General features: G+C 45.3%; 1 protein-coding gene across 2 annotated transcripts; it reads right to left on the reverse strand.

Moving 5' to 3' along the window:
- Positions 1-3,504: 3,504 nt before the first annotated feature.
- On the reverse strand, positions 3,505-55,060 carry EVA1A (eva-1 homolog A, regulator of programmed cell death). Of its 2 annotated transcripts, none has more exons than XM_079792470.1 (4): positions 54,761-55,060; positions 25,989-26,122; positions 18,909-19,074; positions 3,505-4,793 (listed from the first exon to the last, which is right to left on the reverse strand). In XM_079792470.1, exons 3-4 carry the CDS (start codon positions 18,958-18,960, stop codon positions 4,417-4,419), a joined length of 429 nt encoding a protein of 142 aa, XP_079648596.1. In that variant the 5' UTR covers positions 18,961-19,074; positions 25,989-26,122; positions 54,761-55,060; the 3' UTR covers positions 3,505-4,416. The 2 variants fall into 2 exon arrangements, with proteins under 2 accessions (XP_079648596.1, XP_079648595.1); XM_079792469.1 differs by having other exon boundaries at positions 18,909-19,077.
- Positions 55,061-72,089: the final 17,029 nt, after the last annotated feature.

A 72,089-nucleotide genomic window follows, 5' to 3' on the forward strand; every position in this document is an offset into this window, starting at 1 on the left:
CTGGCATGATATTTAGAGGCATTTGAAGAGTTTCAATAAGCAATGGGAAGAAAGTTGGGTGGGGAAGGGATGGACACATGGGCAGAGACACATTTAATAGAGACCACTTTGGTATCTATATTCAGGATGATATTGAAGGAGGCAAGACTCAGAGAACAGTTTAGAGGTTTTTACAAGTGTCCAGGCAGGAGATAATAAGGGTTTGAATTAGACTGTAAAGAAATGATGGATGCAAGAAATACAAATAACTTAAAATTGGGAAAATTTGCTAATTGGTTATATGTGAAGGTTAAAATAGAAGAGACTGGAATCAGTCCCAGACTTCTGACTTGGGTAACTCTACAACTTGACTTGTCATACCTGACATAGAAACATAAACCTATAAAAACATAGATAGAGCAGTAGGTCTTGGAGAAGGTGAGTGCAGTTTGGAGAATTGTCCAGTCATATATTGCATGGCAAACTACTTCGAAACTTAGTGACATAAACAACCACCAATTTATTATGCTCATGGATTCTGCAGGCCAAGATATTGGACAGGGCTCAGCAGAAATGCTTTATGTCTACTCTACCACATCTGGGGCTTTAGTTTGTAAGAAACATATGGCTGGAATCATAAGGAGATTTTTTTCACTCACAGGCTGGGGCTTTGATGGGAATGGTTAGAAGGCTGAGTTCAGCATTATAGAATGGTTAGCAGCATCCTTGCCCTCTATCTACAAGATAACAAATGCATCCCACCCACCCACTTGTGACAACCAAAATATCTGGCATTGCCAATATTGCCCGAAGGACAACTATCTCCTATTATAGCCATTTGAGGACCAGTGGGCTATATGTGCCCGAAACTTAGCCAGGACTGGAGAAGGACTTTGCAAATCATCAGCATGTAGGCGATCGTTAGAGCCATTGAAATCTATGAGATGTCTTGGGATATTTGCAATGAGAAAATTAGAGGGTCAAGGCTAGAAGTACAGACCCATATTGAAGAAGGTAAGAAAAAGGGATAACAGTAAGAAAGATTAAAAAAAGTGCTCACTTTAGCAGCACATATACTAAAATTGGAACAATACAAAGAAGATTAGCATGGCCCCTGTGCAAGGATGATGCGCAAATTCGTGAAGTGTTCCACATTTTTATGAACATAAATAGATCCAGAGACAGAGAAGCATGGAACAGACTGTCAAACCTCAGAGGGAAGGCAGCGGGGGGTGGGGGTGGGGAGTGGTAGTGGTGGTGGTAAGAGATCAACCAAAGGACTTGTATGCATGCATATAAGCATATCCAATGGACACAGACACTGGAAGTTGGGGGGAGGGCATGTGCGGGGGAGGGGGGTGGCCGAAGAGAGGTCAATGGGGGGAAAAGGAGACTTATGTAATACTATATGTAATACTTCAAAGAATAAAGAATTAAAATAAAGATTTAAAAAAATCAAGAGAGATAGGAGAGTCAAGAAAGAAAGGAAAGGGTGGTGCAGTGGCTATTGCTGGTGTCTGCCCCACACCTTATCTCTACTCTCTCCTTAGACAGACCCGTCTGCTGGGCCACAGTGGTTGGTCCATGGATGGCCACACTACAAAAGATAGGCCAAGCAGTCCTTCCCTGTGATTTTAATTTCGAACCTTGAAGCAAGATGTTTCTTTCCTTTGGTTTCCTTATATTGGAATGATGTCAATAAACCCAGCAGTGCCTATGGTACGCTCCCTGCCAATGGCGAAGGTTCAGCTGGGTGGGTTTACGTGTGCCATGCGTTGATAATCACCACTTGCGCCTTGCAGCACAGGAAGAGGCTCTTAAGGGCAGTTGGTGGGAGCTTTCTAAGGCACCTACACTTCCTCACGTCTTCTCAGATGTTCAACTGTCAGCTAGTGCTTCTCTGTGGACTCATGGAAGACAATCAGGGAAGCTGCACTGAAAACATCCCTTTCATGCTGTCTTCTGAACTAAGTAAATGGTGAATCTCTCTTCTCTCTCTCTCACACACACACAGACACACACACGCACACACACACAGAACATGTGAGCTGCGTGGGAGCTTGACCAGTAGCAAACAATCCAACACAATATACTGGCACACATGTTACAGTTTCATCTGAAGTAGAAGAAAATGAGACCAGCAACCGAGAGAAGCAGAGCTGAGAGCTGAGAAAGACTAACCTTTTTGATAGCATTTGAGCCTTAAGACCCAGTCATCCCTGAAGCCAGATCCAGGGCTTCCCTTCCTGGTTATATAAATCAACAAATGCTCTTAAGTATCTTTTTTGTTGCAAATTAAAGTGTCCTAATACAGAAACTGGAACCAGGGGTGAGTGACAGACCTAAATCATAAAACTGCTTCCGTCAAGACAGGGAAGATAACAGTGTAGCTTTCCCTATTTTTGGCTGAAAAGCTGGAATCCCTGGCATCTAGAAGCAGTGGGTAGAACTGCTACTTAGTGCATTTTCCTCCAGTCAGAGCCCCCAACACCCTAAAAACTGAAACCTTATGAACTTGGTAGAAAGGCATCAGGATATTGGAGAACTGGGAAAGCCAGGTGCCCCAGAGTCTCCCCAAACACCTCCACCACGGCAGTCCCAATAGCGGCTGCTTTACAAGGGCCGTATCCCTCCCCATTGCCAGCTTTGGATGCACCCAGGGGATGGGGGCAGCTCCCCATTGTTTCATTTTCCTAAGAGCCAGAGGCGAAGATAGATCTGTTCACCTAAAGCCCAGGGGAATGGGATGGTTCCTGCACTGCTGTCCAGGGACTGAAACCACAAGGTTGGGACCCAGATTCAGAGATGCTAATTTTGGTAGTTGTTACTAGCCAATGGAGCCCCCCCAAAATGATATAATTGGGCCAGCCACCGAGGGCTTCAAGCACACACTGCATTGGCCCCTTGTCAAATAGAGAACTGTGATTGTTCACTTCGAAGACAGCCCTCCAAGCCTTCAAGCCCCTACCTCAGAGAGCCGGTTGGTAAGTAGTAGAGACCTCGGAGACTCCTCGTTCAGCGGGGGCCATTGCTCCATTTTCCAGTTTCTCCATTTCTCCCGGCAGGGGAAGTCTCCGGTCCATCCTCTCAGGCCTGGCGATGAAGCCAGTGGAGAGTAGGAAGGCTCTGAAGCATCTAGACAGACTGTGGAACCCACTGCATGTCAAGAGGAGGGAGCGAGCAGACAGAATGCGCGATTCTATCAGGCTGGTGAGGTGCTTTCTCTTCCTTCTCTACCAACTTCTCTCCATGTGGGACCACCATCTAATTCCAGCATCCGGTAAGTCTTCTAGTTCTCTATCTGCTTAACGATTACTCAACCGGACTGTGACCATAACATATAACAAACAAAAATGAAAAGCCCCTAATCACACGGGGCCATTGCTCCATGTTTCAGTTTCTCCATTTCTACCAATTCTCCAGTTATTTGAAGGGTCTGACAAAAGGGATGCCATTGAAGATAACCACAGAGACAGGCGTGAAGCAAAAAGATTTTATGTAACATTTATTTTTTTTTCTCCCATCCTAATTTTGACTTTATTCCTTACCTCCCCTTTCAATTCTTTTCTTGGAAATCCAAACTTGTGGTGTTTTATTTTTTTAACAACATGTTTAAAATCATGATTATCTAAAGTCATAACAAAAATTTTCTGCTCTCCAAAAGGGGGGAAAAAACACAGCTTTTATTCTTATGCAGCATTTTCAAATACCCATGTTAATATATATTTTTAATAAACTATTTAAAATAAAACCCTTCATCCTTTGAGGTTACTGACCTTTGTCTAGTTCACTGACACATCTCCCATAATACATTAATTCTATTCATTTTCATGAATGAAGTGGAAACTATACTAAAATATAGGATTTTAATCCCTGAGGTGCCAGTTAAAACGGACGAGGTTGCAATTGCAACACAGGATTTTAAAAAATCAGCCTTAAATAATGAGCATGGCTCATGCTATCGGCATCAGAATCCCTCCACCGCATGGAGTCACTGAGGAAACTGCGTTGACTGGGCGGGCCACATTCACCCTGCAGCCCCGAGCCCTCGCGCTAGGCACAGCGTTCCTTTTGTAAAGGAAGACCACGTGGCAATGAAGTCTGCAGAAACTTCTGGGATCCTCAGAAATCAAGAGAAACCACAGTCCTGTTTCTCTCACCTCCATCCCCATTGTTGGAGAGGGATTTTCAGCACCAGTCCAAGACCCGGAAAGGTGGAGGGACCGACTTGGGTTTTCTACTTCGCCAAACATTTCGTCACAAGGAGGAATCAGTCCTCCTGGCTAGAAAGCAGGGGGTGACCTGCATGTCTCCTGCGTCCGCGGTACCCTTAGCAGAACTGCGTTCAGCTCTGCGCCCACCCTCCCTGCAGCCCCGCTCCCTTCCTTCCGGCGGTGCGGGGTCCTGCTTCCAGCGGTGCGGGGCCCTGCTCCTGCCCTAGTAGTAGCGGTTCAGGCTCCGGGTCCCGGGCACCTCGGGCTGCCCGTTCATCCAGATCTCCCTGATGATGCGCTCCCGCTCCTCCAGCCGCTGCGCGCGCTCCAGCTCCTCCGCCGACGTGAAGACGTTCTTGTTCAAAGTCCTCTCAAAGCGGCGGTGCCTCCGGACCGAGATGTCAGAGCTGCCATCCTCGCTGTCGCTGCTGCCGCTGCTGTCGCTGCTGCTCTCTTGGTCCGGCAGGAACTTCTTCCGGGAACGGGAATGCCGCCGACAGTCCACGCGGCAGGAGAGCCTCACCACCAGGGCAGCCAGGGTGAGGACCAGCCCGATGCACACGCCCGAGACGAAGTACAGGGCTGCTCGCTCAGGGTTTTCTGCAGGAGGAGAGAGAAGAGAGCACTTGAGAGGTGGCAACTCCAGCCCGCCTTGAACACCTCTCACCAGACCCCAAAGCCTTTAGCGTTGCAAAGCTTGCCTTTCCACGTGACAAAATGCATAATGCATTCAAAATATAATTATCCACCAATGATGAATCTGGGTAAAGAGTGATGAGATTCTTTTCCTATTCTTGCAACTTTAAAGCTGAAATTATTTCAAAAAGTTAAAAGAAAAATTTTTAACACCATGATAAGCAAGCTACTGTGCTTAGATATCATTTCATGAAGAGGTGTACCAGTCTAAAGTTTATTTTGGCCTATACTAGAAAAATCTTTGCCTTTGAATTTACTCCTGCAACCCCTTGAATAACCTATTAATCACATTTTTGGGGCTTCTTCTTTCTTCTTTCTTCTTTCTTCTTTCTTCTCCCCCTCCTTCATCCTTCTCCTCTTCCTCCTCCCCCACCCCTTCCTCCTCCTTCTTTTTTGTTGACAAATCTATACCAATAAAAGCCTAGGTGGCCCTTGCGCCCTCGCAGGAGGGCCCTCACGTCATCACAAGATGGCCACCACAAGACGGCCAGCAGGGGAGGGCAGTTGGGGACGATTGGGCCGGCAGGGGAGCAGTTAGGTGTCAATCAGGCCGGCAGGGGAGCGGTTAGTGTGCAATCAGGCAGGCAGGTAGATGAGTGGTTAGGAGCCAGTAGACATGCAGGGATCAGGCCTAAACTGGCAGTCAGACATCCCCCGAGAGGTCCCAGATTGGAGAGGGTGCAGGCTGGGCTGAGGGGGACCAGCCCCTCCCCGTGCACAAATTTTGTGCACCAGGCCTCTAGTTTATAAATAAAGGCAAGGTCAAACTATCTTGTTTATTCTAAATATAGCATCACAGGCCTTGTCAACAAGTGTAGGCAGCTTCCAATATGCCCCCTACCTGTTGGTCTTACACTCTTATGTAAGCCCCTCCCTTTGAGGGCTGGACCTAGTGGGCTAGACCCAGCGTCTTACTTCCAATAAATAGAACATAGCAAACATGATGGATGAGTCTAAGATTAGGTGACATAGGCTAACTTCCAATTTGCTCATGCTCTTCCTCTGGCTTTTCTTAGTTGTTCACTCTGATGAAGCCAGCTGCCATGTTGCAAGCTGCCCTACAGAAGTCCACAAAGCAAGGAACTAAGCTTGGACTCTGGACAACAGTCTGCAAAGAACCGAATCTTGTCAACAGCCATGTCAGTGAGCTTAGAAGTGAATCCCCTGGTGGAGTCTTGAGGTGGCCACAGCCCTGGCCTTGAAAGCAACCTGGTGGGAGACCTTGAACCAGAGAACCCGCCAAGCCAAACCCAGACCCCTGACCCACAGACACACAGAGATAGTAAATGTATGTTGCTTTAAGTCATTAAGTGTTGAGGTCATTTCCCATGCAGTAATAGATAATTTATACAATCGTGTACTGAAAGCCAGTGTAGGCATTCTGGAATGACCTCAACAGGTTAATTTGCAGAGGAGGAATTTGAGTCCTTCCTTGGTGAGAGAAGAAAATAATCATCCTATAGATAAGCAATCGGCTTAGTGTGTCCAGTGATGATCCCCTATATGATGTGCTCAACAGAATGAGAGCCTTTGGGTGAACAGATTTCCCTTTCTAGGTAAGTATGAGAACATGGGACAGGCCTGGCCTTGAGTCAGAGGGCATGGCCAATCTGACAGGACCTACAACTGACACCAGCAATTAAGTTCTCCATAATCTATATTCACTGGTAATTATCAATTAAAATATACATTGTTTTGGAGGGGTTTTAAGACTCTAAGTGAGATCATATGTGATATACATTTGCTTTCTAAATTTAAAAATGTTTCTTATAGAGATTTCCAGATAAGTCAACAGCATTCTTTTTTAAACGTTTTTTTCATTCTCACCCGAGGATATGTTTATTGATTTTAGAGAGAGAGGAGGGAAGAGAGAGAGAGAGAGAGAGAGGAAATACCAATCAGTTGCCTCCAGTACATGCCGTGACCACAAGAGTGAACCTTTTGGTGTATGGGACAACTCTCGAACCAACTGTGCTACCCCACCAGGGCAGCATTCTTTTTGCTTGCTGCAATAATGTTCTTTTTATGTAATCATTTTCTTATTGTTTCAGATTTTTCACTATTATGATCAATGTTAGAGTCAACATCCTTGTATACATCTCTTTACGTACAAGCAGAATTAGTTCTACAGGTTAGTTATCTAGAAATAGCGGCATCAAAGGGCATAAGCATTTCAAAGTTTTATGCTTTCTAAACTGTACCCAAAAGGTTCTATCAGTCTAAACACAGCATATTAAACATACGTGTTTATTATCCCTCCTTCTCTTTGAAATCGCCACCAAATGATAGGAATATAAATAAAATAAATAAAAATTATAGATACAAAGAGAAGAGTAGATAATAAAATAGAAAACATAAATAGTCAATACAGAAACTTGATTTATAGCACCACCTTCTGGAAATAAAAGAAAGGTTTCCAGCAACCAGCCAGGTGAGTTGTAAAAAGCAGGAAAGACATAAAAGCTTAAGAGTTTTGCTACAAGAAGAAGCAAGAAGTGCAGAACAGATGTATAAATACAAGGTCAGAGAGTACCCCAGATATAACAGGATCAACAAACAGTGTACTCCATGTGAAGACAATTAGTAAAGATTTGAGGAGGTGTCCACTACATCAAAAGCAAAATCAGCAACGCAAAACTAAGGAACATGAAGAATAAATAAAACACGTCATCATCAAAAGATAATAATCTTCCAAATAACTGAGCTCAAAACGTAGAATCTTGCAATCTAGTGGATAAAAAATTTAATAGCTGTTTTGAAGAAACAATGAGAGACAAACACAAAAGACAATTCAACAAAATCAGGAAAAGAAAATACATGAACAAAATGAGAAGTTTATCAAAGAGATAGAAACTACAGAAAAGAACCAAACAGAAATTCTGGAGCTGAAAAATTCAATGATTGAAAAAAATTCAATTCAGGGAATCCGCAGCAGAGTAAATCAAATGGAAGACAGAATAAGCAACCTAGATGATAGAAACCTTGAAATAACCAAATTAGAGGTGAACAGGGGAAGAAAAAGAATGTAAAACAGTGAAGAAAGCCTACATGATCTATGGGATTCAATCTTATAAATATTAACATAATTTATGTTCCAGAAAGAGAAAAGAGGATGAAACAGTTAGGAAGTTTACTTAAAGAAGTAGTAGCTGAGAACTTCCCAAACCTGGGGAGAGCCTTAGACATCCAAGTTCCCAAAGCTAATAGATCACCCTTCTACCTCAACGCAAAAAGACCTTCTCCAAGATACATTATAATGAAACTGTCAAAAATCAAAGAAAAAGAAAGAATCCTGAAAGCAGTCGAGAAAATATTGCAACCTCCAAAGGAACCCCCATTAGGCTATCCACAGATTTCTCAGCAAAAACCCTACAAACTAGGAAAGTATAATGGCATATTCAAAGTGTTAAAAGAAAATAGTTGTCAGCCAAGAATACTCTATCTGGAAAAGCTATCCAGATCTGAAGGAGAAATACTTTATACAGAGAAAGAAAAGCTGAGGGAGTTCATCACAAGAAATGCTGAAAGTTCTTCAAGCTGAAATTTAAAAATGCTAATTAGTGACATGAAAACATATGAAAGTATACAACACACTGGTAAAGGTAAATATACAGTCAGACTTAGAAAACTCTAGTTCTGTAATAGGATAGTGTGTTAGCCACTTAACTATAAGATAAAGGTTAAAGGAAAAGAGTAATAAAAATAACTCTATTACTATAATCTGTTAATAAATATACAATACCAAAAGAGGTAATTTGTGACAGCAAAAATATAAAGAGGGAAGTAAAAGGGTGGAACTTTTGTATGCAATTGAAAGCTTTCACCAATGCAGATGATGTTAGCAGAGGGTTTGGCATTTATGATTTTACTAGAGGTCCGATGCACGAAATTCGTGCAAGGGGCTCGGCCCTCACAGCCCCTCACAGCCCCAGCTTCATCTGGAAGATCATCTGTTCTGCTGTTCGGTCTAATTAGCATATTAGCTCTTTATTACATAGGATTATATTGTGGTATGTTCCTTTTATACCCAATTTGTTGAGTGTTTACCATCAAAAGATGCTGTAGCTTGTCAAATGCTTTTTCTACGTCTATTGAGATGATCAAGGACAAAGAAGGAGAGGAAATCACTATCTCAAAGAGACACGTGCATTCCCATATTCATGGCAGCATTATTCACAATAACCAACAAATAGAAACAGCCTAAGTGTCCGTCAGCAGAAGAATAAATAAAGAAAATTCAGCCATAAAAAGGAAAAAATTCTGCCATTTGCAACAACATGAATGGATTTGGGGAGCATTATGCTAAAATTGAGATAAGTTAGCAAATACAAATACTGTATCATATCACTGATACGTGGATTAAAAAGTTAAACTCATAAAAACAGAGTAGAATGCTGATTACCAGGGGCTGTGGGGCAGGGGAATTGGGGGGATATTGTTTAAGGGTACAAATCTGCAATTAGTAGATAAGTTCTGGAGATCTAATGCATAGCGTAGTGATTATAACTAACAACATTGTATTACAGACTTCAAAGTTGCTAAGAGTAGATCTTAATTGTTCTAGCACTAAACAGTGATAATAACTGTGTGACAGGCTAGAGGTGTTATCTAATGTGATGATGGGGCTCATATTGCAATATATAAATGTATCAAATCAACACCTTATGACTGTAGATCTATACAATATTATGTATCAATTCTATTTCAATAAAAATAAATTAATGAATGCAATGAAGGAAGCTGAAACTGACTCTGCCCAGTTGATATTCAGCAAACACTGGGAGGATTGAGAGAGCTCTTGCATCTAGGAGCTTAACATTCCAGCAGGGAAGCTGACCCGTCGGTTCCAGTACCAAAGGATCTCTGAAAACACAAAAGTGAGTAAAAAAGTGAAGTTGAGATATGGAGATCTGAGAGGGCTTTCTAGAAAAGATTTGCAAACTGATGCTTTTGCCAGAGTGGAAACCCACCAGGCAGACCTGCATTTGAAGCCTCAGCTCAGCCTCATCTTTCAAACAAAAATAACACTACCTACCTAGCCTGCTGAATTGTGGTAAAGGTTAAAGATATGACAGGTGACCAGCATTAAGGGATTATCCGAGATCCTGGCAAAGAGAGGCATGAAATAAATAACTCACTGTTTTCTTTCTTTCTTTTTTTAAAAATATTTTTTATTGATTTCAGAGAGGGAGAGGAAGAGGTAGAAACATCAATGATGAGAGAATCAATGATCAGCTGCCTCCTGCACTCCCCCTACTGGGGATCGAGCCCACAATCCAGGCATGTGCCCTGACTGGGAATTGAACCTGGAATCTTTCAGTCTGCAGGCTGATGCTCTATCCACTGAGCCAAACCAGCTAGGGCTGTTTTCTTTCTTTCCTTCTTCCTTCCTCTTTCATCTTTCTTTCCTCCCTCCCTTCCTCCCTTCCTTCCTATATCTATCTATCTATCTATCTATCTATCTATCTATCTATCTATCTATCATCTCTATCTCCCTCTCTCCCATCCACCCATCTATCTAATCTGTTTTCCTCCCTCTTTCCTTCTGTACTTTCCTTCCTTCCTTTTCTCATCCCACCCTCTCATCCCTCTGAGTTTCTGTCTCTGTCTTCTTTCATACCCTGTCCTCACCCCACCTATTATAAAGGTTAACTTTGAAGATGGTTACTAAACTGAACCTTGGAAACCACTGTTCTCCCTCTAGCTTAACTAGTCCATCCTGTCCTGCTAGCTGATCAGAAAACATCCTCTTTTGCCTCCAGCAATCTCAGACATGGATTCCCAGAGAAGCCCGATAAAAACAACCCCAAAGGACCAGGGAGTCTATGGGGCCTCACGGGGTCCTGCGTGGTGACTCAGGGCTCATTTTCAGAGCTAATATAAACTGTTTTGTCTTTCTTCGTCATTCTTCGGCAAACATCAAAACTGTAGCTCTATCGTGTTGTGTTTTTCTCTTCTCCGCTCCAGGTCACTTCCTCTTGGCCAGTGATCTACCCTGGTCTTGAGCAGATCCAGACAGCTGTTAATGGCCCAGGAAGCAGAGTGGGGAGGGCTATTGTCGTTGTCTTCCCTCAATAAATAAAAATAAATGTATTGCTATATCTTGCTTCCTGCAGGGTCATTGTTTTCCTGGGCAGGAAGAGGCTCTCTGTGGAGGTCCTGGGGCTAATATCATTTGCACCCCCGAGGTCAGACCAGACCATGCCCTGCAGACTCTCGGGGGCAGAGAGCAGCACCAGGCCAGGCCGGGTCTGCCGGTGGCCCTGCAGGTGGAACATGTATTTCCCTCCCTGAACATTTCTTGTTCACCCCAAAGCTAGTAATCCCTTCAGTGGAAAGAAAAATAGTGTTAAAAATAGGCCTTCACAATCATAATGGGAGCCTATGTGGAATCAGGGAGTACTCAGCATAATCCCTTCTCTGAACTTTTAAGGCACTGCAGGATGTCTCTTAATGGGGTTCTGCCCCTCCGCATAGAAAAGTGAAGACTCCCACTAACTCTCCTGCCCTCCCTGGAATGCTGGATAAGCTTTTCCTTCTCCTCCCATCCCTGGCCTGCTGTTTCCCAGGAAGAAGGCGTGTTGGAGAATCACTGTCCGCATAGGCAAGCTGTGGTGTACACGCCTTTGCTTTCACCTCTTTCATTTTCCCCTCTCTTCCCTTATCCTCCACCCCTCATACTCCAGCAAAAAGCACCCCAGAAGAGGCTGTCCACTGCCTGGCCACCCTCCTGACCCATCCACTCACTTTTCTTAACCTGCAGTCCTACAGCCCTAGGACTCAGGGGAACTAGACAGAAGCCCTGACCCATTCATTCTCTGATCTGGCCTAACGGCTGTAGAGCTGCAGAAGCGGATACTGTATTCTGCCACTTTTCCTGCTCCTTTGAGTCTGAAAGGGAGGAAGAGTGTGATTAATTAGCCCCTCCAAACTAGGCAGCACTTTATGTAGCTGTATTACAATTAGTTATGTAATCATTATTTTCCCTACATAAACAGTGAGAAATTTGAAGGCAAAATCCATGAGTCACATTGGATTTCCAGAGCATCCAGCACAGTGCCTTGCTTATGGCGTATATCTCTTTAATTACTGAATTAAATCATGAATAATACACGAGTTCTAAAAGTCCAGTTAATAGTGTTATTATATGCGGGTAAATATGTACACAGATGTATGTATGTGTATATATGCATGTGCATGTATACAAAATACATATATTATATATAATAGTACAATATTAAAAGAGTAGAGGATGGAAAACATTTATAAAATCACTATAATCTCACAAACTGAATAGGTAGTAAAGTGAATTTCCTTCTCTTCTATTTTCCCTCATATAAATTTGTAGATATTTATTTATATCTACTTGATTATAATACAGATATTTCCCATATAATCCCAGCCCCACACATGTCTAGCCTCTCCCATTACCAATATCCCCCTGCCAGAGTGGTACATTTGTTGCAATTGACGAACCTATATGATACATCATTATCACCCAAAGCTCATAGTTTACACTAAGGTTTCCTCTGGGTGGTGAACAATCTATGGGTTTGGACAAATGTATTAGTATGGTGACATGTCCTCATGTCACGTAGAGTGTTTTCACTGCCCTAAAAATCTCCTGCGCTCCACCTATTCCTCCCTCCCTCCAGATACACATCTCCTACAGTGTCCAACATCTTTCTTTACTGGCCCATCACCTTCCCCTCAAGAGGCCTAACAATGGCTACACAGCGTTCTACTCCATGAATCCACCCCAAGTTACAAAAGGCATTTTCTATCTTTGATTATTTAGGGTGGCTACTTTTTTTAAACTAAAAGTAATGATGGAAGAAATATTTTTGTGCTTCACACACTTCTAATTTTGCTTGTTTCTTTTACTTACTGCCTTATAATGGATTCTCAGAAAAGGAATCTCTGTATCAAACGGGATACATACTTTTATGCCTTTTGATACATATTGCCAAGTGGCTTTTCAAAAGTGATACATTCATTTATCTTACCATTAGTTGTGTATGAAAGCACCACTTTCACCAAACCCTCTCCAGGAGGGGATATTCCACTCCTAAAATTTCCCCCCAAGATTTTATAGGTCAATAAATGGTTCCTTTATTTATCCCACAAAAATGTACTGTGGGTCTATAATGCCTTTGGGGCTAGAGCCATAAAGGTTCTCAGCCCTCACAGGATTCCCAGTATAAAGGGAAATAATATAAAACAGAAACTACAGTACTTTCTGAAATCCCCAAGTTTGAGACCATTGATTGAGTTGTGGTGGGTTAGGGCCCCCTGCTGAGAAGAGACCACCTTATTCATGACAAGCTCATAGGAAAAGTGATTCATTTTCTGGCTAACTGCTACATGCACACACTGCTGCACTCTCAAAGAATATTGGTTAAATTTTAAAAAAATGATCCCCCAAAACTTCTGAATTGAAAAAAATTACTATAAGCAAAGTCAAAAGACAAATGCCAAATAGGAAAAATATTTGAAATATGTAACAGAGGCAAAGGTATATAAAAAGCACTTAGGGAGAGCATTAAGAAAAAGACCAACAACCAATAAAGAAAATGGACAAAAGACATGAATAGTTCACAGAAAAATAAATACAAATGGTCCTTAAACATATGAAAAGGCGCTCACCTACAGCAGGAGATGGCACACTATGGCTCGCAAGCCAAACCTGGCCAGCTAGTTGCATTGCTGGCACAGAGCCATGCACACTCATTTATGTTTTCTCTGGGCCTGCCTCAGGCTACACTGCAGAGCTGAACAGTTAGAACAGAGACCCTACAGCCTGCAAAGCCGAAAATCTTTACGATCTGACCCTTTACAGAAAAAGCTTGCTGACCCGTGACCTAGAAAAACAAAGAAATTAAATGACATTTGAATGTTATTTTTCTTCCATCAGACTGTTGAAAATTCATCAGTTTGAAAATACGATTGCAGGACCTTCTCATACTTCCTATAAAGAGTAAACGGATAAAACTCTTTAAATGACAATTTGGAAATATTTACCTTTTTTAAACTTTTATTTATTTTAGTTAATCTTCACTGGAGTATATTTGTTTCCATTGATTTTTTAAAAATTAAATTTAAAAAAGTAATCATTCCATTTAAATTTTCCAACAACCTTATTAGAAGTTATTGTGGTTATTATTATTAACGAAATGATCACTTTCATTAGAAATTATTATAGTACGATCCCAAGGGGTAGCTTGCAAATCGTTGAAACAAGAAATGCTAACTCCCCTAATCCATGTGCTAAGATAGAGGGAAACAAAAAATTGTGTGTGGAGAACACAGATGGGTCCCTAAGCCAAAGTGGGGAGTGAAGGGAGAACATGACACTGAGAGAGCTCTGGAGACTGGGAGCGAGTTAGCCGGTCCAGGCCTGGAGGGAAGAATTCTTGGAAAAGAAAATGATTGTGCAAAAGCAAAGAGGCGAGGAAAGCTCTGGCAAATGGTTTAAAAGGACTAGAGTGAGGCCTTGGTCAGGGAGGGCTATAACTAAATAAGGGCATGGAAATGTCAAGGTCAGACACGAAAAGCTCTGGGAAGGCACAAAACAAACCGCACAGATTGGAGTACCTCAAACCACCCCCAAGCCCCTTCTCCCCGGCTTGCCTCTACTCTAGAGCATGTTCTTTCAGCTCCAGCACTATTGATATCTTTAACCAGTTAATTCTTTGGTGTAGGGGGTTGTTAAGTGTTTCGCTACCTGCTAGATATCAGTGGCAGCCACCCCTCCCCGCTCCAGTTGTGACAACCAAGAATGTTTCCAGACGTGGCCTAAAATCCCACCATAGGGCAAAATCACCCCTGGTACGAACCACTGGTTCGGAGGTTGAAAAAGCGAAAATTCTCATTTTTCCTGCCTCTCTTGCAGCTAGAGATGGCCATGTGACACAGTTCCTGCCAATGAAATATGAGAGTAGATCGACTAGAACATACTTCCTTTTACTGCCTTCTTTTGCTCTTGAATGAAGACAACAGCAACAGCAGCAGCCACTTTGCAACCATGAGATGACAAAGCATAAAAGAAAGGACGTGAAAAGCACACTGAGGTTCACCCCTACATATTTGAGTCCATGGACTAATGCTAGCAAGCACCTACCTCCAGACTTCTTGTTTTATGGGTAAGATAACTCCTGTGTGTTTAGGCCACCAAGTTAAGGTTTTCTATTATATGTAGCTGAAAACAATCCTATAATTGTGAAATCATACAAAAGTTTTTGGGTTTTATCCCAGAGATAGTGAGGATCCACTAAAGGCTTCTAAACAATAAAAAGAATTGGATCATCACACCTACATTTTGAAAAGATCATTTTGCTACAAAATACAATCTATGAAGCAAGATTGGAGGCAGGTGTCCTAGGAAATGCCATTATGGCCAGGCAGACAAAAACACGATGGGGATTGAACCATCTCAGTAGTGGTGAGAATAAAGTGGAGAGGACACATCCCAGAGACATTAAGAGGCAAAATGAACCAACCCTAAGCAATTGGATATAGGCAGTGAAGAAGATGTATCAAAGGCTAAAAATTATATTTCTTGTGTAGGTAATGCCCTAGATGGTACACAAAAGAAGGAGCATGCTTAAAGAGAAGAACATTATTCCATTCTAGGCTAGTTTGAATTTCAAATGCTTATGGCACATCCAACTGGTAATGTAAAAGGGCATTTAGATATACAATTTGAAAGTCATAAAAGAGTAAGATAGCAGTAATTTTAAAAAATATGTGTATGATAGAACTCAAAAATTTAAGTGCCAATAAAATAATATCACTTATGACTTAAGTAGTATCAATGAAGTATAGAATACTTAAAATATAGCTAAGCAAAAGAAAAGTAAAAATACACAGACAGATACTCACACAAATCCAGCATCCAGGTATAATTTACAGTAAAATGTGGTTACATATACATGTAAACACACACACACAAATGGTATTATACCTCAAATGCTGAATGATAACATGCCTTATTCAGTTAACAATGTATCATAAACATCTTTCTACTTCAGTTAATATTCACTCAATTTTCTGACATTTTTATTACTATAAATGGTTCTGAGATCAACTGTCCTCATAATAAAATTTTCACCCATATCCCTAATTATTTCCTCAGGATATGTTCTGAGATGTGGAATTGCTTGCTATATGGTATATGTGTTTTTAAGGCTTTTGACAGATGCTCCTAAATCATTCTCTAGACAGGTTATAGCAATTTACAATCCCATCAGCACTACATACGAGTACTCATCTCCCCACACTTTCCCCAAAAAAGAAGTTAAATACTTAATCACTCAAATCTTTGAGAAATTTGTAAAATAAAATGTTAATCTGATTGATGTTTTCATTTTGCATTTGTTTTAAAGTGCTAGAATTTGAGCTGTTTGTGTTTTATCGGCCATTTGTATTTTTTCTTTGGTAGACTGCTGTTTCTTGTCCTTTGTCCCCTTTTCTTTTGGTATATTTACCTTATTGATTTGTAAGAGCTCTTTATATGCTATAAACTTTAACCCTTTGTCAATGCTACCTTTCTTAGTTTGCATTTGCCATTTAATTTGAGGGTTTGTTTTGATCAGCAGATACTTAAAAGTATTGGAATGTTCATGGTTTGAATTGGCTATTGTGAAGAATGGGAACAGGATGTATCCAAAAGCAAACAGAGAGACTGAAGCCCTATTGGAAAGGCTCAGCTGAGGTTGGACACCATGCATTTCTAATGAGGTCAATCTGCAAAGCTGGACCAGCATTTGGTTATCTGAGTGCAGAGGGAGAAAGGGGAGAAAGTAAGATTCACGCAGAGTTTGTATTTGCTTGATTTAATCAGACCCTGCACTAAGGAATAAGGGAGTTATGTGTATTAGCAAGTTTGTTGCTGAAATAATGGGTCACATGGGACAAGATAAGAGATAACGGATGTGCTGGGAAGGGTCAGGGCTCCCCTGTAGGTGAAAGCCAGACACAGCAGAATGAGATCATGAGAGAGCTACAAGGTTAGGAAGTTTTCTACAATTTTCTTACTGAGATAAGCAAACTTTTCTTATTGCTTCTGCTCCATTTATTCTCTTTCTTCTTTTAAAACAACAATGTATTTGTATCTGTCACATTTACCTTCACATTTTACAGTTTCTTTGTTCCTTTCCTTTACAGTCAGACAGTGTTCCCCATCAAAATCAGAATCGATGTTCACCCATCACATCTATTGATTGGATTGAGCACATTATATTTCAGCCACTCGACTTTCCCTGGCCTTGCATCCTCTTTTTATCTTAGCCCCTACTTACTTAACAGAAGCATTGTCTTCCTGCATCTCAAGCAATATTTAATTCCAGAATATGGGGTGGGAAGGAGAAAAGTTGAAGAGAGAGCAAAACAGGGCCAAGCACCCTTTCAGTCTTAACAAGATCACAAGACACCCGGTAAACACCAAGCCATTCAATGAGTTACCACGCTCGATGGTCACAACTCAGGGTCATGCTGGCCAAAATGGAAGGCTGCCAGGAACCTCCTGTGCCGAGAAGAGTTCCAAAGTCCAGTACCCTGTTTGCTCTCACCAGAGATATTTTCTTGCAACGGCTGATTTGCAAGTGTCCTTTGAGGTCTTGAAAACTCCAGACCCTCTCTGACACACACTTCATTTCGGGGGTGTCTTCACTATAGAGTTGAGGGACCATATTCAATTGCTTGTAAAAACATGATACCAGAGTTTCAAACATCTCTTTTCCAGCCCCAGTGTCCTTTCCCCCAAGAATAACCTTGAAGCAAGAGCAAAGATGGGATTCTTCTCATGGTGGGCGCCAGGAAAGGGAGACCTCAGGCACTGAGCTTCCTTCCTGAGGGAGGCAAGGAGCTGATCGAGGGCCCAGGTCTTTGCTGATCAGAGAAGGAAGAAGCCTAAACTTGAGGCACGTGCGGAGTACATGTTGCATCTTGTGAAACAGAAAGGGGCCAGCCCGGTATGCCCCGAGAAGCCCTCCTTTCTAAAATCAGGTTGCAAGTCATCCAAGATCATCTCACAAAGAGAAGCCACAAGCTTCCCTTATCCTCAACCCTGGCTCCCGGCTTCCATTGTAAGTAGAAATGCCAGGCTTTGCGTCTGAACTCCGAAGTCCCCACATATCAACCCTGGTTAGAGAACTAGAAAGCAAAACCAGTCCTTGCCCAGAGGATACCAGTTGGAACTCCAGCCCCTTTCTTTCTATGCAACATCCAGAGACCGCAGGTGAAGCAAAACGAAGTAAAAACAAACCAGCAAACAATTAAAAACGCACGCAAGCAGTAGAAAATCTCTTTGGTCATTCAAACCAGTAAGCATTTTCATGTATTTTTTCTAAATTTCAGCTTGATTTGGGTATATTTCCACGTATTTTTAAATGACTCCAAATGAAGAGCATCTGTTCCCAAGAAATGATCTTGAGGAGAAAGTCAGCCATCCTCCGAAAAGAGTACAACTTTGACCCAGGGGTGTGACAAATGGCAGACTCTCCCAGACCCACACACCTTCTGTCTCCGTGTCTCCCAGAAGGTTATGAAACACCTCACACAGCCCTAAAATGCAGGACACATGCGCCCGCGCACACACACACATGCACACACATGCACGCACACATGCACACACACATGCACGCACACATGCATGCACATGCACATGCACACTGGGTGGGGTTGAGAACCACTGCACAGAAATGGCCAGGCTGAGGATACTCCATCCGGGTCTTTCACATCAGAGTTAAACGCAAAAGATGCACACAGTAGCCCCAAGCTACTTCATTCACTCTTTTAAGCCCAAAAGGAAACCAAACATTTTCACAAGATAAGCTCTTGTCACCTCCCCATCTGCCCAATTACAGAACGCCATACTTCACTCTCAAACCGGAGGACCTTTCATCTCAAAACTCAGCACAGCAGAGCCGCTCTGCTCCCATTGCACAGCATTTCTCTCCTGGATGCACCCTGCCCCAGCCCCAGGCCTCTGCCCTGGCCCAGCTGAGCCCGGAGAACTACCTGAGACAAAGGAATAGGTGGCTAGGATGTTGCTGAGCAGAGCCATGTCCATGCGCTGGGCAGTCAGAGGCTCCGTGCTGCGGCGGAAGGGCAGCCTCCACGTGGCATCCAGAGGCGCCTCCCAGGGATGCTTCAGCTGGATCACTGTGGCTCCTCCCTCTCTTCTCTTCTGTTTGGGAACACAAAGTGAGTGGTGAAAACACGTTCCGCTTTCCTGAGGCTGTGCTCCAGGTAGCCTGGGCCCCAAACAAAGAGCTAGTCTCCGAAATGCCAGCCAGCCTCCCACCAGGCAGCTAGGTCCTGTCCTCTTGGCTCTGGCGAGCTTCTTGGCTTTCCAGGAAGGAGCACCTCCTTCCATCTCTGTTTTTCCTGGCCTCTCTCCTTTCTCTTCCCCGTATCTTCCCAACTTTACATGTTCGCACTCCTCCCTCACCTTTTCTGGTACTTTTTACTGTATTCTCCCAGTTTGCCTTTGCCCACGGTCACTTTAATCACTGCCCTGTAACCCCACGCCCCGCTGGCTCTCCGCCTGGCTCTGCTCCCCCTGCTCCCACTGCACCTGTGTACTTTGATCAGCTTGCCTCATCCCACAGGTCACCAAATGTGTGTCCTTGGCAATGAGTCTGAGCTGGCTACTCCAGGCCTGCCGAAGTGGTTCCCACTCTAAAATGCCCCAAGAACTTGGGAGCTAGGGCCCGCCCACATTTTCATGATTCCACCTGTAGTGGGACGAGGCTATTTCAGATCCGTTCCCTCCTATCTCTCCTCATTCATTCGCCATAGAACAAATCTCATCATTTCATTTCCGGGAGTTGTGCACCCGTCTCCTCCCTAGTCCTTCGGCCAACACCTACTTCCTGCTCAATCTAGCACCCACTCTCACCAACAGGGTCATCTTGATAATGTGTAAATCTGACCACTTCGCTGCACAGCCCAATCCTTTACGAATCCCCATTACACTTACTACAACACACATCCACTTCCACAAAATCTGATCCTCACCTCAGCTCCCAATTCATCTCCTACCAGAGTCTATAGCTACACACATATATACAGAGATACAAGCATGCCTAATGCTCCAAAAATATCAGATTGTTTTAGCGTCCCCAAAACATCAAGCCCTTTTATCTTTTTAAGCATTTGATTGTGCTCTTCCTTTGGCCTAAAATGCCCACCTTCCCTCACCTGTCTGGCAAATGTTTCCTTTAAGAGAGAATTCAAAAATCCTATGGCAGTCCCCAAATCCTAATGACTTCTTTTGCAGAAATAGAAAAGTCCATACCAAAATTCACATGGAGTCTAAAGGAATTCCAAATAGACAAACAGTATTGAAAAAGAACTAAGTTAAAAGCCTCACACTTCCTGATTTGAACGCTTATTTTCAAAGCTATAGTAATCAAAACAGTGTAGTACTAGTATAGACAGACATATGGTTCAATGGAATAGAATAAAAAGCCCAGAAATAAACCCTTACATATGTGATCAAGGGACTTTCAACAATGTGCCAAGACCATTCAATAAGGAAAAAAGTCTTTTCAACAAATGGTGTTGAGAAAATTGGATATCCACATGCAAAAGAATAAAGTTGAACCTTACCTTACACCATACTTAAAAAATAACTAAAAATATATCAAGAACCTAAACATAAGAACTAAAACTATAAACTCTTAGAAGAAAACAGCCTGGCCAGTGTGGCTCAGTGGTTGAGCACCGACCTATGAACCAGGAGGTCACAGTTCAATTTCCAGTCAGGGCACATGCCCTGGTTGCAGGCTTGATCCCCAGTTTGGTGTGTGCAAGAGACAGCCAATCAATGATTCTCTCTTATCATTGATGTTTCTATCTCTCTCTCCCTTTCCGTTCCTCTCTGAAATCAATAAAAATTAAAAACAAAAACAAAAACCATAGGGGGAAAGCTTCATGGCACTGAATTTGGCAAAAATATCTTAGATATGCAAGGCAACAAAAGTAAAAATAGATATATTGGACTACATCAAAACAAAATTTCTGTACATCAAAGGACACAATTAACAGAGTGAAAAGTGTACCCATGGAATGAGAGAAAATATTTGCATACCATATATCTGATAAGGGGTTATTATCCAGATTATGTAAAGAATTACAACTCAATAACAACGAAAACAAACAACCTAATTTAAAGATGGGCAAAGAACTTGAATAGACATTTCTCCAATGGAGATATACAAATGATCAATAAGCACATGAAAAGATGCTTAACATCACTAATCACTATAGAAATCCAAATCAAAACCACCTCACACCCATTAAAATAGCTACCATCAAACAAACAACAACAAAAAACACACACAAACAAAGAAACAGAAAATAACAAGTGCTGGAGAGGATGTGAAGAAATGGGACCCCTTGTATTAGTTGGGGAAAGATTAAGTTGTGGAGGCACTATAGAAAACAGTATGGCAATTTCTCAAACAATAAAAGTAGAATTACCATGTGATCCAGCAATTCCACTTCAGGGCATATATCCAAAAGAACAGAAAACAGGATCTCAGATATTTGCGCACCAATTATTATGAAGCATTATTCATAGTAGCCTAAAGGTAGAATCAATCAAAGTGTCCAGCCACAGAAGAATGAATAAACCAAATGTGGTATATACAGACAATGGAATATTACTCATAGCCTTAAAAGGGAAGGAAATTCTCACAAAGGCTACAACATGGATGAACCCTCAGGACATTGTGCTAAGTGAAATAAACCAATCACAAAAGAATAAGTACTGTATGATTCCACTTATATAAAGTAGTACTTAAAATAATCAGATTCATAGAGATAGAAAGTAGAATGGTGGTTGTCTGTGGTTAGGGTTAGAAGGGGATGGGAAGTTATTGTTTAATAGGCACAAAGTTTCAGTTTTGTAAGAAGAAAAGTCTTCTGGAGATGGATGGTGGTTGCACAACAATGTAAACGTACTTAATGTCACTGAACTATACACTTAAAAATGGTTAAGATGGTAAATTTTATGTCACATGTATTTTCCACAAATTTTAAAATTAATAAAAATAAGGTGTTGATGATGCACAACAGGAAATTTTGAACGTTAATTCATATAACGAATCCTGATATCAAATTTTGGTGTTAATAGGGATGGTAGCAGAATTATTTTGTAGTGATATTACAGTTGAAGACAATAACATTTTAATTTATATCAGACTATGAATATGGCTTAATTTTTAGAAAAAGACATTATCTCACATATCAAAAATTGGATAGTAAGTAATTTAAATCTATCACATTTATAGATTAATAGATAAAAACATATTGCATCAATAAATGCAAAAATGTGTTTGTGTAAAATTTAATAAAATTTCATAATTTAAAAAAAAAGTCTACTGCAGTGAAGCTCCAAATCCTCCTGACTCTTTCTTTCTTTGCTATCAAAGTATTCAAATATTCTTCTAATAGTGCACCTCTGGCATACTAATTAGAATGATCAGTGTATATGTCTGTCCCCAAGACTGGAGAGGCATCATACAAATCCTTGTTACCCAAGCACCTAACTCAGTGCTAATGAAAGGAGGTTCTAAGTAAATTCTGGCTGACTTGCTGGCTGAAAAACAGAAAGAACAATTAGGCCTGAGCTGTGTATGCTTAAGCCTCAGAGCATATTTCTGAGCAGGTCTGAGGGTGGGCTGCCTTGAACTCTAAAAGGATGCCGGGGCTGACTGGCTGTGAGCGGGGTGCCAAGCAGAGCACTTCCTCCGTCTATGAGAGGACCACGTGCAAGATGGAAGCTTTAAGTGGCACAGAAATTCTTCCTGCCTCTCCTCATGCCCCAGGTGCTAACCGAGAGGCCTACAAGAGCCAGATGCAAGAGGAAGAGGGAAAAGAAAGCAGGACAAGGGTGAAGGAAAACAACCTCTGGGTGGTCCACCCTAAAGACAATCAGGACACGGTTGGCACAAGTCAGCCTAGAGTAGGGGTCAGGACATCTTTACTGTAGGGCCAGAGAGTAAGTATTTCAAGCTTTGAGGGCCATGGACTCTGTCTCAGCTACTCCACCTTGTCATTGTGGTACAAAAGCCACTGTAGACACTATGTAAATGAATAAGTACTGCTGTGTTCCAACAAAAATTTATTTTTGAAAAGAAGTGGACCCAATTTGGTCCATGGACCATAGTTTCCAGACCTCTGGTCTGGTTCTTACTCCTCAAATACGGTTCAAGGACCAGCAGCATTGACACCACAGGAGAGCTTGTTAGATCTGCACAATCCTAGACACCACCCAAGACCCTCAGAGTCAAAATCTCATTTTACAAGATGCCCAGCAGAGTTTGCCCAGTAGATCTGTGATCCGCTTCAGCCTGAGCACTAAAATGCTATTAACAGCACAGGCCCAGGTGGAGTTGCGCTTAGTGCCTCCGTTATAAATCTGATCGAGGGCAGGAGAGCACTCCTTGCTGGCCCTGCCATACAGTCCGTTCTCCAAGTGGCTCAGAGCACCTTAGTGAGGACACCAAGACCCAGGGCAGGTCTGGGCAGAGGAGATCCTGTTCGGGAGAGCTGCCAATGAGACAGGTCTACAGAAGTCAGAGAAGTGAAGAACCCCAAATGCTGTGCCTCAACTCTTCTCCCTGAGCCCTCCCTTAGGGGTGGTGGGAAAGCTCCAGGTAGCTCTGCACATTTTCCACTGGCGGTTTGCCCTCTATTTAAGCCCTGGCTGGTTTGGCTCAATGGATAGAGTGTTGGCCTGCAGACTGAAGGGTCCCAGGTTCAATTCCCACCAAGGAGCACATGCCTGGGTTCTGGGCTCGATCCCCAGTGGGTGGCGTGCAAGAGGCAGCCAATCAATGATTATTTCTCATCATTGATGTTTCTATCTCTCTCTCTCTCCCTTCCTCTCTAAAATCAATAAAGTATTTAAAAAACAAACAACAACAACAAAAACATTACCCCACCTCCTACTGTGATGGTTAATTTTATGAGTTTACTTGACTGGCCATAGGGCGTCCAGATCAAACATTATTTCTGGGTGTGTCTGTGAGGGTGTTTTCAGATGAGATTAGGATTTGAATCGACGGACTCACGAAAGTTGATGGCCCTCGCCAGCGTGTGGGCATCATCCAATCTGCTGAGGGCCGGCATAGATCCAAAGGTGGAGGAAGAGGGGATTTGCTCCTTGTTTCCTGCCTCACTATTTGGGCTGAGACATCCCATCTCATCTCATCTTCTCTGGCCCTCAGATTGGGCTTTCGGCCATCAGCTCCCCTGGCTCACAGGCCTACGGACTCGGACTTGTCAGCCTCTGTGATTAAATGAGCCACTTCCTCATAATAAATCTACAGATAGCCCTAGCTCAGTGGATAGAGCGTTGGCCTGCAGGCCAAAAGGTCCTGGGTTCAATTCTGGTCAAGGGCACGTGCAGGAGGCAACCAGTCGATGTGTCTCACATTGATGTTTCTCTCTCCCACTCTCTCTAAAAATCAATGGAAAAATATCTTTGAGCAAGGATTAAAAAAAATAACTAATATATATATATACAAAATCTCCATCCCACTGGTTCTGTTTCTCTGGAGAACCTTAATTAATACATCTGTCAATATAAAAGGGGCATGGAGCACTGATCCACCCCAAAGTGCAGTTTTGTGCTCTATTCCTCAAGGAAGCTCCTTGTCACTGGCTACAGCTCCTAGAACAGTGATTCTCAACTTTGGGCAGTTTGCCCCCCCCCCCCACCACCACCAGGGGACATTTGACAATGTCTGGAGACATGTTTGGTTGCCGCAATTGCAGTGAGGGCTGATGTGGCATCCAGTGGGTAGGGAGCAAGGACATTTCTAAACATCCTACAATGCACGATAGCTCCCCCACCCCCAACAAAGAACTATCTGGCCCAAGATATTAATATCTTGAGGTTAAGAAACCCTGTTCTAGAACAAACATTATTTCTTCATCGACCAGTCTAAGTGCCCCTCAGTGTTTGTGAACCTCATGCACATCACCAATACAATCAGAAATGTGTCCGAGAGATGGGCTGCATGGCAGCTCCTGGCAGCCTTGATAAGGGCATCACAAATCCAAGCCCTGGGCCAGCAACTCAGTGTTCCCAGTGACCAGAGTGAACAGGCTCTGGGAGAACAACCCACATTAACCAAGCCCTCAAGAGAACATAACATCAACCAATACCAGCTTATTCATTCACTAGAGGCCCAGTGCACGAATTCGTGCACAGGTGGGGTCCGGCCGGCCAGCCCCGATTTGGGCTGATCGGGCAGGGGCCAGCGGGGGGGAGGGGCTACGGGTGGTTGGCTGGCAGGCTCTGCTCCCTGGTTGAACTCCCGGTAGAGGGGACAATTTGCATATTAGCCTTTTATTATATAGGATAACTGGAGAGCCACCTGCCGCAAGATCTAGATCAGGTCCTCCTCCAGGCAATGTGACCCTGGGGATTATCTTGGTGAGGGCAAAATTAGGACTAAGGACCTATAGATTTCCAAAGCTGGGGCTTTCTTCTTCTAGTGACGACCCCTTGGTTAATCTTACACTATTCTAGGGGAAAATCAGGTCTAGAGAAAACTCTAGGGAGAGTCACCCAGCATCACAGCACGCTCTCATCGGACAGAGCCTACCAATTCTTGTAAGTCTTCCCTTCCGACAGCTTCCTTTCATCTGTGACCCAAAGCTCCTTCGCCTAATTGCTGACAAACTGCAACATGATTGAAAAGAGATGGCTCCTGTCCATGACTCACATCTCAGAATTTTGCCTTCCTGAACACATGCTGGTCTCCTTGATGAAGATAACAACCCATCCTATGGGTACTGCCTTCTAGACTGAATGGCTAATTGTATGCATTGTATGCTATCTCTCACTGGCTTTCCTGTTCAAGGTAACCTCATTTCCAGTGCTGCAAATCCATCTTCTCTGGATCCCATTTACATCGAGCGTAATCACCGAATGTATAAAATGAAATGTACCTCGTGATGATACAGTTCATCTTAAATTGCAGCATCAACAGTGAGCACCCCTGGTATGTAAGCCCCCATGCAGAGGACTATCTTATTACATCATAGTGTGCAGAGGCTGGTAAAAAATCTCATTACCCCTTAGCTCCCTGGGGAGAGGTGTGCGGTCAGGAACAGAAGAATCTCTGGTAAGAACAGTTCATCTCTGGTGACATTAGTATCCAGCAGTACAGGTCCCGAAACTTGGTTGGCCCCAGTTGGCTTCTCGGGCTCTGAAAGAAAACAGAAATGGCACATCAGAGAGCATCACATGCCCAGGAGGTCACAGCACGCGTTAGAGCTGGTGTCATCACGAACCACTGAGCAGAGTGCCTTGGTGATGTTTGTCTGGATCCCTCTAGAGATGGAATGCCATCCCCTGAGAGGGCAAAGCCCACTGCCAATTAAATCTGGAATTTGAACCAGACAGCCAGAGAAACCGACCTCCCAAGGCCATAGCAGAGAGGAAAGCAACGGGTAGAAGATCAAAGACACACGCTTCCTCTTCCCTCCTGTCAGCCAAAACCCACAAAACTGCTGGAGTGGGATGTGTCCACATGGGCCCTCGTCAGTGAGGTCTGAGGCCAGCCTCTCTGAAACAGGAAGGGAGGGGACTCGGTTCCCAGATAGCAATGCCCAGATGGGCTGTGAAATGAAGTCTCACGAAGTCTGTGTGGGCACGAGAAACCTGGAAACGCCGACGTGTGGATTCCCGCAGCCTGTGCCTGTCATCCAGAAGTCTCAGGGCCTCTGCTCACCCAGCAAGGGAAGCCAGTGGGGCCTCTGGGAGGCCTGGGTCCCACCCAGACACACTCATTCATTTGTCGTCACCGCTTCCTGCTGACTCCCACAGCATCCGACGGCTGATGGTTTGTTTGCGTCTTTATAGGTACTTAACCCCGCTGCCCCTGCCTCACAAGGACCTGTGGCACCTTCCTATCTCCACGTCACCGGTGAAGAAACGAAGGAAGGAAACTGGCAGTTCAGCCCTGGTAGTTCTTTGGAGACGCGTGCGCCAACGTGTGGAAGCAGCTCTCTGAGCCGTGCTCACCCTCCACCCCACACTAAGGAAAACCGCCCTCAGGACTGACCCCAGCGTGGCCACACAGAGCCTGAGATGCAAGGGCTTCAGTGGAAAATGGCTCCCACAGCACAGGATGGAAAGAGGATACACGTGGCCCCCAACGGCGCAGAGGGAAACCCGATTTTCTCTGCGGGACTGACAAACACCTGTGGATGACACATCCAACATGCTGGCCCGCCAGCTGCTCGGCTCCCTTGGCTCGGCCAACCTTCCCCCCAGCCCATTGCAGCAAACCATTTCCAGGGACATATCCTGGACCATGTCGTCACCTGCAAAGTGCTGACTCTGGAATTGGGGTTGTGAACTCCTTCAGGACAGAGACTGTGTTTTTGTTCATCGCTAAGTTCCCAGAGTCCCCACAGTAAGTGCCCAGAGCTGGCGTTGAGTGACCGTTGATGAATGAATGACTCACACTTAGAAATCCCACTCTCCAACCAGAACCTCCCACCCTTCTGCCTTTCACTCCTGGAATCAAAGTAAACAAGCTCCCAATTTGTCTGAGATCTCTGGCTCCCTATACTCTCCAGCTCACCCAGGATACAAGTCTCATCCTACAATCACTTTTCTCTGCACAGCCTGGCCACTGTAACTACACCACACTCGGCTCTTACCAGGACCTTTTTGCTGCCTTCCCCCGATCCCCAGCCTAAGCACAGGACCCCTCCAGCCCTCATTGCCCACTTTCCTGACCACAGGCTGAGTGCTTCTGAAAAAAAAAAAAAAAAAGATCATTCTTATTAGCATCATTGCAAACGTTTGGCTTATGTCCTCAGTGAGGCCCTTGTGTTGCTAGGAAACTACATGTCCCTGGCATGGCACTTTCTCATTTTCAAGAGGAAATGTACCAAACCTCTACTTCTTTCTTCCAGTCCTCTTCTCTGATGTGCCCCATCTTCCCAGAGAAAATCGGGGCCAACCTCCATGAATTGTAACTTCCCCCTGTTCCATCTGATCCTGACCTTTCTCCCTCCCATCTCTAAGGAAGATTTTACCTGTGCTTTTAATCAAATAATTTCCTCCTTCTTCCTATAAGATTCCATTCCATCAATGATTTATCTTTCTTTCACCTTCCCTTTATTGACTGATCTCCATCTCTCTCTATAGTGGCAGGCAGACAGATAGAAAGATAGATAGATAGATAGATAGATAGATAGATAGATAGATGATAGATAGATAGATAATAGATAGATAAGAGAAAGAGAAAAGAGATTTTATATATCTATATCTATATCTATATCTATATCTATATCTATATCTATATCTATAAATTACCTCAAACTTTGTCTCTCCCTTCCTTCTCCTCTTGTCCCCTTCTCTCTGTATATGTGAAATACATATACAGAGAGGAGTGTATATGCATAAACATGCAGAAAATAGGGAAAAAACAAACAAACAAAACACATGGAATTCTCAGCAAGGAAATAAAAAGAAATCCCAATAAAGAAATAGAAGACATTTTTAAAAATTAAAATTTTAGAATTAAAAAGTATAATAACCAAAATAAAAATTAGTAAATGGACTCAAATAGCAGAATGGAAGGGACAATGGAAAGAATTGGTAAGCTGGAAGATAGAACAATAGAACTTATTCAATGGGGCAACAAAGTGAAAATAGACCAAAAAAAAAAAATTAAACAGAGACTTAGGGATCTGTGAGACTATATTAAAAAAAAAAAAAGAAGAAAAAAAAAAAAGATCTAACATTCAGATCCCCAGAAGAGAAGTAGAAAATAGGCAGAACTGAAAAATCAATAAAAGAAATAATGGTTGTAAATTACCCAAATTTGACAAGAGACATAAACCTACAGATTCAAGAAGCTGAGCAAATCCCAAACAAGCTAATTAAACTCCTGAAAATAAAAAACGAAGAAGAAAAATCTTGAAAGCAACCTGAGGAAAATGATGTCTTAGCTATAGATCAGAGAGAGATCAGAAAGAAGTAAAACTGTCTCTATTTGCAGATGACAGGGTGGTCTACATAGAACATCCCAAGGAATCTGCCAAAACAAAAACAAACCAAAAAGCCCTAATAAGTAAATTCAGTAAGGTCACAGGAGAGACAATCTAAACATATAAAAATCAAATTTACTTCTGTATACTAGCAAGGAACATGTGGACAGTGAAATTTAAAGTATAATACCATTTACAATTGCTCAAAAAATGAAATACAGCCAATCGATGTTTCTCTCTCACATCAATGTTTCTCTTCCTCCTCCCCCTCTTTCTCTGTAAAAATCAATAAACATATCCTCAGGTGAGGACAAAGAAAGGAAAAAAAACTTAGATCCTATGTAATAAAAGGGTAATATGCAAATTGATTGATCGGTGGAACAACTGGTGGCTATGAGACACACTGACCACCAGGGGGCAGATGCTCAATGCAAGAGTTGCCCCCTGGTGGTCAGTGTGCTCCCACAGGGGGAGCACGGCTCAGCCAGAAGCCAGGCTCATGGCTGGTGAGCACAGCGGCAGTCGGACATCCCCCAAGGGCGCAGGCCTGGCTGAGGGATCCTCCCACCCCCTCCAGTACACGAATTTTGTGCACCGGGCCTCTAGTATAAGTATAACAAAACATGTACAGAACTTGAATACTGAAAACAATGCTGTGGAAATAAAAATATATAAACAAATGAAGGGACATACCATGGCCACAGACTGAAAGACTCAACATAATAAAGATGCTATTCTCCCCAAATTGTTAAACAGGTATAACGCTATCTCTGTTAAAAAACACCAGCAAGATTTTTTTGTAGCTATAGATAAGATTATGCTAAAATTTATATTAAAATGCAAAGGAACTAGTTTGAAAAAGAATAAAGTGGGAGAAGTTAGTCCACTCAAGTTCAAGACTTACCACCCAACTATATTAATCAAGACTGTGTGTTATTGCAGAGAGATAGACACGCAGATCAATGGAACAGAGCAGAGAACCCAGACGTGGGCCCACACAACTACGCCCAACTGATACTTGACAAAGTTGCAAAAGCAATTCAATAGAGGAAAGACAGCCCTTTCAACCAATGGTGCTGGAGCATCCATAGGCAAAAAAGTAAGCCTCAATCTAAGTCTCACACCTTATATGAAATTAACTCAGAATGGACCAAAATGTATAATGTAAAACTATGGAACTTTGGGAAAAAAATAGGAGAAAACGTTTGGGACCTAGGGTTAGATAAAGAATTCGTAGACTTGTCACCAAAATCACAATCCAAAAGAGGAAAAATTGATAATTTGGACTTCATGAAAATTAAAAACATTTCATCTGTGTTAAGAGGATGAAAAAGACAAGCTATAGAGTGGGGGGAAATGTAGGTTTATAATTGTGAGTACACAAAACACAGAGTTAATAAAACTATTCTGAGCATCATAACCTGCATGTCTTTTTCCATACGAACGACTGTCTACTTTTGCCCATTTCTATTTGCAAATCATACCTACTAAAGGGAACAGTATCTAAAATATATAAAGAGCCTTCAAAACTCAACAGGAAAAGAGTGAACAACCCATTTAGAACAGGGACAAAGTCATGAAGAAACAGTTCACAGAAGAAGATATACAGATAGCAAATAAGCACATGACAATATATTCAACATCATTAGTCACTAGGAAAATGCAAATTATAACCACAATGAGATACCACTACATACCTATCAAAATGGCTAAACTAAAAACTAACACCTCCAAATATTGACAAGGATGTAGAGAAACCGTATCATCCATACATTGCTGGTGGAAATGTAAAAAATAACCAGATACTCTGGAAAAGTTTGGCATTTTGTAAAAAAAAAACACAAAAAAACTAGACATGAGATTATCATGCAACCTAGCAATTGCATTTTGGGGATTTGTCCCAGAGGAATGAAGATTTATGTCCACATAAAACCCACACAGATATTTATAACAGCTTTATTTGTAATATCCCCAAACTGGAAACAACTCAAACTTTCTTCAATGGGTGAATATTCAAATAAACTGTGGTACATCCACACCATGGTACACTACTCAGTAAGAAAAAAGGGAACATACATTTAAAACATGCAACAGCATGAATGCATCTCTAGAAAATTATGCTGAGTGAAAAAACTCAATCCCAGAAGGTCGCGTATTGTATGAGTTCATTTATATAACAGTCTTGAAATGTCAAAATTATAGAAATGGGAACAAATGAGTAGTTTCTAATTTGGTAACAAATGAGGAGTTAAGGAAAGAGTGGGATTAGAAGGGAAGGTAGTGTATCTATAAAAAGGCAACAGAGAGATCTTTGTGATGAAGGAAGTGTTCTATATCTTGACTCTATCGAGGTCAAATCACAGTTGTAATATTGTACTATAATTTTGCAAGATGTTACTATTAGGGAAACTGGTTAAATGGAACATAGGATCTCTATACTGACTCTTGTAAATGCATGTAACTCTGAAATTATCTCCCCCCACCAAAAAAAGTCTAATTAAGAACAAGTGTGCATGATCTCCAGAGTCATCCGGAATCATAACCTTCGCATTAAAGTTTAAAAAGCATTCATCTAGAATACTCAACCAGGATGTTAGGGGAAACTCAAAATTCATTTTCATGAGGAGCAGTTGAAGGGAAGAGAACATTTCATCTTGGGAAATCTTGGAGATTATGAAAGTTTTCTTTTTCCAGACTCTGAAGGGATTAAACAGGAGGGATTACGCTTGGTTTGTGTGGCACCTGGAGACTGAGAGGCTGATGTAGGGGAAAGGGCACACGCTTCAGCTATTGATCAGGCCTGAGCTTAACCCCAAGTGCCGCTATTTCCTATGTTAAGACTGGGCAAGTCAGTTAACACTGACCCTCTGTTTTCTTGTCAGAAAACCAGGCTTATGATTTCTATCTCAATCCATCAATCAGCGGCTAAGCAGGGAAACAGAAACTGCGCCAAGTACTTGCAAAAGAAGGAATGTGGTGCAGGGAACTGATTGCAGTGATAAAGATAGAAATACATGTCGAAGGTGACAGAGAAGCTGAGATTTGCAGATTGCTGCGATGATGGCAAAACCAAGAGTTTAAAGATCTCAAACTGGATGGCTTTAAAAAGACGAATTCGTTGGAGTAAGGTCGTACAGGATAGGACCTTGAGGTAATCCACAGATTAGCAACAACAAGCAGCAGGCGGCTGAAGGAACAAAGTGTGTGTGTGGGGGGGGGGGGGGGGGCGGTGTTACCCAGGAGCCAGGGTCACCAGGTAACATGGAGACTCAAACAGTGGGAGCTGGAGCCAGGGAGAGGCAGTCACTAATGGGAGGAGATGCTCCATGAAGAGAAAGAGGGAGGATGTGCTCTACCTTCCTCCCTCCCTCTACCCCAACCTGCCACTGGGGCCTCCATGGGCCAAAACCAACAGGAAGCCAGAGCACCCCTGAGCCTGAGAGGGGCAGCCTCCAGGTCAGCCCCTGCTCTCCAGGGCAGAGCGGGGGTCAGAGGCAAACAGACCCAGGGCTGGCACAGTCACAGGAGGTTTGTGAGGATGCAGAATATGTAAGACGCCTAGCACATAGTAGGTGCTCAAGAAATAAATGGTAATTATAACGTATATGGGCCAGACTTTTATAATGGGCATTTTGAACCACATTTTCTCATTACTTTGTATCTGAATACATAGAAGCTCAAGTGGGGATATTTGGCTCATGCCACAAGCACTGTGCCAAGAATGCTTTTTTTTTTTTTTTCCAAATGAGCAGCATATCTGAGAAACGTGAAAAGCAGCCCTGTCCTAAAGTTTCATTGTATAAAGCAAATGTTGAGTTTTCACAGCTGCTGGCTGCAGTCTACCCCGAGGAATCGTTTCAGTGAAATATTAATCTCTGAGAAAGCCACACTAGGGGAAGACTACACAGTAATTCAAGCAGCATGTGCAAAATGTATTTAGTGTTGGCCAGGAACGGTTTTAATTATGTGAAGCCTTCGGAATGAGAACAAAGTGTTGAAGACGTTGGACTACATCACCAAAGCTCTGGGTGCTCCCAGCTCTCTCCCCAGTTTCGGTGTATATCTGCAGCCCCCAAACCTTAAACACAAAGGAAGCCCCCATGGAGCTGGATGATGGCGCTGTCAGAACCACAGTGCAACCAGCAGAAAAACAACCAAGACGGAAAACATCCGCACCAGCAGTCCAAAGACCTCCCGTGCAGGGTGAAGGTCAGGTGCCCAGTGTGGAAGAACCACCAAGGTAGGGACAGGAGGAGGGGTGAGACTCCAAAGGAATTTTCAAAACCTGGGAGGCAGGATGCAAGATGTTTTCATCCGAGGTCACAGGTGAGTGCAAGATGCAGTGTTTGCTGTGTATCCGCAGAACACCTAACATTTCACTGGAGTTTCTGATGAAGTGCAGGACTTGAAGTAGCACCTGGGAGTAAGGAGAAGGCCAGGGTCCATCCCTGAGGATGATATAGGCACTGGAGACGAGTCCTGGAAGGTAAGAGTTGAGCTAACACTAAGGGTCTTAAAACTGATCAATGAGTAGGTGCCCCCTAGGCTGGTGGAACAGACAAAAAACCCAGAAAGTTATAGAATAGTTTTCAGCCTCTGGGTTCTGTCCATGGGTGTCAGGAAGCCTCTACAAGGGAGAACATCAGAAATGGACATGAGTTTGGAAAAGAGACAAGCAAAAGCTGGTCTTGTGAGGCAAGCACCTGGTTGGAGGTGGGCAGGAAGGTTCTCATGACTAGTCTTAGAGCTTTGGGTTGGCCCACCAGCACCGATGCCCTGATACCTATGCCCAGAGGGTCAGGTCTCAAGGATTTACTGCTTCAAGTCAGATAAACTCAGGCAATAAGATGGGTCTGGTTCTAGCTGGGAGGAGGAGGGCAGGGAGCCAGACCGTCCTGACCTGAAAGGGGAGTCCAGAACATTGAGGTTGGACAAGGGGAAGATGGAAGACTCGACCTGGATTTCCCAGAGATCTTTCCAGCCCAGAGTGTCCTAAATTCATTGCCCCCACCAACCCACTTTCTCTGTTCTCTACAGTGTTCATAATATCCTGAGCTTCCCAATCACTCGGGCTCAAACTTGGGGTCGTCTTCCGCTCTCTTGGCCTGAAAATTCTATCTCATGTCCATTCTAACTCTCCATCTCCACTACCACTCACCTAACTCAGGAATTCCTTCCCTTTCTTCTCCCCCTACCCCAATATCATATACTGGTGTCAGAGCTCTACCTTCTGAAACAAGTGTTCTAATAATGCCACTATTCTGTTCTAAAATTGTCACCTGCAGAGTAAAATTCAAATGTGAGCCTGCAGATCAAGGCTCTTCATGGCTTCTTCCCAGCCCAGTGTCCAGGCCAATGGAGTCATTCTCTTCTCCATACACTTCCCACCTGGTTCCACCTCTGGGTTTTACTCTGCCAAATGTACTTCTCTATATGATTGCATTTCTGGATCCTACCCATCCTTCAAGATCCATGTCACGTCCCCGCCTGCAAGAACATTTTTCTGATCCTCCCCTACGTATATAATTGCTCCCTCCTTTGGACTCTCATAATCCTGTGTGCCAATCTTTTGCAGACAGTAAGAGTCCACGCTTTTTATCTATTTGTATTAGGCTATACACTATTTGAGAACAGGGGCCTTATATCAGAGTCTCCTTCATGGAGGAGGCACAAGCAGACCCAGGAACACTGAGTTTGGCCAGCTTGTAAGAAATATAAAGTAGTTTTGGGAAAAAGCTTTGGAAAGGAAGCTTGGAGTCATTCTGAGATCCTGGAGTGATAATTAAAGCCATTTCAGAGTCATTATCTGAAGCATGAAAATAGATGAGGTAACCCTGACAAAGGCCAAGGCTGGACCCTGGAGAAAGAAGAACGCGTCATGGAGACAGGCAGGAAGTGGTCAGACAGAATCACCGCCTTCAGACCACACTGGGCATGAAAAGAATTTCAGCCCCATTGGTCAGCCCCACCATATGTGCTTGAATAATTATGACCAATCCTGTGTGGCTTTCTCTCTAGTATTACAAGTAGGGCAGGACATGTTGGCAGACTTGTGGATCCTTATCCCAGGCCATTAAAAAGGCGATTCACTTGCCATTTGATTCCTAACCAGTATTTAAGCAAAGGCTTCATTCAGTCTACCACCAGGGAGGCCTCCCAAGTCTAGCATATCGGAGGCATCTGCAAATGTGGAGGCAGAAATAATGCCTGACCAGGACCGTGCAAAGGGGAACAAGGAGCATTTTGGGTTCTGATACTTTTCTGTTTTGGCCTACTAGTCCCAAGCTGACTTATAAGCGTATTACAATTATAAAAACCAGAGCATAAGCTCAGGGACCCTAATGAAGTTAGAGAGATGGATCAAAAGCCCTGACTATATGCCCAGCTGGTATGGCTCAATGGTTGAGCATTGACCTATGAACCAGGAAGTCACGGCTCAATTCCCAGTCAGAGCACATGCCTGAGTTGTGGGCTTGATCCAAAGTAGGGGGCATACAGGAGGCAGCCAATCAATAATATTCTCTCATCATTGATGTTTCTTATCTCTCTCTCTCTCTCTCTCTCTCTCTCTCTCTCCCTCTCCCTTCTCTGAAATCAATAAAAATATATTTTTAAAAACCCTGACTATAGGGAGTCTGGAAGCCCAGCAACCCCTCACAGAGCAGGAGAAAAGGGAAATCCTAGGTAGCAGGTACCAGCCTTCCTGCAGGAACCGTGTGGATCCTGGGGGAGGCTTCCACCTGAGACTCCTGCTGGCTCCTCACCAGGGGGAGCTAGTCCCACAGCCACACAGGCCCGGCTCTGCGCCAGCTCAATTCAATGCAGACAAGGTGCTGAGCACCTGGGATGTGACAGCCCTGAGCTGGGCAGACACCTTTCTGAGTCTAACAGGGAGGCCCCATCAAGCCAGCTCGGCAGCTCCCCTGAGACCACAATGATCTTACACCTTCCCCAACACAATGGAGTTCCACCTGCTTGTTTCTAGGGTTCTACAAAGGCTTGACTTAAATACCATTTTAAAAGTCATTTTTAAAACTGCAAACAGACACACTCAAGTGTGTGATATGCCAAATGTGAACCATCACTGACCCCACGAACTACAGGTTAGTATAGTCATACCCACCTCCAAATACAGGCTCTCTTGCCAACGCCGTGATTATGTCTGAACACATGTGGATAGGGCATGAATTAGGAAAGCTGTAGTTCCAAACATGTCTTCTAACAGTTCACACCCATACAAGTCTCCTCGTGCTGTGAAACTGTCTGATCAAGCACGCTTCCACCACGCGGGCTCACACTCAGCTAAATGCAGGCAAGGCCCGGGGTACCCAGGCTCATATAAAGATGTAATAATACACTGGACAGTAAAAGTGACATGTGGCACAGTGGTAAGCATTGTCAGTAGCTTTCATGCTTATTTAATCCTTAAGAGTGCTTGGCGGGCTTTTAAAAATCCAAACAAGACCAACTCAGAAATGCAGGGCCATGCCGTGACCATCCCTCCTCACCCCATGAAGTGTCCTGATGAGTTTCGACTCAATATGTCAAATTAATTTTTTTTTAATGTGCTAAAGGTTTTAAGCGATTACTACAGAGAAGCAGGCACTGAAGCTTCTGAAAATAATTTAAATAACATAATTCCCAACTCGTAATGGCAAGTATATTTTGGGGAAGTATTTTCTGTCAAAGATATAACTTGGTGCCGAAACCGGTTTGGCTCAGTGGATAGAGAGTCGGCCTGTGGACTCAAGGGTCCCAGGTTTGATTCCGGTCAAGGGCATGTACCTTGGTTGCAGGCACATCCCCAGTAGGGGGTGTGCAAGAGGCAGCTGATTGATGTTTCTCTCTCATCGATGTTTCTAACTCTCTCTATCCCTCTCTCTTCCTCTCTGTAAAAAATCAATAAAATATATTTAAAAAAAAAAAAGAAGAGAAAGTACCGACTTTAAAAAAAAGAAAAAAAAAGATATAACTTGGTTGAAGAACCTGTTCATCTATTCATTTCATTTAGAAGCTTTATAATTAAGACATGCAGTCACATAGCGTTAGTAAGTCCATTTTAAAACCAAATGTTGCTGTATTCCTCTTTCAAGTTTTTGGATCACTTTAATCAGAATAACCTTACTCTGCTTAAAAACGTCATCACTCCCGATGTCTAGCTGTCACAATTCTCTCCAGGCTGTCCAGCCAGCATACAAAATACAGGGACGCATTAAGAGTGAGGAGGCTATGGGGCTGCAACTGTCATCCCAAACCCTCAATTTCAAATTGCCTAGCTCATCATAACAATCTCATTGTTTTCACTCATTAACTGTATGTTACCAATTAGAACTATCACATAAAATGATAATGTATACAAAAATATTTGTTTCTTCTGCTTTCCTCATTGATATTCCCTGTAAGATTTCCTTTGAAGAGTTTTAAGCCTAAAGAACTGAAAATCAGCTTTAGCCAGTTTTGCTCCGTTGATAGAGCATTGACCTGCGGGCTGAAGGATCCCAGGTTTGATTCTAGTCAAAGGTGCCCGGGTTGCGGGCTTGATCCCCAGTAGGAGGTGGGCAGGAGGCAAGCAGATCAATGATTCTCTCTCATCATTGATGTTTCTATCTCTCCCTCTCCCTTCCTCTCCGAAATCAATAAAAATATATTTTTTAAAAAATTGAAAATCACTTTGTTTTTCAATACTCAAGAGAAACCCAATATATTAAGCAAGAAAGGATAAAAAAAAAAACCCCACAGATTTTTTGGATAGAAAGGAAGAAACCAGATGTGAGTTCGTGTGTTTCACACATAGCCCCAGATGCAAACTTGGGGGCCAAAAAAAAAAGCTTGTTGAATTAATCAGTGAAACAGAACTAGTGTGTTCCTTGCTTTTGGAGTTGGGGTGGGGGCTTTGGGAAATGGAGAAACGGGGAAGGCCACAGAGGAAGTTCTGCTTGTCCTATGAGAACCGCTTCCCCACAGTAAGCCCGCAGGCCTTTCTCTGTGTGAAGCAGGGCAGACCAAAGAGGTGATGGCCAGTGGGAAACCGCATGCGGCCGCTGACCATTAGAGCCAGCGTAGCTGAGGTGTCAGCAAAACAGAAAGAATGTCATGAGCGGTGAGGCCTCTGGATTTGTGGGAGAGAAAAAAGTGGCAACAGACACATGATTTTGAGGGGAAGACGCCAAGGGAAAAGTACAGCCGGGAGGGCAGAAGCAAAGCACAGGCTGGGAATCATTCGTTTCCTCTTTTATTGATTCAGCACCATCAATACGGGCGTGATGCTAGTAACGGGAGTTACGAAGATAAACAAGCCCTGGTTCAGGGTCTCTTTGGGGGAGGGGAGCACAGAGGAACTAAGAGAGGATGTGGTGTGGGGCATCGTCAGCTTGTTGGAAGAGGCAGCCCCAGGGATGAGTCTCTAAGAAGAAACAGGAGTTCATTGCGTAGATAATAGCTGGGGATAGTGAGGGGGGAACGCATTCCAACAGAGAGAGCATTCGTGTGGACAAGAATGGAGACGGAAAACTCTATCTGGGAATGAGTGAGTGGATCAGAATTGGGTATGGCATAAAGTGAAGGGGGAGGAATCGCAAGAGATGAAGCTGCTGACGGGGCTTCATGTGCTCTGCTAGCTTGAACTCTCTTCTGTCAGCACTAGGGAGCCAAGGGAGATGCTATGCTGAGAACAGCACAGTAGAAATCTTTTGCTTTCAATTGTGTCACACTGTTTGCTTGTGTGGCCTCCCACGAGAACTCCCTGAGAGCATGAACTGTCTTCTTCACCTTTATATCCTCAGAGCTGAGTGCATGCTTGGAATGCAAAAGGAATTCAACACGTACTGTTATGTGAACTAGTAAGTGAATGAGCCAAGTGAAAAGCAGGGAAAGGAGAGGCTGAGGGCACAAACGCAGTGTGACCTGGAGAACGCTGGCCAGTGCCAAGGCTGCAGTGAGGACAGGAAACCATCTGAAATATGATCAATTGTGAGTAAACAGAGACAGAGCCCCCATCTCCCGAGCATCATGTGGGGGAGGTGGGCAGAAAATGACCACAGATGGACACACTTTGAAGTAGGATCCGGACTGAGTCCACTTAGTCACCTCAGTCTGAGGAAGCAGTCTGAATTCTTCATGGGAAAGGACTGTGCTGTGGGCTGAATTATGTCCCTCAAAAAAAGATAGGCGGAAGCCCTAATACCAGTATCTCAGAATGAGGCCTTATTTGGAAATAGGGTCTTTTCTGATTTAACTCAGTTAAGATGAGGTCATTAGAGTGGGCCCTCATCCAGTATGACTGGGGTCCTTATTAAAAGGGGACACTTGGACACAGACACACACACCCAGAGGGAAGATGATGCCAAGAGCCACCTGGGGAAGACAAAATGCCAAAGGCTACCAGAAGCCAGAGGAGAAGTGGGACAGATCCTTCCCCAGTGTCTTCAGAGGGAGCCCTGCTCCACGGATACCTTTTCTGGCCTCAGGACTGTGAGACAATACATTTCCGTTATTCTAAGCCACTAGTGCTTTGCTACGGCGGCTTAGGGAATTACTAAGGCTGGTAGTCAAAACAGACCAACAACTATGGCAGACAATGACATTCATCCCCCAACAGGCATCCCCCTCCTCGGTGCTGGGCGAGCTTCACTTCTGTTGTGTATCCATACTCCCTGGCCCAAGGTGTGGGTCACACAATTGATTCACATCACTCACAGGGTCTCCTTGCCATTGGTTTACCATGGGCCCCAACCCTGGCCAACAGGTCCCACTTGGATAAGGTGTCCAGACGTCCCGCTTTTGGCGGGACAGTCCCGATTTTTAACAATTTGTCCCGCGTCCCGCGGCATTTTAAAAAAGTCCCGATTTTTGGAAAGAATGCACAACAAGCTAGGGAACGGCAGGAGAAGGGGAAGGGAATATACGGTTTTCGGCGGCCATGTGGCTATTTAGCCAGGATATGAGTTTTATATTATTTTTGTTAATTTTATAATGTTAAACTTTAATAATAACAAATAATTGTTGAGAACTGATTATCGAGAACTGCTTATCAAAGTTCGCATTGTTGATCAGTTGTTAGAATTCGACCACCATTGTTGGGACTTAATGAACAATGGCATTTTTTGGGATTGGCAACGACGAAAACATTTTGTAACTGTCTCTCAGACGATACACATCGTACTGCATGCTAGTAAGCTAGTTAAACAAGTGATGTCATTACAAATCAGCTATTCAGATAATTTAGGTAAGTAATTTATTTATTTATTTCATAAATACATAAATTTTCTTGAATTTAGCAGACAGTACTCGTATTATTTATATTTTATAGTGGCGGCAAAAAGTCTAGCGCCGGTCTTGAAAGTGACACTTACGACTTACGTTACGGCAAATTCAGAGGAAAAATAATACAAGTTAGTATTGTTATTATTTAGAAAGAAATATAGGATTAAAATAATTTTTAAAAAATAGTTACTTTATAACAATCAAATTAATTTAATTTATAAACTAACAGTAAAATATATTCATGTAATTATGTACCTACTTACTGTGTTTTTAAGCAATATGTATATAATAATTTATAATATAATTTTAAATTATTTTTTTTAGATTTTTTAACATAATGAGTAAGAAAAGAGGATGCAAATTCAACGATGACCTAAGAAGTGAATTTCCTTTTATTAAAAAAACCAAAAGCGATTACAATATAGACCAAATTTTTAATCAAGAACCCGCCCCGGGCCGAAACCGGTTTGGCTCAATGGATAGAGCGTCGGCCTGAGGACTCAAGGGTCCCAGGTTCGATTCCGGTCACGGGCATGTACCTTGGTTGCCGGCACATCCCAAGTAGGGGGTGTGCAGGAGGCAGCTGATCGATGTTTCTCTCTCATCGATGTTTCTAACTCTCTATCCCTCTCTCTTCCTCTCTGTAAAAAATCAATAAAATATATTAATACACCACCCCCTCCACCCCCGTCAATGGAGTCCTGCTTTACCAATGTTAAAATCTGGTCACCTTACACTAGGAGGACCTCTGTCCATGATATAATTCAGTTGTTCTCGAGTATTTCTGTGTCTCCAAAGTCCCGTTTAAAACATTCAGCACAGAGGCCATCTCTATTTGAACCTGGACAGACACTAAACTAATAATCAGTGGGGTTACTAGACAACCCGATGGACAATGGTAACTGAACTGACTTCCTTTAAACTTGTTAAATTTGTCCTTTCAGATGCTAAACCTGACCTCCAGGATTTAAACCTACAAATGTTCCCATTTCTGATATTATTACCTCAATTTGACAAATTATCTCCTGTGCTTCTGTATTACTCAGTGAATAGGACAATGTTCTAATCTAGGCACTTAAATTCAGGGATTCTCTAATCCATAACCTAATACCACACTATTTTCTCCGGATTGCAACACGAACAAAATCGTCAGGTTAGAACTACAAGTCCAGGTATGTCCTTCATCAAACACACAATAATTCACGCCTAACAGTTTTTGTATCTAAAACAGAGGTTCAGTACTTTTTGTTTTATTTTGTTTTGTTGTTAATCCTCACCTGAGGATATATTTTCCATTGATTTTTAGAGTTGGCGGGAGAGAAACATTGATTGGTGAAAGAGAGACACATTGATTGGTTGTCTCCCGACCTGGGGGCCAGGGATCAAGCCCTTGACCAGGAATCGAACCTGAGACTCTTCAGTCCGCAGACTGACGCTCTACCCATTGAACACACCAGCCAGGGTTCAGCTTCAGTTCTTGCCATGCCAGAGACCTATTAAGAACCCTAAAAAGCTAGATGGGTTTGAACAGGAACAGAGAAGGGAGAGGAGGGGGCTGCATAGGCCAAGAGGGTAGAAGACTTCGTTTTAAGAATGTTGACACTAGACCGGGGTTCGGTCTCAGTTCCACCATTAACCAGCTATGTGACTTTGGGCAAATGACTTACCACTTCTAAACTTCAGTTTGGAAAATAGCAAATACAACTTAATAGCCTTAAGAATTCTGCTTGACAACAAGGTCATCCATGTGATGCACCCCGTGTCCTGTCTTGTGACCAGCAGGTAAACTCCCGGGATGTGCACATGGTTCTGAGTCACACATCCAGAACGGCCACAACTTTTTTCTTCACTGGAGGAATCAGTCCAGTAAGCATTAAAGAAACAACTAGACATGTTCCCTTCAAATTGGTCATGTAGTCCTGTCATTTTTTAAAAATATATTTTTATTGATTTTAGAGAGAGGACGGGGGAGGGAGGGAGAGAGAGAGAGAGAGAGAGAGAGAGAGAGAGAGAGAGAGAGAGAAACATTGATCTGTTGCCTCCTGTATCCCCCAAACCCACAATCTGAGCACATGCCTGACTAGGTATCGAACTGGTGACCTTTTGGTGTAAAGGCTGTCACTCAACCAACTGTGCCATACCGGCCAGGGCAGCCCTGTCATTGTAATGTTGAAGCATGTCACAGGCCATTTCTCCCATGGTCTCTCCCTTAGTTTCCCTGAATGAAAGCAGGATCTCCTAACTGGCCCCCCTCCCTCCAGTCTGTCTCCACCCTGCAATCCAACCTCTGCTGAGCCACCAGAATTATCGTTCCTGAGCAGGGCCTGGTAAACTACAGCTCACAGCTAAATCCAGCCCATGGCCTGTTTTTTGTACATACAGTTTTATTGGAACAGAACCATGCTCATTCATTTACATACTGTCCTTGGCTGCTTTCACCCTATATTGAGTAGTTGCGACACAGCCAGCAAAGCTTAAAATGTTTACCATCTGGCCCTTGACAGAAAAAGTTTGCTGGACCCTTGGTAACGTGCCTTGCTAGCTCATCCCTCCCTCCAGTGACTTGTCTCTAAGAGGAAGTCTGAGCCGTGTTCATGGGCCTTCGCCTCGCTCTCCTGGCTCATCTCTCCCCACTCCTCGTGTGTAGCCTAAACTCCATCCTCGCTGAATGCGATTCCTCCAAACACACCAGGTTCCCTTCACCTTGGACACTGCCACCCGTTTCCGCACAGAAGACTTCTACCTATTCTTCAAGATTCTTCTTAAATACCACTTCCTTTATGAAGCCTTCCCGAATTGCCCCCTCAGTCCTATCCAAGGGTCAGGCACTAACTCATTAGAAGGTGATATCCCACCAATAAATAGCAGGTCACATACTGTAAATATGGATCTACATAACAGTCTTCCTCACTAGACACCTCACTCTAACTGTTCTCTCCCGTTCCCTCCCGTTCTTTTCCAGCATAGTACCTACAACAGTTTGTAATCATGCATTTCTTTGTGTATTTATTTCTTTAATGTCTTTCTCTAACAAAGAGAACTCCAGGAAGGCAGGAACTAAGGCTGTTGGATTCATCACCACATTACCATCACCTGTCTGGAGCCAGCCACATAGTAGTTGCTCTATTTGTTCAATGAACAAATGGATGAATAAAAAAATTTTATGAATGAATCAAATACAAATGAAAGAAGCTAAGGTATCAAAACTGTTATTTTCTGAGCATGCCGAATTCTGCCTCTGAGACCCTCTTGCAGCTCCACGGTCCAGAAGATTGGATGGGAATAAACACCACAGATAACTCTGGAGCATGTATACAGCCTTAGTCACTCACTCTTGAAATCGATGTGGAATGTTCACGTAGCCCTTTCCCAGGAGAGCAAATTCAAACCCCATGGAACTGGAATAAAGCCCCATGTATGATGATATCACTGAGTCCATGTTTGCACTGAACCATGTAATATCCCGGCCACGCCCTCTGGGCAAAGGACATCCTCCATTCCTTATCGACTGCAGAAAGGTGGGCAAGATTCCTGCAGCCTCATCCCTCTGTCCCTAAGGAGAGTGTCCTGTCTGTCCACCACACCCACACCCAGCCAAAGGCACTCTGCTCCATGCTCACATCCAGGTGAGAGACCTTGGCAAGATGGGGTGAGAGAGGGTCAAGCAGAAATGACCCTCCCTTGCCTCGCAGTGTCTGGTACCCAGGGAAACTTCACGCTTGAAATGTGACCCTTGAGAGATGTACTATTCACTTTTTTTGATACCCAAAGCTCAAGATCAAGCAAAGAATTCAGCTAAGTTGTTGCTTCATATGGAAAATGGTGTCCCAAAAAATGTATGCACACAATGTCTGTATATTTCATTTTTTAATGAAATGTATTTTAACAAACACTGACTTTATAATTATTCAAAGGGTGTATACATTTTTTAGACAACCTGTATGTGTGTGTGTGTGTGTGTGTGTATGTATATATCTCCCAAGGCCATTTCCTGTGTGGCCTTTCTGATTCTGGACAGTGTCTCTTTGGTAGAGGCACATCCATAAAGGCCCTCTGTGGAGGTGTGTGCATTGCATGAGAAGTTCCCAAGAAGAGCAAAGATGCTTTTTCAACCAAGGCAACTTCATGAAGTTGGCAGTCAAACCCTAATTCTAGTCCTGAGCCTCAGAGATGTCAGCACCATGAACTAAGGCAAACCTGAGTTTCCTGTTTAAGTTGAGCATTAACCCTCTGTGGTCCCTACCTGTGGTCAACAAAAGAATCTTATGTTTTAAAACACAGAGACTGTCTTTGGCTCTAGATAAATACATCTTCTCAGAGCCTGTTGAACTGTGTCCTTTAAGCCTGGTAACAAAGCATTCATAAGGAAATGTCAGTATTTTCCACTATTGAGAACTTAAATGGCAGCAGCCAAATCATTGAGGGTTATTCCAAGCATAGGGTTGTCACCCAGCAAACCTCCTTATAATGTGTCTCCCATTTCCTCTAAGATCCAAGCAACTGTCTCTTTCTATAGACTTACCTTCTACCAATCACCTTTCCTTCTGCTCAGAGGATCAGGTGTCTCATGTCCAGTTCAAAGCCAGTGTCCCCTCCCCTCCCCACCTCAAATCCACCCCCCACCCCACTGTGCTGTGTCCCTTTCTCTCCTCTCAAGGCTTTGTGCCACCCATGACCATACCACCCTGAGGTCCACAGAGCAGACACCAATTCCCTGTGCATGACTGAAAGACGATTCAGAGGAGATGTTGATATGGTCTGGATTTAACATGTAATGATTCACAGTGGAGTATCGTGCAAGAACTCTATTCCACCGAATAAAACTGACTATCCAAAACACCTATCAGGGACTTGTTAGTGATTTCTAACCATCTCTATGGAAGCTGTCCAGAACATAGGGAGAAACATTTCAGATCTGTGTGGAAGAAGAAAATCAACATAGAGATACTTCTCCCAGCGTGCACAGTGCGTTTGTGGCCACTTTGTGGGGCCTCCTCTGGCTCTGCCCCTCCCCATTTGTATCTAACAGGCCTTTTCCATCTCTAAAGTATTCCCTCTACCCTAACACCCCAGTGATCATCTTCTCTCCCTGATACTTTCAGAGCCAAACTTCTGGAAAGAACTGTCGATGCTTGGTGTCTCCCTACATTGGCTCCTCAACCCACCTCATCTTTCAAACTCACTAAGTCACCAATAGCACCCTAATTCCCAAATCCAATGATATTTTATTTCTTTTCTAGGTGATTTCCACACCCCTTGAGATTACTGATTCCCACATTCCAGTGTCCCATTTCCTCCTACCTCTCTGCCCAGCCCCTCCCCACTGCCTCCACCAGGTCCTCTCCTCACCGTCCAACGAGGTCAGTGTTATGACCAAGCCCCCCTCTCCCAGCGGCAATCTGGCACAGACATTGATGGCACAGGCCCTGGGTCCTGACAGCCTGGGCTAAAGTCCCAGGCCCATCACTTATATCTATCTGTATGACCTTAGGCAGTTACTTACTATCCCTGTGCCTCGGTTTATTCATTTAAAAAATAGGTATAACTACAGTCTTTCCTGGCAATGGTGACTGAGAGAATTAACACACATAAAGTACTAACACAGCACACACTCAATTAGCATTAGCCATTATAATTCCTCACCCATGGCTCTACACGCTCCTTGAGTAACTGAGACACAGTGTGACTTCATTACTCTTGCTGGAAGTTTGCATACGAATCTGCTTTAAGACCTCGCTCCTGAATGTCAAACCTACAGAACCATGTGCCCACTAGATGTGTCTCCCAGGCCATCCCTGAGGTGCTTCCGATTCAGTGTGTCAGAAACTGCAGCATTTTTCTGCAAATGCTGCTCCTTCCTCCTCCTCCTCCGTTACCTCTTGTAACGAATAGCCGCACGATCCTGCCTCTTGGTTGCCCAGGCCAACATCCCCAAATCACCACAGACTCCTGCCCCACCCTTACTCCCCCGCTAGATCAGTCACCAAATCGTGTGGACTTTATTGCCAAAGAATTTCTTGAGTCTGTTCCCAATCCTCCACACCTATTACCAGTGTCTTAGAAGCTCATTATTTCTCACCTGGATGATAATAAGTAACCATAATAGTAAAAATAATATTGGCCACTATTATCACATGCTAATTATGGGTTGATCAGTGTAATAGACAGTTCACATACTTCATTATACACAATCCTGACCACTGTCCATACCATCCACGGGGGAGGAATTAAGAGTCCCTCTTTTCAGATGAGAACACAGAGGCTCAGAGACATTTAATTAACAGCCTAAGTTACACAAAGACGTTGTGGGGTTGGGATGCAGACTGAGGTCTGGCTGGCTGCACCTCAGCTTTCCCCACTCTGTAAACCGCACTGGTGTCCTAACTTGTCTTCCTGCCACCAGTCTCATTCCTCTTCGATATCGACTCTATTGCCAGAGAGGTCTATTTTTACAATGAAACTGGAAAAGAACTGACCCAGTCTCTCTTCTGTGTGAAATCCTGCAGTAGCTCCCCAGTGCCTGCAGAATAATACAAATTCTTCAGCAAGGCTGTTCCTGTTGTGGTCACTTTGTCCATTTACAGATCTGCTCTCCAACCATGCCTCCCTCCCGTCCTTTTTTGGAGCACACCTAGCCATACTGTACTCCTCGCCAGTTCCTCTGCGCGGGATGCCCTTCTCTCATCAGACCAGATGCTTCCAGTTCAGCCTCCTAGATGCACATCTTCTTGGAACCACCTGCTGTCCAAACTGAGTTCATCTAGGCATCCCTCATCTGGGTGCCCAGGGCACTCTGTGATGGCCTGTAGCACAGCATTTTAGAGTGGTGCAACATTCACTCGTCAAGCACCTACTATGCGCCAGAGTTCCCATTAGACTCCAGTGATATGGGAACTCACTTTCACGAGAGAGAGGGACAGTGCAAGGCTGCGGTACTTTCTCTGATTCCCATCTCCACGCTGGATTGCTAAGGTTCTTGAGTAGGAAGAACATCGGTTCATCCTTGTCTCCCCAGGGCCTAGAACTGTGCTGGACACACAAGGGTGTCAGTAAACGCTGACAGCTTGAGCTGAGCAGACACGCAAGGCTACCAAACTATCTGTGAGCACACAAGCCCACCCACGGGAACACTCCACTTCCATGTGCTCTTTTCCAGACTCTACACGTCCAAGTCGTTGTCTGCATTTTCACGAGGCCCTCACAGCGCACCCTGCTGCTCTGACATGCAGCAGGCTCTGACGTTGGAGAACTTCCAGGCCAGCCATCCCTGCCCCTGGAACTGACCTGCTGAGAGAAGAAGGCCCCCAGTCCCCTCAGCAGGAAAGTGGAGGTGCTGGCCGCCCACGGGCTCCCTGTCCATCTCACCGCAGCAAAGGGAGCTGCTGTCAGGGCTGCTCAGCCATGTGGCACACAGCACAGGCGCCTCAGGAAGCAAACGCACGTGTCTGCCAGGGAGAGCCCTTCCCGCCCCCTCCCACGGGCAGCTGGGGCCTGTCTTGTCCTAACAAGATGAGCGAGTGAAAGGACAAGCCAGCCGTGTCTGCGTGCGTGCCCAGGGCAAGACGGCCTCCGGCAGCCCTTTTGATCGGGGTCCCTGTGCAGAAACAAGATCCCCTGAAAGCTGTTCCCTGCGGGGGCCGCTGTCTGAGTGACACAGGCAGGAGGGCACAGGGCAAAGTGGAGAGGCTTAAATTACAGCAGGTGTTCGGTAAAAGCCTTCTTTTCCTCCCAAGTTTATGGGGACTTCTCTGCTGAGCGGCATTTCCGCCTCCTCTCACGGGGGGGGGGGGGGGGGGGGGGGGGGAGGGCAAAGTGCAAGCAGCCCAGGTGATCAAAGAGGGGGCGGGAGGAGGAAAGGAGAGGTGCTGAACCCCAGAGCAGAGAGCTCCCAACTGCCCCGGGGCGGGCCTCAGACACCAGGCAGGGGCGAGGGGAAGGGGGGAACCTGGGAGGAAATAGCTGTTTCCTCCCTGGCCACAGCAGCCCGCATACCTGGACTTTCCTTTCTGAACACTAGATTTTTCTAAAAGCATCTTTGATGATAATATGACCATCCTGAGACTGTCTAGCGCCATGGTGAAGGGCTGGGAGTCCAGTGGCCTGAATATGCTCCCAGGTCCACCTCTGGGCTATGGGTGGGACCCTTTTTTCTCCTCTGATACCGACCTCAGAGGGTGGCTGTGGGGATTGCTGCAAAACAGGCACATAAAGCCCTCAGCACAGGGCCTGGCACCTACCCCAGGTGTCACTACTATACACCAACACTAGGCACCACCCACGGGACCACATTCCCTGGAGGGAGGATGCCCGGAAGAGACCACCCTTCCCTCTGCGTCTGTGCCTGCCTCCTGGTTGGATTGGGTCTCCCTCTGACCTGGCCCTGGTCCACTGCGCTGTGCTGGTCTGTTTTCTTGTCTGTCTCCCCATTCAGGCCACGAGCACCTTGAGTCAGAATGTGACTTTCATGCTAGAACATTCATTCGCTCATTTGTCACTCACTATGTACTAGCAGGTCACTAAGTGGTGAGTAAATGAATGAAGTCTGGGGACAACCTATAGAAACACCTATACAGAGCATCCAACCAGCAAGCATATGTAGTCCTAGCCGGTGTGGCTCAGTGATTAGAGTGTCGGCCTGCAGACCAAAGGGTCCCGGGTTCGATTCCGGTCAAGGGTGTGTACCTTGGTTGCAGGCTCCTCCCTGGCCCGGGCCCTGGTCAGGGCTTGTGCAGAAGGCAACCAATTAATGTGTTTCTCTCACATCAATGTTTCACTCTAGAGTATTTCCCTCTCTCTTCCTCTTTCCCTAAAAATCAATGGAAAAAATATCCTCAGGTGAGAATTAACAAAAAATAAATAAATAAGTAAATAAAAATAAAACAAGCATATGTACCTGTCACCTGTGGTGAAACCTATGCAAAGGTTTTGGGTTCAAAGAGAAGAACTGCAAGTGCGAACTTGACCCCCAGGAAATGTGTCCATCCTGACAGTTATCTGCTGGGTCTCATGCTGAGTTTATTTAAGACAGATCTGATCTCTGCCTATCTCTGTGTGTGTATACATATCTCTCTGTCTCTGCCTCTCTCTCTCTAATCTGACTCTCTCTTTCTCTCTCTCTTTCTCTTTTCCTCCCTCCCTCCTTCTATTACTCCCTCCCTCCCTCCTTCCCTCTAAGTCCTGAAAAACTTTTCAATTACTTAGCAATTCACCCAGACTTTTGGATGCTCCAAAAGTAATGTTCACAAGTCCACACTGGGAAGGGGCCATCACAGTTCATCAGCCAGGGCTTTGAAAAGAAAACAAAACAACAGTCCCCAACCGCGGAGCACAGCTTTGTCTGTGACCGTGGCTTCTTTGCTTACTGGATACAGTGTCCCTCCCCTGGGCCCTGGGCTCCGGTCCCACTGCCCCAGGAGGAAACAGGCCAGCAGAGACAGGAGGCAGGGCCACCATTCAAAGAGCTCAGCACCCCTGAGCTTTAAATGTCACCCCCACTGTCTCCCAACAGCAGGAACAGACGCCTGGGCCGCTGAAAAGTCAAAGCCACCTCCCCAGGCCCATCTCCAGCGCCCCACCCAGTCCCGCCATCACCTCCACGTCTGCCAGGCCCTTCCTTGGCTCTGTGAGTGTACATGTAGATTCCTATCTGTAACAGCCACGATCGCCAGTCCCACCAAACCCAGCAAGCTCCTACATTACGACCCAGCTCAAACATCCTCTTCCCTCTAAAGCAGCAGTCGCCAACCGGTGGACCCCTGGTGGTCCGTGAGGACTGAAAGGTTGGCGACCGCTGCTCTAAAGCCTTTCCTGACTCCTCCAGCAGAGACTGTGGCTGGTTCCTTTGAGCTCCCAGATCTCTCCTGTTCTGCTTAACACACCCTGGTGACCTGTTCATGTATCCATCACATGTCATGGACCGTGACCCTGATGATAAGGACCATGTCTTCTTCATGTTTGTGTCTCTGGCATCCAACACAGAGCTACTCATCCCCCAAGCACACCCGAACACCTCAAGATCCCATCACCACTCTGGTCTAATCTGGTCTAGAGCAAATGCCCCTTACAGCACCAAACAGGATTTCACACAGAGTCAAACCACGAAGGTCCGTTTCGCAGGGAACAGTCCGAGACCTAACAGGGTGAGGTATCTCCCCTAGAACCAGACACACAAGCAGAAACCAGCTTCATTAAGAACCTGGTCAGCGAAGTGGTGTTTCCCAAGACGGCAGCCAACAAAGTGTGACATCAGAGGCCTGGAAGCCTGGCACCAGGCCCGACATGCCCTGCTGGGCTAGTGTATCTTCGGGACCAGGCTAGAAAAGCCTCCCCGAAAATGCAAGTGATGCCCAACGATCTTGGGTCTGACTTTTCCTCCAGGCATTAGCACCCCGGAGAAGGGCAATTTGTTTCTCAGATCAGACAGCTGGTGACTCGGGAGACCAGGATAATGCCAGCAGGCAGTAAGAGTCTCCATCTGAAGGGAAAAGGCATGGGGGGTGGAGAGGGAGGGAGGGTCTGAAAGTTCTCTGATGTGTTGATGGGCAGGGAAGACTGACCCTGTCCACCCTCACAAGCAGCCTTGCTAGAGTATTTCTGCAACCCCGAACAAAACCACGAGGCCTTGCATGCACCAGGGACCTTCATCCCACTGAAGTTTGGGGGATAATCTGCCAAAAAAAGCAAATTCGGGGGATCACGGCTGTGCAGAGCAGCTGTGGAGGAAGCCAGAGTACTCAGAGGTGCAGGTAGTTTGGCAAGGCAGTCTGGCCTCCCGAGCAAGTGGCCAAGGCACCAGCAACAGGGCACTCATCTCTCAAGGCCCAGGGCTGCATTCAATGAAAGAACAGATTCCAAAGTGGTGAAGTGATCAGCCATAGCCAGTATCCGGTGTCACACACCACTCACACAGCGCGTCAGTGACTGGTTCAAACCCCATATGGGTCATTAAATCTTCGTAACAAGGTTTACCTTTAATATATACATGTTCCTCGTAATACTTGGAGAGAAGGCGTACTCTGCACCTGATCGAGTATAAGGTAGGAGGCCCAGCTGGTGGCATTCACCCACCCATCCCACATTCGCTGACTGATGTCACCAATATTTATGTGCTAGGTGCACACTGCAGGGGGCCCGTGCTTGGAAAGGACAAGGCTGGAGTCAGGTGGTTCCTGCCCCAACTTTGCACCTCTCTTCTCCACGCAGCTATGTTGACTCCCACGCCCCAGCTCCAAAGGGTTAATGCTCTTCTGACCCTGACCAGGCAAACTGAAGGCTCCATTTAGCATCAAGTTCATTGGTGCTGACCTGGCACTGTGACAGGGGACTGACCCCAATGTCCTGCTCCTCTGTGGCTGAGGGCAGGGGAAGGAGGAGAGGAAAGGAACAGGGATTGTAAAAAATATATATAATGCCACAGTGTTAGATCCCAAGTTCGGTGTAGGTGGAAAGCCCAGTGGATTTCAGCTCTTAGTAATGCACATAAAGCTCAGCTCACGTTTATTGAGCACTTACTATGTGCAGAGCCTTAGGTTATGCCCTTTACCTGCAGAGTGTGAAGAGCTATCTGTGTGAATCCTGGCCCTACCCCTCATTCACTGTGTGACTTTGGCCAAACTGCTTAGCCTCTGTGCCTCCATTTCTTTATCTGCAAAATAGGGTAATAACAGTACTAACTTTAGAGCGTTGTCCTGGGGACTAAATGAGTAAAAGCATAAAATGCTAAGCCTGAACCATGTCCTGGCACAGAATAAGCACTCAGTACTAAAATGAACAATTATTAGCCCTTTAGTTAGTCACACTACTTTGCAGAGAAGGCAGGCTGTTTCTGCTTATTTTACCAATAAGGCTTTGAGAGACTGAGTCAACTTGCTCAAGGCCGCAAAGTTAATAAGTGGCAGAGCTGGGACCTGAACCCTGGCAGCCTGACTCCAAAGCCCACAATCTTAAGCACCACCGTGAGTATGGCACTGTGCTAGGTTCTAGGGACATAAAGAGCCGTGGGAGATGAACTAGGGATCCCTATGCTGTGCAGTCCACACTACACGAGAGAGATATTGAAAGAAAAAAGGGGGGCAGGAGGGCTGGGGCTCCGGTAACAGGGAACAGCAGACTGCAGGACCTGAAGAATGCTCCACCCACAAGGGGACTTGAGTTCTAGCCCCAAGAATGATGAGAAATTTGCCAGGCATGGAGGAAGGGAATTCCAAAAACTCAGGACCTAGAATAGCAGAAGAATAGTGAGTTGGGCCCTAGCTGGTTTGGCTCAGTGAATAGAGCGTCAGCCTGCAGACTGAAGGGTCCTAGGTTCAACTCTGGCCAAGGGCACATGCCCGGGTTGTGGGCTCGATCCCCAGTAGGGGGCTTGCAGGAGGCAGCCAATCAATGATTCTCTCTCATCGTTGATGTTTCTCTCTCTCTCTCTCTCCCTCTCCCTTCCTCTCTGAAATCAATAAAAATACATACGTATTTTTAAAAAAGAATAGTGAGTTGGGTGGTATGGTAGGACAGGCACACACAGCATAAAGTTGGGCTGGGAAGGTTAAGTGGAGGCCAGTCATGAACAGCTATGTGTGCCAACATCAGAGGTTAGATTTTATCTGTGAGACAGTAATTCATCAACTTTATTATGGACAGGATCTACCTTCATAAAACAGGTGTAGATTCCCACCCCTTCTGTTAGCTGCGGGGCGGGCGGGGGGGGGGGGGGGGGGACGGGACGTGGGCAACAAGGGTCTTAAGGGACTGTAGTAGCAAGGCCTGCTGGGGTTTTAACAACAGAATTCTTGCCCAGGAATGAAGGGAGATTGGGGACAGAAGCTCGTATAATTGTCCAAACTGGAGCAGATAAGAGGATGAGAGCTGGAAATAATAGCGCTCTTCATGAACTGCTACATGATATCAGGGTTTCTCAACCTCAGCACTATTAACATTTGGGACTGATCATTCTTTGTGCGCGGGGTGTGGGGGTGGGAGGGGGGCAGAGGCTGTCCTGTGCATCCCAGGAAATTTAGCAGCATCCCTGGCCTCTGCCCACCAGATGAAGAGCATCCTCCCCCACTTACACGTAGACAGCCAAAAATGTCTCCAGACATTGCCAGATGTCACCGGGGATGCGAAAGCAAAGCCCTTGTTGAGAACCACTGCTTTAAATCCTCCCATTCCTGTTTCACAGACGAGGAAATTCAGCCACAGCAAGGCCACAGCCAGGATTTAAACGCTGGTGGTCTGGCTCCAGGGCCCACACTCTTAGCCACCTAGCTTGACTGGCTGTCAGGAGAGAGAGACCAACCCAGCCTTCTGAAGCAGAATTATAGATTTTGGTGACAGACTGGATGAGAAGAGGATGGAAGAGTGAGGTTCAAAGGTGAAGTCGCAGTGCTGGCCACTGAACTGGGAGAATAGTAGGTACTAAATACATTTTTTAAAGATTTGAATGGAATCAAGATGTATTGGCTCAAAAAGGAAAAAACTTGGTCGTGTCTCCCCCCCCCCCCCCCCCTTCCCGGTATAAGCCAGCAAGAGGTGGTGGTGGGTTCCTGCTCAGACAGAAGAGAGGAGACCTCTGTAGGACTGGGTGTGGATACGTTCTACAAACCAGCTGGTACCCAAATCCTGGCTGGGCCCCTTCCCAGCTGTGTGGCTCTGGCCCTGACCTCCTTAGTTAACCTCTCCGCGTCTCACTTTGTCCTTTGCAAAACAGGAATGCAAGTTCCTACTCTTAGACTTGATGTGAGAACTCAGGGACTTAAAAGCAAAATGCCAAGCTTCGCACGAAGTGATTGCCCACCCCCCCTCGCCTTAGGGAACCATGCTTATTACCTCCACGGCCCGGTGAACGTCTGTACCCAGTACTCCTCTCCACCCCCACCCCTACCCCCACCCCACCCCCACCCCCACCCCACCCCCAACCGCCCCAACCCAATCTTTGGGAACCTCAGAGCGGCAGGGAGCCCACTGCACCTCTCCCCACCAGCAGAGCGTCCCCCCGGGGCTTTAGGCGGCGCCCACAGCCTATTCACTCCCCCATCTGCTCTGATTGCGGGGTTCTGGGAGTCGCTAAAAGCGCGTGGAGAGCTGGGTGCCTCCGAAAGGAGCCAGATAACTGAGTTCAACGTGAGCCACGGACTTTTCAGGCAGGTCCGCACCGGGCGGGCGCGGGTCAAAGCCAGTCACCGCCGCGGGCCGGCCAGCCCAGGCGCTACCCCCGGAGACCGAGGGCCGAGATTTGGAAAGCGCCTACCCCGAAGCCAGGCTGCAAAGGCAGTGAGCTGAGAGTTACAGGGTCAGAAAGAAAGAAAAAGAAAAGACCAGGAGAAAAAAAAAAAAAAAGCAGGGGGCGGGGGAAGCAACAGGAAAGTAGGAGGAAGACGAGGCAAAAAGAAAGCGCTGGGAAGCAGAGTTCGCGGGGGGAGAGGGGGAACCCAGCCTCCAACACCTGGGCAGGGATGGGGACAAAGCTGCGGCTCCAGGTCAGAAGTGCTCGGGGCGTTTCCGCAGAGGGGGGCGCTGGGGAGCCGCGGGGGGCTGGGGATGCGGGGCGTCCCGGCGCCCCAGGCGCGCTCTCGGGCGCCGCTTACCTTCGCCAGGGCCGCCCGCACGCACTTCCGGGGGCTGCGCGCGGGGGGCGCGGGGCCGAGCCGGGGGACCTGCAGCGGGTCCCCCGGGGAAGAGCGGGACTACCGGGTGCCTGGGGCTTGGGCCGGCGCTGGCGCCTGGGAAAGAAATCCCAACGGAGGAGCCGCCGGGGACTGCGCGCAGAGCGGGGTCCCGGCCTCGGCGCTCGCCGGCGATCGCGCCGAGTCCCGCAGACGCCGGAGGAGCCCGAGTCAGTGGGAGGAAAAGGTTGTCTCATTTCCTTCGGTCTCCCCACTCCTCCGCCCCCTCTGCTCCGGACCTGCCCTCCCTCTCCCCCGCCCCCTTCCCCTAGCCAGCGGCCCGTGTGGGCGCTGGGAAGACGCGAAACCTGAACGGCTGCAGCGCGCGGCGCCTCCCTCCCCGCCAAGTTAGTTCACGCTCCCGGCCTCCTGCCCGCCTCCCCGCGCTTCCGACAGTCCCCAGGGCCCCGAGAGTTCCCGGGCGGCAGTGCCCCCTGTCTGGGTGCTCTGGTCTTTCCCCGCGGGGATGAGCCCAGATTGAAAAGCAGACCTCTCAGCGCCTGCCAGCATCCTTCCTCTCATTCCCGTGCCGCTGCCTGCTTTGAGCCTGTATTAAACCACTCTACCCAGACAGGAAATAAATACTTACTTGGTTAAATTTGATCAACTTTTTTTCCCCCCCAGTGGGGAGTTTAAAACCTGATGTGTAATCTCGAAGGAGTGTTCATTTTGATTGGAAGGAGAGCAGCTGAGGTCTTTGGCCTTGCTCATTCGAGTGGGGTTTTGAGTAGTGAATGAGTATTGAAAGCCTAATAGGCCCTGAGCTGGGCAGAAATGACCCAGAAGGGGATATCGTTCCTAAAATCGTCACAGGTGATTAGTACAGACAGAGATAGGTCGAGAACTGGAAGAACTTTCTGTGGAGTAAAGACAGCCTGGGCAGAGGCCAGAAGGCATGAGAGAGCCCAGCCAGGATGGGAAGGGATGGCTGGCAAAGAGGGAAGAGGATGTTGAACCAGTCCATCAAGAGAGGATAGAGCAGCCGGGAGCAGTGGGGTGGCATTGAGAAGACCTTGTGACCAAGAGCCTAGAGGCTCATGGTGACAGTGGGCGACCAGAAGCCCAGAGCATCTCTGGAGCTGCTACTCCACGCGTGGTCCTGGGACTGGCAATATTGACACCAACTGGGCGTGTGTTAGATAAGGGGACCCTCCAGCTCCACTTGTTTAATGAGTCAGAATCTGCATTGTAACAAATCCCCAAGGATTCAAAAGTTCATTAGCATTTTGGAACCACTGCTCTTTGCACCACTGACTGTATATTAGTGACTGCATATTAGAAACACCTGGAGAGATTTAAAAACCAATATGAGGCCCCTGCTCCACCCCCACAAATGCGTATGTAATTGGCCTGGGATGGGGCGACAACATCAGTATTTTTTAAATGCTTTCCAGATGACCTAATATGGTCAGAGTGGAGAACCACTGTTCTAGACGTGTTCAAAGAACACCTGTGTGGGGGTGAAAATACAATGACAAGCTGTAGCCCTCATACAGAGGCCACCGTCACCTGGAAAGGGCCTCTGTGTAGGGAACCAGATTCTAGCTTCAGACGGCCACTAAATTACTGTCTGAACGTGGACCAGTACTCCCTTATCAGGCCTCAGCTTCCTTATCTGTAAAATACACATCTGACTAACTTTACACTCTACCTCCTGGGGTGCAAGGGGCCATCAGAGCTTCCCTGACTCCCCAGCTTTATCAGCAACCAAGGAAGGGGTGGTGTTGAGAGGAGGGTTTTCCTGGTGGAGTATTGTGTGTACCTGCCGTGTACACAGCCGTGCATGAACATCAGAGATCAAAGGATTGTGTGCCAAGCACAGGGCCACACACATAGATCAAAGGATTGTGTGCCAAGCACAGGGCCACACACATAATTGGTGCTCAATAAATGTGTACTAAATGAATGAATAAATAAATAGGGCACAAATGCCAGGAGGTGGCACAGACTTTCTGTGAACTGGCCCCCTTCCAGAGCCTATGCATTTGCCCCCTAAGCCAGAGGGAAGATATTTGGAAGCACTGTGGCCCATAAATCTAGCTTTGGGTTTAAAACTACTGCATTAAGAACTGCTAACACTTGTTGGATGCTTAGCACATACCAGTCATTGTATGTACTAATTTGTATGTACTCATCCTATATAATAAAAGCCTAATATGCAAATTGTCCCCTCGACCAGGAGTTTGACCGGGAGTTCGACCACTCACTATGACATGCGCTGACCACCAGCGGGTGGCGCGGAACATGGCAGGTGTTGGCGATACAACGCTGGCAGCAGGCGGCAGTGGAGGTGCTGCCAGCCCCATGGGCCCTGATGAGAGTGGGACTGTGGCGGGATGGTGGAGTAGGTGAGCAGGCATCACCAGGTCAAGGCATGTGTGAGTGGGGCCCAATCGCCCCACTGATCGCCCTGCAGATGGCGACCAGTGGCAGCGGTGGGGGTGGGGGGTGGGGCTGCCTCCCGGCTCCCAAGTGCTGAAGGCGCTGGGCGGGGGCCAATGACTCAGGCAGAGGGGAGCGCGCAGGGGCCCAGGTGCTGCCCAGGGCCCAGAGGTCAGCTGGGACCTGCCCTTCCACACCAGATGCTCACACTTCAATCGCAGGCCAGGCCTAGGGACCGCACCTGTGCATGAATTTCATGCACCGGGCCTCCAGTTTCATTGTAATGATGAAGGTACTGTTGAACCCTTGCACTCCAACTGGTTTAACGAACCACAGAGATGGAGGATGTGAACTGCCATCTAGAGCAGCCTCTGCCTCTTGTGCAACTGGACACAGGTGGCCGGAGAGCCCCCCTGAGCGTCTTACAGGTCATTCTCTAGAGCATGCATCCTTGAAGGAAGGGTTGTAGAATGACTATTCCAGGGCCCTCCAGAAACAGATGCTCCCAGAAGTTATCTGGGAGCCTATGGGTCACGGCGAAGCCTTGGAAAGGGACTCCTCAAAGCTACCCACTTCATGGGTGCATGTGTGTGTGTGGGTACATGAGCGTGCACATGCTGCCTTTTAACCAGAGCTTCTTAGGTGCCAAACCCCAGGCCTTTTCAGATATATTTCTTTTCATCCTCATAGCATCCTGACAGGTGAAGCACCCGGTTTTCTTACTTTATAAATAAACCTAGACATCATGAAATGAAGATCTGTTTGTCGCTGCAACTCCAGTTTCGTGTGTCCAAGACACCATAGGCAACCTGCACATTACACTTAATCCTTACCTGGGGAGTGTTTTGAAATAACACGTTGGGCTCCAGACCAGACCCGTTGAATCAGACTCTCCAGGGGTGGGGCTTTTTTTTTTTTTTTTTTTTTTATCTCTGCAGGTAATTACCACATGCAGTGAGGTTTGAGCACTACTTCTATAGGAAATGCAGAGACAGAGCCTAGGTCCTAACAGAAGGAGCTCATTCTAGTAGAGATCTCCATAAGTCATCAGGAATAGAAAAATCTCAAAATTGCTCCCTGGCCCAAAGCATCCTAAGACAATGCCAGGCTGAGGAAAATTCTTGGACTTATCTCAACCTTGAGTGAGTGAGGTCATCCCCACATGGTCAAGGGTAGGAATTCTCGTTCCATCTCCAGAAAGTACAAATGATTGAAACCAGAATCCTTGCCCCTTCTCCTACGGCACTGCTATTTACAAGAAGCCTTCAAACAGTCAGTGCTTATGCATTCCAGAAGTGGCCAATGATCTCCAGGAGCAAGGCAGCCATGTGAACCGAACAATGAAAGACCAAGGAAAGTGCCTCATGGCCCAGTGAGAGGCTAATGGATGTGCAGACAGAGACCAACGTGTCACCATTAGTTATGTCACGTCAGGAAAATCAGGAGGCCAGGACTTAAATGTTCTGCTCTATGGTCATTTCATATTTGTTCACCTTAGCAAAAGTAAGCTTGAAAAGAAAACGGGTACTTGTTCAAAATATTAGAGAAGCAGGACCATTTCTCGCTCCCTTTCTTTTTTCCTTCCTTCCTTCCTTCCTTCCTTCCTTCCTTCCTTCCTTCCTTCCTTCCTTCCTTCCTTCCTTCCCTCCCTCCCTCCCTCTCTCCCTTCTTTCTTTCTTTCTTTCTTTCTTTCTTTCTTTCTTTCTTTCTTTCTTTCTTTCTTTCTTTCTTTCTTTCTTTCTTTCATTTTAACCCACTGTTTCACTTTTGCCATTTTATTCCCTGGCCAAGTAATGGGATTTCTGTTAATGTCCATGGATAGACGTTAACCAGGCGGCATTTAAATTCATTCGTTCCATAACAGCCTGCTGAAATGAAACTGGTCATTTGATAGTCTTAGCCACTAACACCTCCTAGACACCAAAGGTCGAAGAAGACAGCACTGCACATGTACAGTCCAACTTTTTACAAGGTCTAATGGATGCCTTTAATCACCAAATAAATCAATGTTGACGGTTGTGCCCCCTTGAAGTTCTAGTTTCCAGATGTAGACAACTAAATTATGAAATCCATGTTCACCAGGCCTTCTGTTCCTTTTCAGAAAGCGATGTCTTTCCTGTACTGAGGTATATGAGGGGATGCTGGGAACACCAGGTCGGTTGTTTCAACGAAAGTTTAATAGGAATAAAAATCCCAGAGAATATAAGTGCACAGCTGAGTCCCCACAGCGTTCTAATCACCTCCCCCACCTTTCTTAAAATGTTGTGTGCCCAGAAGGGATGAGATAATGAGGAACAAGCATCAATTAAGCATGTCTTCAATCTACTTCGAAGTGGAAGCTTATCTTTCATTGAGTTATTTCCTCATGGCCCCAGTCAGCAGACTAGAGACCTAAATACTCTTGGCTAAACCACTTTATCTTGCTCGGGGGTAATAGAGTAGAAATCAAAATATTTCTCTAGCCAGTTGCTGCTGCCCAGTACAACGTTACCTCTGATTAATGACAGGTTTTAAATCAAAACACACTCCCCAGTTAAACTATAAACATAGCTGAGTGTAAATTTTGCTTCTTTTCCCCCCTTCATGTTCCATAGGGAGATTTTCATGCCCAGGCTGACACCTCCTCTACTTTTTCATCTTGGCCAACAAGGTTAAATAAGCATAAACGTCACTTTAATAAATCATCCACACAAAACACTCCGTTATAACCAACAGGAAGCCACTGTAAAAACGAGAGGTTTCAATCATAAAAAAAATGAGGCAATGGAACAATAAAACATGGAACAGTGAAACTGCGAATAGTTGATCTTTAAGAAAATGCATGTTAGATCCCTACCAACACACATATGACCCTAAATAGCTGTCTGTTAGATAAGCATGTCTCCTTTTATATTGAAAATACTATTGATTCTCATAAAATTGAGACGCCCATGACCCATTAAAAACTATACGTCATAGGTAGCAACCTATTAACAGTCACATTTTTAGAGGAATAAGGAACACTAACGTTCACGATTAAGTATAAACTTTGAATTAAAGCCGCTCCACCTAACAGCATAACGGAGCCCTGTCCCACGGCTGCCTGCAACCCTTCCAGATTCCTCAGGGACTTCTTTCCTGTAACTGTGGAAGGTGTGAGCTTGAGAAATCAATTGAGTGGTTTGTTCCGAAAGATAAATGGGCAAACACAGAACAGAAGACAAAACATATCAAACTATTCATTTCCTTGAAGGGTGTATGTGCACTGACTGGAACCGATGGTTGTGGCGGGCGGTGGGACTTCTGAAAACCCCACAGAGCACCCACTTCTCAGATTCATAAATTTCGTGGTAGCAAGTTCTGGAACACCGTGTCCTTACGCACAGGTGTGTTAGACCTAATCCAGCCAAGTGCACGGCAGGCACTCAGTTCATTACCCCGGCGCCTGAATTGGAGTGATTTCCATTTGCCACCAGCAACCACTCAGCCCTCTGTGTCTGGACACAGCAATGAAGTTTGGGATCTACTTTGTTGGTTGTGTGTGTGTGTGTGTGTATGTGTGTGTGTGTGTGTTTAATCCTCACCTGAAGATAATGTTTTTATTGATTTTGAGAGAGAGAGAGAAAAAAAAACCCACTAATATGAGAAACATGGATCAGTTGCCTCCCGCACATGCCCCTGACCAGGGATCAAACCCGCAACCTAGGTATGTGCCCTGATGAGGAATAGAACACACAACCTTTTGGTGCAAGGGATGATGCTCCAACCAACTGAGCCACCCAGCCAGGCTGCTTTCTTTGGGGGTGGGGGGGGGAGGTGAGGGAGAGGAGGGAAAGGACAGGGGGCATATACTTTGAATGTGAACAAGGAGTCTAAGATTATGGTCCTAATCAGAGAATGTCATAAATGAAAGTCTGATTCATTTGCTTCACCAACAGGTCCACGCTGGGAGTCCTTTAAATTAGCCATTAAAGTATTGATAATATGATGCTTTTGGTTTGTTTTTAATGGTTTACTATACTTCTCAGAAGCAGAGGGTTTACTTTGCAGTGGTCTCCCCCTGATCTGCAGTTTCACTTCGAGGTTTTATTTACCCGTGGCCAACCGCGGTCCAAAATATTAAATGGAAAATCCCAGAAATAAACACTGTATCAGTTTTAAACAGTGTGCTGTACTGAGGAGCATGCTGAAATCTCACGCAGCCCCACTGCTCACCCAGGATGTGACTTGCCTGGCATATCCAGGCTGTATATGCTTACCTGCCCATTAGCCACTTAGTAGCCATCTAGGTGTTCCAGTCGACTGTCTCAGTATCACAGTGCCTGGGTTCAAGTGACCCTTATTTTACTTAACAATAGCCCCAAAGTGCAAGAGCAGCAATGCTGGCAATTCAGATATGCAAAAGAGAAGCCTTAAGGACTTCCTTCAGTGAAAAGGTCCCTACTAATATAGTGCAATTAGATCTTTTGAGAGAGAGAGAGAGACCACATTCACATAACTGTTCTATTTTATTATTGTTGTTAATCCTGGACTGTGCCTAATTTATAAATTGAACTTTATCATGGCTATGTATATATAGGAAAAAAACAGTATATACAGGGTTAGGTACTATCTGCGGTCTCAGACATCCACTGAGGTCTTGGAACATATCCCCCATGGATAAGGGGGGACGACTATAATGAGATGTACAGAGTGACAGAGCTTCCACACAGATGCATGACCTCAGACTCCCCAGCCCGGGCCACAGGGGAAGTTTGGTCAGGTCAGGGGGGCTTCTCTGTGCCTCAGGCCCCTGCTTGCTGGGCCTTTCTTCCTCCATCCGCTTCCTCACCCCTTGTCTTTGATCTTCCCACTGCCTCCTTCCCCTCAACCTTGAACTTGCCCAAACCTGCCCCATCATTTAAAACACATGAACAAATTGCTATTAAATAGGTCTTCCACGTTTTCCATCGTTATTACTCTTCATAACCAAACCTCAAACAAACAGGCATATTTATTATCAATCAATCTCTTAACGTCCATTCAGTCATTCAGCTTACTGTAGTCCGGTTTCTGTTGCCAACCCTCCAAGGAAACAGCCCTCATTAGAGTCCCAAATCACTTCCCACTGTTGAAATCCAGCGGCTGCCCCTGCGCTGGCGCGGGTGACCTCTGGCAGCGGGTGCATTGCTGGCCTGTGGCGGTGACCTCTGGCAGCGGGTGCATTGCTGGCCTGTGGCGGTGACCTCTGGCAGCGGGTGCATTGCTGGCCTGTGGCGGTGACCTCTGGCAGCGCTCTTCCTTGTTGGCCTCCTCCCCGTTCCCAGGCTCTCCTCTCTTCACAGTGCACTTCCCCGCTTCCCAGATCCCCGCCCACCGCTGGGCTCCCTCCTCCTCTGTGACCTCCCACAACTGACTTTGCTTCATAGCAAAGGCATCTGTTCACATCACTGAAACCTCAGGGGTCAGCCACTCTCTCACATGATGAAGTCTAGACTCCTGTGCAAGGGGGCACAGCCCTCCCCTTTGGCCCCGCCTGCCTCCCGCACCCATCCAGTAACAACCTGTCTTACGCTTCCAGTAGCCATCTCTCTCCAGTCTCCCAAACATGCCGGGCTATTTCATGCTTCTGTTCCTCTGTACAGAATGTTCTCGACTCCACTCCCATCCTCCCCTGAAGAATGTTCTCAACTCCACCCCCTTCCTCCTCCAGCTCATCTTTTAAGACTCGGAACAAAGGTGAGCGATGCTGGAAGCCTTCCCTGTCCCCAGACAGAGGCGGTGCTCCCCGTGAGTCCCTGGCATCTTTGCCGCAGCTGCACTAACCCACTTTCTCCCATGGATGATTTTAATCTCTTTAATTTTTGCCCAGCCTGTGAGATCCGCTTTGAGATCCGCACGGTGTCACCTCACCTGAATCTGAGTCCCGTGAGGGCAGTAGGTGCTCGTTTCGAGTTTGGTAGAGTACCCAGCACTTAGTAGGTGCTACTATCTGATTAGCAAGAAACCTCACACTTCTTGTGTTTCTCTAAATTGAATTGGATTTGCCCTGAGCTCTCTACCCTCTCCCTTGAAATTTAATCTGTCATTATTGGGGCACGCCTCCTCCCCAGGGTCACGGGGAGGTCTCTGGTGACTTGTGCCAAACACAGCATGCAAAGAGGGCTCTCCGGACTCTGTCTACACCGGCACCTCCTCCAGGCTTCAATCCAAACCGGCCTGGAACCAGGAGGCAGGTTCTTCTGAGGCCTGGGCCTTAGGATTCCCCGCCCCTCCCCTTCCCCCCGCCCCCCCCCCTCTCCCCTCACACACACACACACACACACACACACACACACACACACACACACAGGATTTTCAAGGCCACAGCTCTTAATTAGTCATTTCTACCCCACCCCACTCCTGCCCCGGTTGTGGGTGTTGTGGGTCAGGTGCCCATACCTCATGAATACCCCCAGCGATCCTGCTCTTTCTTTCCTTCTCAGGGACTCAGTCTTCAGTCAGGCTGCATGCCCTCAGAAACCCACAGCCCCCTTCCTGCCAGTCCCTCAATGAGTATAGGCAGCAAAGACAAAAGCAGGAGGAAGTATGTCTTCTCCTACTAGAAAGTCTGTTTTCAGCTCTGCAACAGCACAAAGACCCCAAAGACAAGGGCACACCAGAATCTTACCACCTCCTTGAGGCCGAGGAAGAGAATGAGACACAAAAGAATATCTCAGGAAGCTATTCTGCCCCAGAACCTTCAATGAATTTGTTCAGTTATTTAATAAAAGATGAAATGTCCATGAAAAAAAAAAATGAATGCAATTGCTCTCCCCAAGAGAGACACCTCCTCCTGGCAGGACTCCACACTCCACTGCAGCCTTCTCATTGTTTCCCCGGGAAAGAGGCCCAACATGTCAGGGATCCTCCCGCCTGTGGCCCAGGAGGGCCACTCACGTGGCCGGGTTTATTTGAGCTGCTGACTTGGGTTGCTGACGCGGGCATTTGCCGCAGCTGCACTAACCCACTTTCTCCCATGGATGATTTTAATCTCTTTAATTTTTGCCCAGCTTGTGAGAAAACTGAAAGCCTGGTTCGGAGGGGGCAGGAGATAGACATTGCAGGTCAGGAGTTGAGCAGCGGGTAAATCCTATGGGAGGAAGCAAACGTGTGTGTAATCCTTTCAGGAAAACAAGCATTATTGGAGAGGAGAGAGCTGCCAATGTAACTTTGTTCCAAGAATAAATAGCACATTTTCCCTCAGTGTTTGCTTTTCTCTCTTTGATCCCTCCGAAACCCTCTGGAAATGCCTGGCTGGCAGTTTTGCTCCCCTCGGAGGCTGGGGAGAAGGGGCCCCAAGCACTCTCTTGAGATTCCTCCAAGGGAGGCATCAGCAGGGCTCCCGGCAATGCTGGAGCCACAGGCCCGTGGAGGGAGGAGGGTCTAGACGTTTTCGTAACGTTTAATCACCACAAATATGCCACAGTGTTTCCAAACATGTCATCGTGATGCCCAGAAGCTGTTTAAAATGGAACCATAATGGAGAGGGTCTGTGACCAAAGCCACTGGAGCCTTGGGAGCTGGAAAGTTAAGGAAAAGCAGAGCTCAAGGGGGGTTAATGTTTAGCCCTGGTCCCAGGCGGTGGTAAATGCCTGCACGCAGCGAGGCTGAGGCGAGCCTGCCCTCTCCACGGGGAGTTTATGGTTCACATGCTCTAGAAACCACAGGCCATAGTTACACGGGTTTCCTGTCTTTCCCCAGACAGCTTTATTTGCAGGGAGTTTCAGGCGGGACAACACCAGTGAACGATAAGGGCCTTGGCATCAAACAGACCTGCGATTAGTTTTGGTTCTTCCACTCACCAGTTGTGAAGTCAGGCGAGTGAAGTACTTGGTTTCCTCGTCGGCCAGGTGGGAATGGTCATAGTTGCAGGATTCTCAGGAGCAACATGAAATGATGCGTGTAAACCTAGCCTTTTGCTCGACTCGGTGTTCAATAAGTGCCAGTTTCCTCCCACCACTGCGTTCACACAGCATAGCATTCAAATCAGAAAACACTGAGCCCTGATTAATGGTAAGACTGGTACCAGGTTTATATGGAAAGCCGAGACATATAAAACCCACTCAATGGGAAACGACATACAAAATAAGGAATCGAGTCTGGAAAGTGTCAAGTCACAGGTACATGTGTTGTCATAAATAAAACTTCACAGGAGGCGCTGATCAATGGCCAATGCTGACAGTCAGCGCTAGGGGCTTGGGAGGCAAAGCTTTATGGAGGGGGTTGGGCTTGCTCTGGACGGAGAGCCAAGGAACAGCCAGACATGTTTTGGAAAAGCTAACAGACTTACTGGGTTTCATAGGCTCCCCTTAGGGATAACTTGGGAAATATTTGGAAAGGAAATTGGGGGATATAGTAAAGACAATGGCAGATTCTTTGTCACTGTCCCAATCGAGAGGCAGACTTGACTTCTCCTACCCTTGAATCTGGGCAGGTTCCATGACGGATTCACAAATAGAACATAGCAGACATGATACTGTGCCAGTTTTGGACCTAGTCTTTAAGAGAATCAGTAGCTTTACTTCCTGCTTCTTAGAACTTTTGCTCTTAAGACTTTGCCTCTTTGAATCCAGCTAACAGGCTGTGAGAAGCCCAAGCTATATGGAGAAGCCATGAGTGGGCTCTTTGATGAAAACCCCAACTAAGCTCCCAGCCAACAGGCAGTATTAAGAGCAGCCATGTGAGTGAGCCATCTTGCATATTCCAACCCTGTCAAGCCCCCAGATGACTGCAGTTGATACCCATATGGAGCAGAAGATCCACCCAACTGATCCCAGTCAACCTACAGCATCGTAAGAGATAATATAGAATTTTGGGATATAAATTTTGGGAGTGATATGTTATACAACAATAGATAATTAAAACAGAAAGGAACTTGTGGGAGGCCTTGAATGCTGAACCCCAAAGTCTATACTTTATCATTATCATCATCATCATAGAAATCATTAATAAATTAAAACTATGTGACAGATACTGTGTTGTAAGTTTTTTTTTAAATCCTCACCCGAGGGTATGTCTGTTGATTTTAGAGAGAGAAGGAAGAGAGAACCCGAAACCTAGGTATATGCCCTGACCGGGAATCGAACCTGAGATGATGCTCCAACCAACTGAGCCACACCGCCAGGGCTGCGTTTCAACATACTTTTAAATTTTAACCTGCTAATGAACCTGTGTGGTAGGTACTATTATTCATATTTAATAGTCAAGAAAATGAAAGTTTAGAAAGTTTTAGAAATTTGCTCAAGATAATACAGCCAGAAAATAGTAGAGATGGGATTCAACCAGTTACATTTTGACCACTCTCAAACTTGTCATCTTCTTTCTGCAAAGAGAATAAACAATGCTTATTATCACGATAATAAGCTGACAATCTTGGGAGATACAAGCAACTCTTCCAGCTGGAAACTGGCAACCAGTTTGAAAAACACAAGCTGCCTGGGCTTGTCAAATAATTCCAGGCAAGAAAATGACAATGGGTCTCACTCCCTTTGTTTTGTGACTGTATAGATACATAAGACAATTTGGAAAGACTGAGAATTAGAAGTTTTTAATGGGGGTTTGGTAGGAAAATAGAAGCTACTGTATTATCTATTTCTGCATAATAACCCCTCACCCCAAAAAAATACAGTGGTGTATGACAATAATCATTTATTATCTGTCATGGTTTCTATGGGCCAGGAATTTAGAAGTGGCTCAACGGGGAAATTCTACCTTGGAGTAGCTCAGGAGGTTGACTGGAGTGTAAGTCATCTGAAGAATTTCCTAGAACTGGAGGGTCATCTCCAAGGCAGCACGCTCACTCACACCGCTGGCAAGTTGGTGCTGGCTGTTGGTGGGAGGGCTCAGTTCCCCATTAGGCGAGCCTCTCCAGAGGGCTGTTTGAATGTCCTCATGTCTTAAAAACTGGCTTCCCCCAGAGCATTTCTTTCAAAAGATAGAGGCAGAAGCCACGGTGCCTTTTATGATGTAGCTTCAGAAGCCACACACCATCCCTTCCACCTTATTCTGTGGATGACACAGGCCGTCCTGACTCAGTCTGGGAAGGGACTCCACAACGTCACAAATACCAGGAGAAAGAAATCATTGGCAGGGGCGTGAGAGGGGTGGATTTTGGAGGCTGGCTACCACATTCCTCAATCTACTCCAAGTATTAAAGGCTCTAAAAAAGGATATTTGAGGTTTTCACGTCTGTTTGCAGGACTGGGAGCAAAGGTCAAGGAGGCCATTTGTGATGATCTCAGCTTGCATCGTCATCATAAGAGGTTCTGAAGAGCTTACTTGAAAACTGCTTCAAATATCAGAAAACTTTGAGAAATTTCAACCATCCATCTCAGCCCTCGATTCTAAAGTGAGAGATTTTCTAAAGGCTACTGCGGGCTATCTCAACTGCCTACAGTACCAAAGAGGGCCACTCAGTAGAGAGTACCCCGAAGCTACTGAAAACCTCAAATCTGCTTACAGAGAGTGTGGTTTTTCCTATACATCTGCCTTCCAATCTCATGCAAATGCCTTTCATTGGCTGACACTACTCTAGGATTACAGAGAGAAGGGGATTCTGGGAAATGTTACTCTTGGCCTCTCCTTAATGAGGTAGGGAGTCTGTGGAAACAGGTGGTGATAATGCTGAGCTGACAACAGATAATCCCTCCTAGGCTTTGGGGGGTTTTCAGTCAATGAAACATGCATAACACTATGTATTTTGGCTTGAAATTCACTGTTATGCTCCAAAGGAAGTAATAAACAGTTTTTAAATTTTTAAAAAAATTTTTACAATTGATTTTTAGAAAGAGAGGAAGGGTAGGGTCCTTAGGCCTGGCTGGCGATTGGGGCCTATCAGGTTCCCTGCTTCCCTGCCTCCTCCTTCCCTCGCTCCCTCAGCGCCCTGCTGCCTCCGCTGGTCACTGGCCATGTTACACGCCGCCCCCTGGTGGGCAGCACACATCATAGCAAGTGATTAAACTACCGGTCTCACGGTCAAACTCCCGAAGGGACACTTTGCATGTTAGCCTTTTATATAGAGAGATTTATTTCTTTAAAAAGGGTGAATTTGAAGGAAGAAATGGAAGATATATGGTATAATATTCTTATCAAATTAACCTATAAATTCTATGCAATTCTAATCAGAAGAACAAAAGGCCAAAGAAAAAATGGAAGATATCTGGTACAATATTCTTAACAAATTAGACTATAAGTTCTATGCAATTTTAATCAAAGAAACAAAAGGACAAGATATACCAAGAGATTTCTGAAACAAAGAACTTACCCTACAAGCTATATAGACTTACCATAAAATAATATAGCAAGTAAGATAGTAAGATAATAACAGCCCAGACATGAACAAATAGATCAATGGAATAGAATAAAAAGCCCAGGAATAAACCCAGGTATGAGTCCTTGTTATAAAGTAGATGATGCATTGTAAATCATTGGGGGAAAGATGGACTATTCAATAAGTGGACCTGCCACACTGTAATTTCCATATGGAAATCTGCATGGCTGAAAAATATCATAAATATCATTGGATCTCCACCTCACACCATTCAAAAAACAAATTCCAGCTTAAAAAAAATAATAACAATATCTATATGACCTTGGAAAGGGAAAGGGAACTTCTAAGCAAGACACAGAGGGCAGAAATCATAGAGTTGATTAATTAGAACTAAATTTAAACTAAAGCTTCAGTATAATAAAGGCCACTTTATTGAAAAGACAAGTGTTCCATTTTTATATTCACAGAAGAACATAAATGGATAATTAGTATATGAAAATGCTAGTAACAGAAAAATAAAACAACAGTGAACTTCCTTGTAACATTTTTCAATGGGATAAAAGCTGAAAGTCTGACCTATTCTTGTTGGCCAGGATACAGGAAAACAGGAACTGTCAAATACAGCAAATACAGTTATGATTTAGTTCAACCACTTTGGAGACCTGTTTCATAATCATTGGAACCTGGACAGTAACAACCAGCAATTCCAACTCTAGATTCAGACCTCGGATGAACCTGTGCTCTAGAAGGGAGCGCTATAATTACAAAGTTTGGAAATATCCCAAATGTCCATCAGAACAAAAGCAGATAAATATTGGTATATACATATGATATGATAACAGTTTAAATGACTGAACTGTATTTTTTATATATCAACAAAAATAAATTTTAACAACACAATGTTGAGTGGAAAAAGTTGCATAAAATTATATACCATACTAGAGGCCCTGTGCACGAAATTCGTGCACGGGGAGGGGGGTGTCCCTCAGCCCAGCCTGCACCATCTCCAATCTGGGACCCCTTGAGGGATGTCTGACTGCCCGTTTAGGCCCAATCGCAATAGACAGTCGGACATTCCTCTCACAATCCAGGACTGCTGGCTCCCAACTGCTCGCCTGCCTGCCTTCCTGATTGCCCCTAACTGCTTCTGCCTGCCAGCCTGATCACCCCCTAACCAATCCCCTGCCAGCCTGATTGATGCCTAACTGTTCCCCTACCAGCCTAATTGCCCCTAACTGCCCTGCCCTGAAGGCCTGGTTACCCCTAACTGCCCTACCCTGCAGGCATGGTCACCCCCAACTGCCCTCCCCTGCAGGCCTGGTCCCACCCAACTGCTCTCCCCTCCTGGCCCGATCGCCCACAACTGTCCTCCCTTGCAGGCCTGGTCCCTCGCAACTGCCCCCGCCCTGCTGGCCATCTTGTGGTGGCCATCTTGTGTCCACATGGGGGCAGGATCTTTGACCACATGGGGGCAGCCATCTTGTGTGTTGGAATGATGGTCAATCTGCATAGTACTCTTTTATTAGATAGGATGATGCCATTTATATAAGTTCTATAATAACAATTATATATTTGTGAATATATATGTATTTATGCTTTTACATGACAAATTCATGATAGTTCTTGCTTCTGGGGAGAGAGGAGGTAAATGGAATTGGGGAGGTAAGCAAAGTAGAGTTCACCTTTATTGTGATGTTTTATTTCTTTAGAAAGAAATAAAGCAAATATAAAATGTTGGCATTTATTATTTATTTTTGGAGTTGGGTATATTGATGTTTATTTTCTATACTTCTTTTGTTTTTTGTTTTTTCACCAATTAAAAAAAAATCAAAGAGCTATTGCCCTTTTTATCAGAGTATGTGAATCCATCAAAATGTTTTAATGAGGTACCCTGGCCAGGTAGTTCAGTTGCTTAGAGCATTGTCCTAATACGCCAAGCTTATGGGTTCAATCCCCGGTCAGGGCACACACAACCTGTGAATCAACCAATGAATGCATAAATAAGTGGAACAACAAACGAATGTTTCTCTCTCCCTTTCTCTCTCTCCCCTTTCCTCTCTTTCTTAAATCAATTTTTAAAAATTTAAGAAAATGTTTTAATGATTTTCTGTTTTAAGATTCACTGAGAGTCCAACAGAATAGCACTACACACTGAGGCTGAAGCTAGAAGCCCCAGTTCTAAGGGAAAACAGTTCTAAGGAGTTGGTGTTCCAGATTGGTCAGAGGGCTCCATATCCTTCAAGAGCCATGATGAATGGCACCAACCTGTCAACGTTACCTGCCTTCAAGGAGTCTTCTTGTTCCCAGAGCCTACCTTCCTCCCATGGCCAGGTCAACCCATTGGCAAAACTTAGGAAACCTGACCACGGTTGCATATAGGAGAGAGCCAAGTGGTTCATGGAATTTGCAGCAATGCTAACGCCTAAACTAGAGCATGCATTCACCTGGCAGAGTTCTCTCAGAGCCAGGATCAATAAGGAGAGGAGGAAGGGTTGTTTGTTTTCAGAAAATGCTGAACTCCATGGGATTTCATTACCCAATCTGGTTGGTTCCAAACTCTTTCTATACTAAGTTCTAACCCTAATTGTGCTGGCAATAGTAAGCTGGTTCCAATTAAGTGAATTAATTCTCCAGCCCCAATCCATATCATGCCAGTGCCAGTTTGCTGAAAGAACAAGCAGAATATGATCAAGGAAGTAGTCAGTAATTCCCAAGAAATCAGAATAGAGATTGATAAAATAATATCCAAATTTTCAAACAGGGAATAAAGTGGACCACAAGGATTATACCAATCAGATGGAATCTAGAACATATTAGTGACTATGAGAAAAATGAAAGTATGAATGAGAGGCAATGTTCACATGAGTTTTGGAATCAGCCAAGCCTTGAAGGCCTGCCCCACTCTTTAAGAGAGATACAGCCTTGAACATTTACTTAACATTCCTGAGCCTCGGTTTCCTTTTCTGTAAAATGAGGATATTAATAACTACCTCACAAGATTTTTTGTGAAGATTAAAAGTGGTGATGAATGTAAGGTATCTATATATATAAAAGCCTAAGCGACCATTACGACAGAACGACCAGTCGACCAGTTGCTATGACCTGCACTGACCACCAGGGGGAAGATGCTCAATGTAGGAGCTGCCCCCTGGTGGTCAGTGTGCTCCCACAGCCAACCTCCCATGGCCCTTCCCCCCCCCCCAGCAGGGCCCCCATCAGTACCGATCAGAGAGCTGGCCAGCCAACCTCCCACTGTCCCTCCCTCTGGGCCCCTATCAGGGGTGGGAGGCTGGCAGGCCAACCTCCTGTAGTCCCTACCCCTGGGCGGATGGCCCCCGACAGGCCTCGATTGCTGGCCAGGCGGAAGAACCCACCCATGCACGAATTTGTGCACCGGGCCTCTAGTTTACAATAAAACTGTACATACCAGTTGCCCAATAAAAAGTAGTGATGATGGCCCCAGTCAGGTCACTCAGTTGGTTGGAGTGTCATCCCATACACCAAAAGGTTGCTGGTTCAATTCCTGGTCCAGCCACATACCTAGGTTGCAGATTATATCCCTGGTCTGGGTGTGTAGATGTTTCTCTCTCACATCCATCT

The sequence above is a fragment of the Cnephaeus nilssonii genome, assembly GCF_951640355.1.
Source record: "Cnephaeus nilssonii genome assembly, chromosome: 15".
NCBI classification, from domain to species: Eukaryota; Metazoa; Chordata; class Mammalia; order Chiroptera; family Vespertilionidae; genus Cnephaeus; species Cnephaeus nilssonii.

Excerpts from the sequence above, each read along its gene's own strand:
- EVA1A (XM_079792470.1), bottom strand. The coding sequence starts at position 18,960 with ATGGACATGGCTCTGCTCAGCAACATCCTAGCCACCTATTCCTTTGTC. Across the intron at positions 4,794-18,908 it reads CACCTATTCCTTTGTCTCAG|AAAACCCTGAGCGAGCAGCC; the intron begins GTAGTTCTCCGG and ends CTCCTCCTGCAG.